General features: G+C 43.6%; 2 protein-coding genes across 2 annotated transcripts; both read right to left on the bottom strand.

Moving 5' to 3' along the window:
* Positions 1 to 13,630: 13,630 nt before the first annotated feature.
* On the bottom strand, positions 13,631 to 31,258 carry LOC123996514 (histone H2A deubiquitinase MYSM1-like). Its single transcript, XM_046299909.1, has 16 exons — positions 31,121 to 31,258; positions 24,133 to 24,208; positions 23,991 to 24,043; positions 23,801 to 23,881; positions 23,593 to 23,677; positions 23,423 to 23,521; positions 22,610 to 23,304; positions 22,403 to 22,533; positions 22,170 to 22,270; positions 18,623 to 18,780; positions 18,405 to 18,510; positions 18,197 to 18,271; positions 15,411 to 15,599; positions 15,163 to 15,292; positions 14,892 to 15,055; positions 13,631 to 14,728 (listed from the first exon to the last, which is right to left on the bottom strand). Exons 1-16 carry the CDS (start codon positions 31,174 to 31,176, stop codon positions 14,393 to 14,395), a joined length of 2,535 nt encoding a protein of 844 aa, XP_046155865.1. The 5' UTR covers positions 31,177 to 31,258; the 3' UTR covers positions 13,631 to 14,392.
* Positions 31,259 to 33,765: 2,507 nt separating this feature from the next.
* On the bottom strand, positions 33,766 to 49,042 carry LOC123998363 (transmembrane emp24 domain-containing protein 5-like). The gene is made up of 4 exons (XM_046303493.1): positions 48,680 to 49,042; positions 42,857 to 42,954; positions 42,580 to 42,763; positions 33,766 to 34,449 (listed from the first exon to the last, which is right to left on the bottom strand). The coding sequence occupies exons 1-4, from the start codon at positions 48,854 to 48,856 to the stop codon at positions 34,231 to 34,233; spliced, it is 678 nt and encodes a 225-aa protein (XP_046159449.1). The 5' UTR covers positions 48,857 to 49,042; the 3' UTR covers positions 33,766 to 34,230.
* Between the last annotated feature and the right edge of the window lie 23,047 nt (positions 49,043 to 72,089).

The following is a 72,089-nucleotide window of genomic DNA, read 5'->3' on the forward strand; positions in this document are numbered from 1 at the left end:
TGGTCAATTGCTGCGAAGATACCACTAATAAAGGACACCAATAAGATCTCAGAGCAAGTGATGTCACCGACTGAAACGCTATTAGCGCGCACCACCGCTAACTAGCTAGCCATTTCACATCCATTACATCAGCTCGGGAATTTGATCCAGCAACCTTTTGGTTACTAGCCCAATGCTCTAACCACTAGGCTGCCTGCCAACCCAAGAAGAGACTTGCTTGGGTCTAGAAACAAGAGCAATGGACTTTAGACCGGTGGAAATCTGTCCTTTGGTCTGACGAGTCCAAATTTTTTATTTTTGGTTCCAACCACCGTGTCTTTGTGAGATGGAGCAGAGGTGATCTCTGCATGTGCGGTTCCCACCGTGAAGCATGGAGGAGGAGGTGGTGTGGGGATGCTTTCCTGGTGACACTGTCTGTGATTTATTTAGAATTCAAGGCACACTTAACCAGCATGGCTACCACAGAATTCTGCAGCGATACGTCGTCCCATCTGGTTTGCGCTTAGTGGGACTATCATTTGTTTTCCAACAGGACAATGACCCAAAACACACCTCCAGGCTGTGCAAGGGCTATTTGACCAAGAAGGAGAGTGAAGGAGGGCTGCCTCAGATGACCTGGCCTCCACAATCACCTGACCTCAACCCAATTGAGATGGTTTTGGATGAGTTGGGCTGCAGAGTGAAAGAAATGCAGCCAACAAGTGCTCAGTATATGTGGGAACTTGTTCAAAACTGTTGGAAAATGATTCCAGGTGAAGCTGGTTGCGAGAATGCCAAGAGTGTGCAAAGCTGTCATCAAGGCAAAGGATGGCTACTTTGAAGAATGTAAAATATATTTAGATTTGTTTAACACTTTTTTGGTTACATGATTACATTGGCTACATGATTCCATATGTGTTATTACATAGTTTTGATGTCTTCACTATTATTCTACCATGTAGACAATAATAAAAATAAAGAAAAACCCTTGAATGAGTGTGTGTCCAAACTGTTGAATGGTACTCTATACACAAAAGTATGTGGACACCGCTTCAAATTTGTGGATTCAGCTATCTCAACCACAACCATTATTCTACAATGCAGACAATAGTACAAAAAAATAGGTTAAAAGGTTAAAACACTGAGTAGGTGAGAAGGTGTCCCCAAACCGTTGAGGAAGGTATAAAGTGACTAGTTAACAGGAAAGATAAAACACTGAGTAGGTGAGAAGGTGTCCCCAAACCGCTGAGGAAGGTATAAAGTGACTAGTTAACAGGAAAGATAAAACACTGAGTAGGTGAGAAGGTGTCCCCAAACCGCTGAGGAAGGTATAAAGTGACTAGTTAACAGGAAAGATAAAACAGTAGCATCAGTGTATGTGACAAATCAAGAGTTGGTGCAAAAAGGGAAGTTAAACTGTTACTCAATAGCTACGCGGAATAACTAACATCAGTCAGGAAGTTAAAGCTTGGTCGCAAATGGGTCTTCCAAATGGACAATGACCCCAAGCATACTCCCAAAGTTGTGGCAAAATGGCTTAAGGACAACAAAGTCAAGGTATTGGAGTGGCCATCACAAAGCCCTGACATCAATCTTATAAAAGATTTGTGGGCAGAACTAAAAAAAAGCGTGTGTTTAAGCAAGGAGGTCTACAAACTTGAATGTTACACCAGCTCTGTCAGGAGGAATGGGCCAAAATTCACCCAACTTATTGTGGGAAGCTTGAGGAAGGCTACAAGACACGTTTGACCCAAGTTAAACAATTTATAGACAACGCTACCAAAAATAAGTAGTGTATGTAAACTTCTGACCCACTGGGAATATGATGAAATAAATAAAAGCTGAAATAAATAATTATCTCTACTATTATTCTGACATTTCACATTCTTAAAATAAAGTGATGATCCTAACTGACCTAAGACAGGGAATTTTTCCTGGGATTAAATGTCAGGAATTGAGTTTAAATGTATTTGGCTAAGGTATATGTAAACTTCCGACTTCAACTGTAGGTGTTCACCTTGTCCAGGTGGGAGAGGGCAGTGTGGAGATTGTGTCATCTGTTGGGGCGGTATGCAAATTGTAGTGGGTCCAGGGTTTCTGGGATGATGGTGTTGATGTGAGTCATGACCAGCCATGATCTCAGGTGTGTGTTTTACCAGTTACCTGTGGGATCAGCCTGTCCATCTGCTGCCAGAACACTGGCCCTGCACGCACATGGTTGTCATTACTATTGTGTTCTGAACAGGCAGAAGGTTACAGGAGAGAAACTGTATTGACAACATCGCCATCTAGTGCACTGTAGGCAGATGACCGGTTAGTCACCATATACAGCAGGGTCAAAATTAGAGTGAGGCTGAGTTACAGTCGTATCCTGGAGATTGATGGGAGAGAGAGGGAAGAAAAGGGATAGAGAGGGAAGGGGAGGGAGGGAGGGAGGGAGGGAGGGAGGGAGGGAGGGAGGGAGGGAGGGAGGGAGGGAGGGAGGGAGGGGGAGGGGGAGGGAGGGAGGGAGGGAGGGAGGGGGAGGGAGAGAGGTAGAGAGGGAAGGAAAGGGAAGGAGAGAGAGGGGGAAGGGAAGGGAGCGAGAGAGGGAAGGGAGCGAGAGAGGGAAGGGAGCGAGAGAGGGAAGGGATCAAGAGAGGGAAGGGATCAAGAGAGGGAAGGGATCAAGAGAGGGAAGGGATCAAGAGAGGGAAGGGAGCAAGAGAGGGAAGGGAGCAAGAGAGGAAGGAGAGAGAGGAAGGAGAGGGGGCGAGAGAGGGAAGGGATCGAGAGAGGGAAGGGATGGAGAGAGGGAAGGGAGCAAGAGGGAGGAGAGAGGAAGGAAGGGGAGAGAGACGGAGAGAAGAGAGAGAGAGCGGGCGAGAGAGCGAGAGGGAGGAAGGGAGGGAAGGAGAGAGAGGGAGTGATGGAAGGAGTGAGGGAAGGGATGGGACAAGGGAAGGAAGTGAGAGGGAGAGAGGGAGGAAGGGAAGTGCGAGAGGTAGCAAGGAAGGGAAGAGGGAGGGAAGGGATGGAAAAAGGGAAGGAAGAGAGAGAGGAAGGAAGGGAAGAGAAAGAGAGCGAGAGAGAGGAAGGGAAGAGCGAGAGGGAGGAAGGGAAGAGCGAGAGGGAGGAAGGGAAGAGCAAGGGGGAGAGGGAGGAAGGAAGGGAAGAGCGAGAGGGAGGGAGGGAAGGGACAAGGGAAGGAAGATAGAGAAAATGGAAGGGGGAGAGGGAGGGAGGGAGGGAGGGAAGAGAGAGGGGGAGGGGAGGGAAGAGAGAGAGGGGGAGGGGAGGGAAGAGAGAGAGAGGGAGGGGACGGAATGGAGAGAGAGGAGTGGGGAAGGAAGCGAGAGAGGTAGAGGGAGGGAAGGAGGAACTGAAGAGAGCAAGAGAGAGGGAGAAAGGAGAGAGAGGAAGAGGGAGGAAGGAGAGAGAGGAAGTGAAAGGGAAGAGAGAGGGTGGAAGGGAAGAGAGAGGGTGGAAGGGAAGAGAGAGGGTGTAAGGGAAGAGAGAGGGAGGAATGGAAGAGAGAGGGTGGAAGGGAAGAGAGAGGGGTGGAAGGGAAGAGAAAGGGTGGAAGGGAAGAGAGAGGTGGGGGAAGGGAGGGAGGGAGGGAGTGAGGGAAGGGACAAGGAAGGGAAGAGAGAGAGAGAGAGAGGGAGAGAGGGGGAGAGAGAGGGAGGGAAGGGAAGAGAGAAGGGAGGGAATGGACAAGGGAGGGAAGGAGAGTGAGAGAGGAAGGGAAGAGAGTGAGGGAAGTGGAAGAGAGAGTGAGGGAAGTGGAAGAGAGAGTGAGGGAAGTGGAAGAGAGAGTGGGGGAATGGAAGAGTGAGGGAATGGAAGAGAGGGAGGGCATGGAAGAGAGGGAGGGAGGAAGGGAAGAGAGAAGTAGGAAGGAAGGGAAGAGAGGGAGGGAGGGAGGGATGGGACAAGGGAAGGAAGAGAGGGAGGGATCGGAAGAGCGAGAGGGAGGAAGGGAAGAGAGAGGGAGGAAGGGAAGAGAGCAAGAGAGGGGGAGGAAGGAGAGAGAGGAAGGGAAGAGAGAGGAAGGAAGGGAAGAGAGAGGGAGGAATGGAAGAGAGAGGTGGGGGAAGGGAAGGGAGAGCAGGGGAGGGATGTAGGGAGTGAGGGAAGGGGGAGAGGGAGGGAAGGGAAGAGAGAAGGGAGGGAGGGAAGGGGGAGAGGGAGGGAAGGGAAGAGAGAAGGGAGGGAGGGAAGAGACAAGGGAGGGAAGGAGAGAGGGAGGGAGGAAGGGAAGAGAGTGAGGGAAGGGAAGAGAGAGGGAGGGAGGAAGGGAAGAGAGAGAGGGAGGAAGGGAAGAGAGGGAGAGAGGGAGAGGGAAGGGAAGAGAAAGAGGGGGGGAGGGAAGGGACAAGGGAGGGAAGGAGAGAGTGAGAGAGAGGAAGGGAAGAGAGTGAGGGAATGGAAGAGAGAGGGAGGAGGAATGGAAGAGAGAGGGAGGGAGGAAGGGAAGAAGAAGGAGGAAGGAAGGGAAGAGAGAGAAGGAGTGAGGGACGGGATAAGGGAAGGAAGAGAGGAAGAGAGGGAAAGAGAGAGGGAAGAGAGAGAGAGAGGGGGAAGAGAGAGAGGGGGAAGAGAGAGGGGGAAGAGGGGGAAGAGAGAGAGGGGGAAGAGAGAGAGGGGGAAGAAAGGAAGAGAAGAGAGAGGGGAAGAGAGAGAGGGAAGAGAGAGAGAGAGGGAAGAGAAAGAGGGAAGGAAGATAGTGAGGGGGGAGAGAGAGGGAAGAGGTAGAGAGGAAGAGAAAGAGAGAGGGATGGAAGAGAGGGATGGAAGGGAGAGAGGGAAGGAAGATAGTGAGGGGGGAGAGAGAGAGAGGGGGAAGAGAGAGAGAGGGGGAAGAGAGAGAGAGGGGGAAGAGAGAGAGGGGGAAGAGAGAGAGAGGGGGAAGAGAGAGAGAGGGGGAAGAGAGAGAGGGGGAAGAGAAAGAGGGGGAAGAGAGAGAGAGGGAAGAGAGAGAGAGGGAAGAGAGAGAGAGGGAAGAGAGAGAGAGAGGGAAGAGAAAGAGGGAAGGAAGATAGTGAGGGGGGAGAGAGAGAGGGAAGAGGTAGAGAGGGAAGAGAAAGAGAGAGGGATGGAAGAGAGGGATGGAAGGGAGAGAGGGAAGGAAGATAGTGAGGGGGGAGAGAGAGAGGGAAGAGGAAGCGAGGGAAGTGAAGGGATAGAGAGAGGGAGTGGACGGAATGGAGCGAGCGAGAGAAAGAGCGAGAGAAAGAGAGTGAGGAAAGGCAATAAATAAATTATTCTCTGTAAATGTATTGATTGTTCCCACCTATTTCATCTGAACTTTTTAATTCGGACCTAATGTGGAGATTACATTTGAACAGTGAATCTAAATGAAGACACCCAGGGCGAGGTTGGACCTGATTAATCCATATACATTTTCTTCATCTAATTAAACTCTCCTCTGTGTTGGAGGGTATGAAGTTCTCAGAAAAAAATCATATCAGAAACTATCTCCAAACATTTCTCTCAGATCAAGAAGAATATTTGATTAGAACACTCAGTCATTCTGATTTAATTGAACAGGGCTGAGGCTAGAGTCTCTCTGCTACTTAAACAGCTGTACCATCGGTCCAGAAACAACATTAGTGTCTCAGACTTCTAAGGTACTGTCTGTCTGCTTCTCATAAATATGGCTGATGACGCAACCGCACTGCTAATAATGACATCCTCTCTGTAGACCTGCAGCAGATCTGAGCTTTAGGTCAGGTGATGTGGATGAAAGTGAGGAGCGCAGTACTAGCGTAGCATTACTACGACTGACTAGTCACCCTGCAGAGAACAGGACATTACTCTGTGTAGCACACACACACACACACACACACACACACACACACACACACACACACACACACACACACACACACACACACACACACACACACACACACACACACACACACACACACACACACACACACACAGTGGCAAAATAACTGAAAAATAAGAGATAACAGCAGTGTGTTGCCAGGACAACAACCTCTCCCTCAACGTGAGCAAGACAAAGGAGTTGATCGTGGACTACAGGAAAAGGCGGGTCGAACAGGCCCCATTAACATCAACGGGGCTGTAGTGGAGCGGGTCTAGAGTTTCTAGTTCCTTGGTGTCCACATCACTAACCGTTCTCATCGACGGGACTGTAGTGGAGCGGGTCAAGAGTTTCAAGTTCCTTGGTGTCCACATCACTAACCGTTCTCATCGACGGGACTGTAGTGGAGCGGGTCAAGGAGTTCCTTGGTGGTCTCAGACGGGTTTCGGGTCTAGAGTTTCTAGTTCCTTGGTGTCCATCATCACTAACCGTTCTAGAGTTTCATCGTCCACATCACTAACCGGGACTGTAGTGGAGCGGGTCAAGAGTTTCAAGTTCCTTGGTGTCCACATCACTAACCGTTCTCATCGACGGGACTGTAGTGGAGCGGGTCTAGAGTTTCTAGTTCCTTGGTGTCCACATCACTAACCGTTCTCATCGACGGGACTGTAGTGGAGTGGGTCTAGAGTTTCTAGTTCCTTGGTGTCCACATCACTAACCGTTCTCATCGACTGGGCTGTAGTGGAGCGGGTCTAGAGTTTCAAGTTCCTTGGTGTCCACATCACTAACCGTTCTCATCGACGGGACTGTAGTGGAGCGGGTCTAGAGTTTCAAGTTCCTTGGTGTCCACAGCACTAACCGTTCTCATCGACGGGACTGTAGTGGAGCGGGTCTAGAGTTTCTAGTTCCTTGGTGTCCACATCACTAACCGTTCTCATCGACGGGGCTGTAGTGGAGCGGGTCTAGAGTTTCAAGTTGAGGTAGGTGAAAATGGGTGTGCTATTTACATAATCTATTGGTAAATAGCCCACCCATTTTCACCTACCTCATCCCCACAGTTTTTATTTATTTACTTTTCTGCTCTTTTGCACACCAATATCTCTACCTGTACATGATCATCTGATAATTTATCACTCCAGTGTTAATTTGCAATATTGTAATTATTTGCCTACCTCCTCATGCTTTTTGCACACATTATATATAGACTCCCCTTTTTTTCTCTGTGTTATTGACTGTTATTGACTTGTTAATTGTTTACTCCATGTGTAACTCTTGTCTGTTCACACTGCTATGCTTTATCTTGGCCAGGTCGCAGTTGCAAATGAGAACCTGTTCTCAACTAGCCTACCTGGTTAAATAAAGGTGAAATAAAATAAAATAGTTCCTTGGTGTCCACATCACTAACCGTTCTCATCGACGGGGCTGTAGTGGAGCGGGTCTAGAGTTTCAAGTTCCTTGGTGTCCACATCACTAACAAACTATCATGGTCCAAACACACCAAGACAGTCGTGAAGAGGGCACAACAACACATCAGGAGACTGAAAAGATTTGGCATGGGTCCCCAGATCCTCAAAAAGTTCTACAGCTGCACCATCGAGAGCATCCTGACCGGTTGCATCAACGCCTGGTACGGCAACTGCTCGGCATCCGACCCTAAGGCATTACAGTGGGTAATGCGTACGGCCCAGTACATTACTGGGGCCAAGCTTCCTGCCATCCAGGACCTCTATACTGTACCAGGTGGTGTGAGGGAGGCCCAAAAATGGTCAGTCGAGATCCAAAACGCTCCTTAACAGCTTCATCCCCAAGCCATAAGACCACTGAACAATTCATCAAATGGTCACCAGGACTATTTGCACTGCTGCTACTTGCGGTTTATTATCTATGCATAGTCACTTTACCCCTACCTACCTCGATTAACCTGTACCCCCTCACATTGACTCAGTACCCCCTGTATATGGCCTTGTTATTTTATTTGGTTACTTAAAATGTTTTACTTTAGTTTATTTACTAAATATTTTCTTAACTCTATTTTCTGAACTGCATTGTTGGTTTAGGGTTTGTAAGTAAGCATACACAGTGTCGAGACACAGAGCCAGCCAGCCAGCCAGACAGACAGACAGACAGACAGACAGACAGACAGACAGACAGACAGACAGACAGACAGACAGACAGACAGACAGACAGACAGACAGACAGACAGACAGACAGACAGACAGAGACAGAGACAGACAGACAGACAGAGGCCTGGGTGTATACACAGTGTCCCATCACTAGAGACAGACAGACAAAGGCCTGGGTGTATACACAGTGTCCCATCACTAGAGACAGACAGACAAAGGCCTGGGTGTATACACAGTGTCCCATCACTAGAGACAGACAGACAAAGGCCTGGGTGTATACACAGTGTCCCATCACTAGAGACAGACAGACAGAGGCCTGGGTGTATACACAGTGTCCCATCACTAGAGACAGACAGACAAAGGCCTGGGTGTATACACAGTGTCCCATCACTAGAGACAGACAGACAAAGGCCTGGGTGTATACACAGTGTCCCATCACTAGAGACAGACAGACAAAGGCCTGGGTGTATACACAGTGTCCCATCACTAGAGACAGACAGACAAAGGCCTGGGTGTATACACAGTGTCCCATCACTAGAGACAGACAGACAAAGGCCTGGGTGTATACACAGTGTCCCATCACTAGAGACAGACAGACAAAGGCCTGGGTGTATACACAGTGTCCCATCACTAGAGACAGACAGACAAAGGCCTGGGTGTATACACAGTGTCCCATCACTAGAGACAGACAGACAAAGTATACACAGTGTCCCATCAAGGCCTGGGTGTTTACACAGTGTCCCATCACTAGAGACAGACAGACAAAGGCCTGGGTGTATACACAGTGTCCCATCACTAGAGACAGACAGACAAAGGCCTGGGTGTATACACAGTGTCCCATCACTAGAGACAGACAGACAAAGGCCTGGGTGTATACACAGTGTCCCATCACTAGAGACAGACAGACAAAGGCCTGGGTGTATACAGTGTCCCATCACTAGAGACAGACAGACAAAGGCCTGGGTGTATACACAGTGTCCCATCACTAGAGACAGACAGACAAAGGCCTGGGTGTATACACAGTGTCCCATCACTAGAGACAGACAGACAAAGGCCTGGGTGTATACACAGTGTCCCATCACTAGAGACAGACAGACAAAGGCCTGGGTGTATACACAGTGTCCCATCACTGAGTGGGCCATCTAATGTCCAAGGATAAAGGGTGAGCTGATGAACGTCTACTACAACCTCTAACATCCCAGTGAACATAAACACTGTACCATTTTGAAGGAGAGAGGCAGGTATCATACAAACAACTTAACTTTTGCTGTAGCTGAAGTGATCCACCTTTATCCTACTGTTTTGAATTGATCTGGACTGGGAATAAAACAAACACGTGTCACACACACACACACACACACACACACACACACACACACACACACACACACACACACACACACACACACACACACACACACACACACACACACACACACACACACACACACACACACACACACACGCAGTACAAAGGTGTTGACGGTAGGGGTCGTCACATGGACACTCCATGGAAGAGATGAGACCTTTGGGATGCCTTTGTTAGTCAAAGCCTATGGGGAAATGAATGTTTTTTGTTGATAAATGCCAAAAGTAATGTCTGTGGTAAACACAGGAGATATTATACATTTTATTCTATGAGATAATCTTCATCAGCTAACATCACTTTTGTGAATTTTGAGACAGGGACACTAAAAACACCACGTAGTACTACTGGAGACAGGGACACCAGAAACCCCATGTAGTACTACTGGAGACAGGGACACTAAAAACACCACGTAGTACTACTGGAGACAGGGACACCAGAAACCCCATGTAGTACTACTAGAGACGGGGACACCAGAAACCCCATGTAGTACTACTGGAGACGGGGACACTAAAAACACCACGTAGTACTACTGGAGACAGGGACACCAGAAACCCCATGTAGTACTACTGGAGACGGGGACACTAAAAACACCACGTAGTACTACTGGAGACAGGGACACCAGAAACCCCATGTAGTACTACTGGAGACAGGGACACTAAAAACCCCACGTAGTACTACTGGAGACAGGGACACCAGAAACCCCATGTAGTACTACTGGAGACGGGGACACTAAAAACACCATTTAGTACTACTGGAGACGGGGACAACAAAAACACCATGCAGTACTACTGGAGACAGGGACACCAAAATCACCATGCAGTACTACTGGAGACAGGGACACCAAAATCACCATGCAGTACTACTGGAGACGGGGACACAAAAAACATCATGTAGTACTACTGGACACGGGGACACTAAAAACACCATGCAGTACTACTGGAGACAGGGACACCAAAAACACCATGTAGTACTACTGGAGACGGGGACACTAAAAACACCATGCAGTACTACTGGAGACGGGGACACTAAAAACATCATGTAGTACTACTGGAGACAGTGACACCAAAATCACATTACATTTACATTTAAGTCATTTAGCAGACGCTCTTATCCAGAGCGACTTACAAATTGGTGCAGTCGGGGACACTAAAAACACCATGCAGTACTACTAGAGACGGGGACACTAAAAACACCATGCAGTACTACTAGAGACGGGGACACCAGAAACACCATGCAGTACTACTAGAGACTGGGACACCAGAAACACCATGCAGTACTACTAGAGACGGGGACACCAGAAACACCATGTAGTACTACTGGAGACGGGGACACCAGAAACACCATGCAGTACTACTAGAGACGGGGACACCAGAAACACCATGTAGTACTACTGGAGACGGGGACACCAGAAACACCATGTAGTACTACTAGAGACGGGGACACCAGAAACACCATGTAATACTACTAGAGACGGGGACACCAGAAACACCATGTAATACTACTAGAGACGGGGACACCAGAAACATCATGCAGTACTACTGGAGACGGGGACACCAGAAACACCATGTAATACTACTAGAGACGGGGACACCAGAAACATGTAGTACTACTGGAGACGGGGACACCAGAAACACCATGCAGTACTACTAGAGACGGGGACACCAGAAACACCATGTAGTACTACTGGAGACGGGGACACCAGAAACACCATGTAGTACTACTAGAGACGGGGACACCAGAAACACCATGCAGTACTACTAGAGACGGGGACACCAGAAACACCATGTAGTACTACTGGAGACGGGGACACCAGAAACACCATGTAGTACTACTAGAGACGGGGACACCAGAAACACCATGTAATACTACTAGAGACGGGGACACCAGAAACACCATGCAGTACTACTAGAGACGGGGACACCAGAAACACCATGTAGTACTACTGGAGACGGGGACACCAGAAACACCATGCAGTACTACTAGAGACGGGGACACCAGAAACACCATGTAGTACTACTGGAGACGGGGACACTACAAACACCATGCAGTACTACTAGAGACGGGGACACCAGAAACACCATGCAGTACTACTAGAGACGGGGACACCAGAAACATCGTGCAGTACTACTAGAGACGGGGACACCAGAAACACCATGCAGTACTACTAGAGACGGGGACGCCAGAAACACCATGTAGTACTACTGGAGACGGGGACACCAGAAACACCATGCAGTACTACTAGAGACGGGGACACTAAAAACACCATGCAGTACTACTAGAGACGGGGACACTAAAAAAACCATGCAGTACTACTAGAGACGGGGACACCAGAAACACCATGTAGTACTACTGGAGACGGGGACACTAAAAAAACCATGCAGTACTACTAGAGACGGGGACACCAGAAACACTACTGGAGACGGGGACACTAAAAACACCATGCAGTACTACTGGAGACGGGGACACTAAAAACACCATGCAGTACTACTGGAGACGGGGACACCAGAAACACCATGTAATACTACTAGAGACGGGGACACCAGAAACACCATGTAGTACTACTGGAGACGGGGACACTAAAAAAACCATGCAGTACTACTAGAGACGGGGACACCAGAAACACCATGTAGTACTACTGGAGACGGGGACACTAAAAAAACCATGCAGTACTACTAGAGACGGGGACACCAGAAACACCATGTAGTACTACTGGAGACGGGGACACTAAAAACACCATGCAGTACTACTGGAGACGGGGACACTAAAAACACCATGCAGTACTACTGGAGACGGGGACACTAAAAACAGCAGGCCTGACGCGGATGGCGGTTACTCTTGTGCAGGTCATAAAGTCTTATTTTGAACTGTTCATTCAAGACACCATCAGAAAATCATTCTGGACGGCACTAATTTGGAGGGAAGGCGTGAGATGGAAGGAGATGTACCAAACTCATTTACATGCATACTTTGGGGTTCTTATCATTGCTGGTGTTTTTAGATCCAATGGGGAATTCACAGAATCCCTGTGGGATGCAGAAACTGGCTGAGAACTTTTCCGTGCAACAATGTCTCTGGGAAAATTCCACATTCTTTCCAGGATTATCCGCTTCGATAACCGAGACACCAGACCAGCTCGGCAGCAGAGAGAAGCGAGCTGCAATCAGGTCCGTGTGGAACAAGTGGGTGGACCGCCTTCCCCTGTACTACAACCATGGGCCCAATGTTACTGTCGACGAGCAGCTTAAGCCATTTAGGGGCCGCTGCCCCTTCAGGCAGTACATACCAACTAGACCCGCAAAATATGGAATAAAGGTTGGGCTGCCTGTGATGCTGCTTCATCATGTGTGGAACTTGCAGGTGTATACGGGGAAGCCAGATGGAGGAGTCCCTGAGAACTAAGGGATGGAGGTTGTCCTGGGCGTGATAGAGACTCCGTGGCCACAACATCACATGTAATTACTTTTTTTTACATAGCACAAGCTGGGATAGGAGCTCCTCAAGAGGAAGCTGACAATGGTAGGAAGTATGGGGAAAAAACAAGCCACCTCAGCAGTTGAATACACGGAACAGGCCAATCAATTCCTCTAAATTTGTGTTGACAGCCGACACATCCCTAGTGTCCTATGTGCCAAAGAAAGGCAAAAATGTGGTACTCATGAGTACGCTGCATAGGGATGGGAGAATCTGGGGCCAGGAACATCAAAAAGCAGAAATTATATTGGATTACAATGACACAAAAGGAGGGGTGGACAATTTAGACAAGCTGGTGACTGGCTACAGCTGCAGAAGAATAACATTACACTGGTCACTTGTGATATTCTTCAACATCTTGGACATCTCAGCGTACAACGCGTTTGTCATCTGGATGGCGTTGAACCCAGATTGGAACAGAGATACTCCAGAGGAGACAGCTCTTTCTCGAGGAGCTGGGCAAGGTATTGATAAGACCTCAAATTTAGAGGTGGAAACATATTCCAAGAACCCCAGCTTCTACAGCCATCGTGAGGTGGATGCTGGTGCACCATCCGCCCGACCCACAGAACCAACCACTCCAATACCAGAAGTGTGAGTGATGTTGCATGTGTGTGTGGGTCTGACTCTCCTACCTTGGCCTGCTGTAACTATATATGTGAGTGAGTGAGATGTTAGTCATTTTCTAGACTGCAGACGATAGCAACAAGGAGGACTGGAAGACACATTACACATGTAAAAACTGTCCCTCGTGTGGTGTGTAGACCGGACTTCATTTGTGTTCAATTGGGCTCTTAACGTTTCTGTAAAATGTGTCCTTCCAATTTGTTCAGTTCAAAGCCATAAACATCAATAGTGATGAAAACCACCCGGTTTCATTTATATTTGCTCAAGATAAACATGATTTATTTCACCCATGTCGTGATCATTTATTTTGGTTAAAAAAACAACAAAAACATTTTTATTGATAAATGTGATCTAGCAGAGGTAAATGGCAAATATTAACCATGTATGCTGTCTATATTAACCATGTATGTCTATATTAACCATGTATGCTGTCTATATTAACCATGTATGCTGTCTATATTAACCATGTATGCTGTCTATATTAACCATGTATGCTGTCTATATTGCTTGTTACTAATTTAAGTCAACATCTAAGTAGTAAGTATTTTTACATAAATTGTTATGGCTGAATTGTTTTAAAAACCCAGTAATGTTGTGGGTCCATCAGACCGGTGAACATTGGGTGAATAATCAAAACATGAACACCACACAAGGGGTTAAAAGGGCAATCTGGAGGTTCATTCATTTTTGGAACGATAAATGATTTATATGTTCCCGATTGATTCTTGAACTGTTGTATCCCATCAGAACCCAAAATATACACTTGTTTTACTACAATGTTTTTAAACAAACACTATATAGCTCCAAAACATGGTTGAAACAATCATTTTTATATCATGGATGGTCAGTCCTTGCATCTATAGCTGTCTGTGAGGGGTTACATATCTCCAGCCCCATCCTCCAGCTTTTTACCCAAACAGGGGAAAACGCTTTGTTATTGTTTCAACTGCATTACAAACTGGATATATAGAGAAATCTATTAGATTCAGAATAGATAATCATGACCAGTTAACAACACAGAATCAAACTGCATTGGATGTAAGTTCTAGCTTGGTTAGTGGTTTCTATATTAGGCGTTTCTATACTATCAATGGGTGAGACCGATTCATTCTCCCAGTTTTCCTTTGTTCCTGTGTCATCTGTTCCTCTGATGTTGATTGGCTGAGTGAAGGGGAAGGCATGGGTGTTGTTTGGATCTGAGGAGTCAGCGGTTTCGCCCTCATCCTCGCCCCTTGGTTTCTCAGCAACAAAGTGTGACAGGAACAGAGTGTGGATCTGGGAGAGGAAGTGGTCTCCCTCCTCCTCTAGCAGGGGCTCCAGATACCTCCCCAATGACGACATCATCTAGATAGAGAGAGGGTGTGACAGGGAGGAGAAAGAGAGCAAGATGTTGAGAGATGGAAGTGAGGCAGGGATGATAAAGAAAATAAAAAACTCAGACAGCAGAGAGGGGTGACACAGCAATATGAAACAGGGTAAGAGAGTGAAGAGACACAAGGTGACCTACCTTCTCCAGACAGGTGAGATGAGAGTCCCTGCGGAACGGCCTGTCCATCTGGACACTGCCGTGGGCGTGTTTATACTTGTGGATAATCCACTCTGCCCTCCTCATCAGCTGGCTCCAGTCAGGCTGCTGCTGTGAACACTGGTAGTCAAACCTGTAGGGCAGCTCTGAGACAGAAGGAGAGAGGTAGAGGATAAATATGCACACTCAAACTATTTTTCTACCAAGTTGATTAGAGGTTGTGAAAGGGGTCATGTTAAGAGGTGTGTCATACTCTGTGGTCCTGGTCCTTGGTCCTCTCTGACCATCAGGCAGGTGGTTTGGGAGCGGGGGGAGGGGTTAGCAGGGTCAAACGGACTCACAATCATCCCAATAAACGGGGCTCCGCCTCGAGAGAAATAACTCTGAGAGAAAGAGAGAGTCAGAACACAGTTTTTCTCTCACACACACACACACACACACACACACACACACACACACACACACACACGCACGCACGCACGCACACACGCACACACGCACCTGGAACTGGTCCTGTGTGTGTATATCCCGTATAGAGGGGTTTGGGTGGAAGGTGGGGTGAGAGTGGTACCATCCCACTACAGCCAAGCCCAGGCTAGACAACAGCTCACAGGCCTGAGTCTGAGACAAAGGGTCCATCTCACACTGCAGACCTGTACTCACACTGTTACACGGCTCCGCTGCAACAATCTAGCACATAGACGACACACACACAGTGCATTTGGAAATTATTCAGACACCTTGAATTTTTCCACATTTTGTTACGTTACAGCCTTATTCTAAAATGTATTAAATTGTTTTTGTCCTTACCAATTTACACTCAATACACCATAATGACAAAGCAAAAACAGGTTTTAAGATATGTTCGCAAATAAGACAAATGAAATAACTTTTAAACATAAATATTCAGACCCTTTACTCAGTACTTTGTTGAAGCACCTTTGGCAGCAATTACAGCCTCGGGTATTCTTGGGTATGACGCTACAAACTTGGCACACCTGTATTTAGGCAGTTCCTCCCATTCTTCTCTGCAGATCCTCTCAAGCTCTGTAAGGTTGGATTGGGAGCGTTGCTGCACAGCCATTTTCAGTTAATTCCGGAGATGATCGATCGGGTTCAAGTCTGGGCGCTGGCTAGACCACTCAAGGACATTCAGAGACTTGTCCCAAAGCCACTCCTGCGTTGTCTTGGCTGTGTGCTTAGGGTCGTTTTCCTGTTGGAAGGTGAACCTTCACCCCAGTCTGAGGTGCTGAGCACTCTGGGGCAGGTTTTCAAAAAGGATCTCTCCGTACTTTGCTCCGTTCATCTTTCCCTTGATCCTGAGTAGTCTCCCAGTCCCTGGCGCTGAAAAACATCCCCACAGCATGATGCCGCCACCACCATGCTTTACCGTAGGGATGGTATTGGCCAGGTGATAAGCGGTGCCAGGTTTCCTCCAGACGTGACGCTTGGCATTCAGGCCAAAGAGTTCAATCTTGGTTTCATCAGACAAGAGAATCTTGTTTCTCATGGTCAGAGTCCTTTAAGTGCATTTTGGCAAACTCCAAGTTGGCTGTCAAGTGCCTTTTACTGAGGAGTGGCTTCCATCTGGCCACTACCATAAAGGCCTGATTGGTGGAGTGCTGCAGAGATGATTGTCCTTCTGGAAGGTTCTCCCATCTGCACAGAGAAACTCCGGATCTCTGTCAGAGTGACAGAGTTATTAGTCACCTCCCTGACCAAAGCCTGTCTCCCCTGATTGCTCAGTTTGACCGAGCGGCCAGCTCTAGGAAGAGTCTTGGTGGTTCCAAACTTCCTCCATTTAAGAATGATGAAGGCCACTGTGTTCTGCGGGACCTTCAATTCTGCAGACATTCTTTGGTACCCTTCCCCAGACCTGTGCCTTGACACAATCCTGTCTCGGAGCTCTATGGACAATTCCTTCAACCTCATGGCTTGGTTTTTCCTCTAACATGCACTGTCAACTGTTGAACCTTCAGGTGTGTGCCTTTCCAAATCGTGTCCAATCAATTGAATTTACCACAGGTGGACTCCAATCAAATTGTAGAAACATCTCAAGTATGATCAATGGAAACAGGATGCACCTGTGCTCAATTTCAAATCTCATAGCAAAGGGTCTGAATACTTATGTAAATAAGATATATAAACACACACATACATACCACACACAGTTGAAATCGGAAGTTTACATACACTTAGGTTGGAGTCATTAAAACTCATTTTTCAATCACTCCACGTGGGGACAAAGATCATAGTTTTTGGAGAAACGTCCTCTGGTCTGATGAAACAAAAATAAAACTGTTTGGCATAATGACCATCGTTATGTTTGGAGGAAAAGGGGGGATGCTTGCAAGCCGAAGAACACCATCCCAACTGGCAAGCACGGGGGTGGAAGCATCATGTTGTGGGGGTGCGTTGCTGCAGGAGGGACTGGTGCACTTCACAAAATAGATGGCATCATGAGGAGGAATATTATGTGGATATATTGAAGCAACATCTCAAGACATCAGTCAGGAAGTTAAAGCTTGGTCGCAAATGGGTCTTCCAAATGGACACTGACCCCAAGCATACTTCCAAAGTTGTGGCAAAATGGCTTAAGGACAACAAAGTCAAGGTATTGGAGTGGCCATCTCAAAGCCCTGACCTCAAACCTATAGAAAATTTGTTGGCAGAACTGAAAAGCGCGTGCGAGCAGTAAGGCCTACAAACCTGACTCAGTTACACCAGCTGTCAGGAGGAATGGGCCAAAATTCACCCAACTTATTGTGGGAAGCTTGTGGAAGGCTACCCGAAACATTTGACCCAAGTTAAACAATTTAAAGGCAATGCTACCAAATACTAATTAAGTGTATGTAAACTTCTGACCCACTGGGAATGTAATGAAATAAATAAAAGCTGAAATAATTCTCTCTACTATTATTCTGACATTTCACATTCTAAAAATAAAAGTGGTGATCCTACCTGACCTAATACAGGGAATTCTTTACTAGGATTAAATGTCAGGAATTGTGAAAAACCTTATGAAACTTCAGACTTCAACTGTATATACACATTTGCAAACATTTCTAAAAACCTGTTTTCACTTTGTCATTATGCAGTATTTTGTGTAGATTGAGGATTATTATTATTTGTTAATCCATTTTAGAATAAGGCTGTAACATAACAAAATGTGGAAAAAGTCAAGGGGTCCGAATACTGTCCGAATGCACTGTAGATACACACAGGATAGACTAGTGTAATTAGCATTTTCTTTATCAACCATCATCATCATGAGGTGGTCGTCTCACCTTCAGGACATTGTCTTCCTCGCTGTAGGATCCTCCCAGTAGCCCGATGACTTCACCCATCGACACATGGGCATGCTGGGTAAAAATACAAAACACAAAGACACTGAGCCTGAAGACCTTGGTAAACAACCCACATTGATAGCTCTGTCTGTGTGTTCATGTGTGAACATTGTTGCTTTATTAAATATGTGTAGATGTGTGTACCTACCATGTCCATGATGAGGAGAGCCTCGGCACACACTATCACCTGAAAGGGCTCCTGCCTTTCCTTTCCAAACACACGACACGGAATCAGCTGGAACGGATCCAGCAACCTGATAATGGAGAAAGATACTTTTAGTGCATGTAATGTACAGTACACATTTCTAAGGATTCAGTGTTGACAACACACACAGACATTATTGGTAGTATACACCACCCACTCACCCTCTGTGCCTGGAGACCTTACAGGGTTTATGCGGTCTCCTCATCTCTCTCCTCAGGGCTAGCTCCTCTGCACTCAGGTGCTCGTATGTCTGTCCCTCCAGGTCTTTAGCGTCACGCCAGTTCCCCCACACGTCCCTCACACGACGCTTCCTGGTTCGCTACGACACACAACAAATCAACATGTTATAGAGCTATAACAGGTCACAGACACCTCATTTTATGCACGCTTCGTCAATAACACCGAACCGTGCGTAAGGGCCCCCATCGACCCAGAGGACTGGGCAATCTCGCTCTCCGAGGCCGACATGAGTTAGGTCTTTAAATCAGGTCAACACTCAAGGCTTCACACCACAATTACTACCACCCTGTAGCACTTACATCTGTAATAATGAAGTGCTTTGAAAGGCTGGTTATGGCACACATCAACTCCATCATCCCAGACACCCTAAACCCACTCCAATGTGCATAGCGCTCAAAAGATCCATAGATGGCGCAATCACAATTGCACTCCATACGTCCCTAACCCACCTAGATAAGAGGAATACCTAAGTGAGAATACTGTTCATTGACGACAGAGCAAGGTTGAACACCACTGTCCCCTCCAAGATCGTCACCAAGCTTTGGATCCTGGGACTGAAGACCTCCCTCTGCAACTGGATCCTGGATTTCCTGACAGGCCGACACCAGGTGGTTTGGGTAGGCAACATCACCTCCATCAACACGAGGACCCCACAGGGGTGTGTGCTCAGTCCCCCCCTGCACTCCAGACTGTGTGGCCACGCACGACTCAAACACCATCATCAAGTTTGCTGACATCACAACGGTTTTAGGCCTGAGCCCCGGCGACGATGAGACCGTCTACAGGGAGGAGGTCAGTGACCTGGAAGTTTGGTGCCAGGACAACAACCTCTCCCTCAATGTCAGTAAGACCAAGGAGATGATCGTGGACTACAGGAAATGGGGGGGGGGAAGCACGCCCTCATCCACATCAACAGGGCTACAGTAGAGCGGGTCGAGAACTTCAAGATCCTGGGTGTCCAAATCACTAAGGACTGATGCACTCACACGCGCAGAGTAGTGAAGAGGGAGTGACAGCGCCTCTTCCCTCAGGGCATTGAAAAGGTGTGGCATAGGCCCTCAAAATGTAGTACAACTGCACCACTGAAAACATCTTAACCAGCTACATCACTGCTTGGTATGGCAACAGCACCGCCCTCGATCACATGGAGCTACAGAAGGTGGTGCGGACAGCCCAGTACATCATTGGGGTGCACTCCCTGCCATCCATGACCTCTTTATCAGGCAGTGTGAAAGGAAGGCCCTAAAAATGGTCAAAAACTCCCCCCATCAAGCCATAGGCTGTTCTCTCTGGTTCCTCAAGGCAAGCGGTACCGGTGCATCAAGTCTGACACCAGCAGGCTCCCGAACAGCTTCTATCCCATGAGACTGCTAAATAGCTAACAGAATGGCTACATGGACTATCTGTGTTGACCATTGTATGTTATACTGTCTCTATGCACACTCACAGGGCTCTACACATTCCAACACACATAACATGCACACACATTTATACTGACTATACAAATGCACACAAACACTCAAATAAAATATTAATTCATGCTGCTGCTCTGTTTATCAAATATCCTGATACCTAGTTACCATACCCCTTTCCATACACTACATGACCAAAAGTATGTAGACACCTGCTACTCGAACATCTCATTCCAAAATCATGGGCATTAATATGGAGTTGGTCCCCTCTTTGCTGCTATAACAGCCTCACTCTTCTGGGGGAGGCTTTCCACTAGATGGTGGAACATTGCTTGCTTCCATTCAGCCACAAGAGAATTAGTGAGATCAGGCACTAATGTTGGGCGATTAGGTCAGACTCAAAATCGGCGTTCCAATTCATCCCAAAGGTGTTCAATGGGGTTGAGGTCAGGGCTCTGTGCAGGCCAGTCAAGTTCTTCCATACCGATCTCGACAAACCATTTCTGTATGGACCTCGCTTTGTGCAAGGGGGCGTTGTCATGCTGAAACAGGAAAGGGCCTTCCCCAGACCTTTGCCACAATGTTGGAAGCATAGAATTTTCTAGACAGTCATTCTATGCTGTAGCGTTAATATTTACATGGACTGGAACTAAGGGGCCTAGCCCGAACCATGAAAAACAAACTTTAAAGTTGGCACTATGCATTGGGACAGGTAGCGTTCTACGGGCATCAGCCAAACCCAGATTCGTCCGTCAGACTGCCAGATGGTGAAGCGTGATTCATCACTCCAGAGAACGCGTTTCGCCACTGCTCCATAATCCAATGAAGGGGAACTTTACACAACTCCAGCCGACGCTTGGCATTGTGCATGGTGATCTTAGGCTTGTGTGCAGCTGCTCGGCCATGGAAACCCACTCTAGACGAACAGTTCTTGTCCTAATGTTGCTTCCAGAGGAAGTTTGAAACTCTGTAGGGAGTGATGCAACCGATTATTATGCGCTGCACGCTTCAGCACTCGCCGGCCCTGTAATGTGAGCTTGTGTGGCCTACCACGTCACGGCTGAGCAGTTGATGATCCTATACTTTTCCACTTCACAATAACAGCACTTACAGTTGACAGGCGCAGGTCTAGGAGGGCATAAATCTGACGAACAGACTTGGAAAGGTGGCATCCTAGGACGGTGCCACGTTGAAAGTCACTGAGCTCTTCAGTAAGGTCATTCTACTGCCAATGTATTCTATGGAGATAGGTGTATTAAATCGAGCACACAGCAGTCAGCAATAGGTCTGGCTGAAATAGCCGAATACACTCATTTGAAGGGGTGTCTACATAATTCTGTATATATGGTGTATCCACCTCTATCACTCCAGTATCCCTGTACACTGTAAATATATTATTGGAATTGTATATAGCTTCTTACTTTCGAGTTCTTCTGATTTACATTTTTTGTGTTTTTATTCTACCTTGTGTTACTTTTTGTGCTATACTGATTACTGCATTGCTGGGTGTGGAGCTCACATAGGACCACGTGCTGACACAGATCGATCACGGACCGGCAGCATAGAGTCGACTCTCAGGCAGGATGAAAACGCCTAAAATCGATCATAATCCTTTGCTAGTTACGGCCACTTTCACCATGATCCTTAGCGACTTGTTGGTGCCATTCAGCCCCCTTCAGCAATACGGCATGCTTCAAATTCAAATACTTCCGGCTGCATGCGCCATTGGAAGTTTTCTATTTGGATACGTGGATGACGTCAGCGCTATTACTATCTACTGGTTTTAATGTCTATGGATAGAACAGCACAATATGTACTGAAAATATTTTTCCCACACTGCCGGACGCTCCTCTCCTCCATTTCATCAACAAAACAGTAACAAATGTGCTGAGGCAAACTGCCGCTGTTTCCCTAAATGTAGATTCAATCTTTAATAAACCAAATATAAAATGACAAACCTAGGCGTTCTCTCAAAATGCTCTATTGTCTGGACCTGCTAGAGGGGTCTGGGATACAGTAGGGGGTCAGAGGTTACAGAGGTCAGGGGTTGACTCACCATGCTCTGTAGTCTTTGGGCCAGCTGGTATTCCAGAGTGTCTCGGCTCTCTCTGGGTTTAGAACGATCCACCACCCTGGGACGGTTATATACTGCCTGATCTGGAGGGGAAGAGTGGAAAGAATAGACCGGTAGATAAGACAAATCAGAACGATTTGCATAAAGAAAGATAGACTGAGAAAAAGAATGAGAGAAAGAATGAGAGAATCACACTAGTAGTGAGTCCTAGTTACCACAGTTGAAGTTGATGCCTCCTATCAGCTCCAGGTAGGTGTGTATTCTGCCGATACAGTTGACATCTCCACAGTTCTTCAGACCAGGACGCACTGACGTCTTGTTCAAGTACTTGGGCTTACTCTTCAACCTGTGACAAACAAACACAAAAAGCATGTTGAAAGTGAAACCTTAAGGTCTCTGATTGGTTGTGATTGTGTGTGTACCATTGGTCCAGCATGTAGTTCCTGATCTTCAGGTATCTCTCTGGGGTTTTGGATGGCCGTCCCTCAAAGAATTCTGGGATAGCTTGTTTCTCCTCCTCAGTGATAGTCGCCAGGTCCAGCTCCGCTTCCTGCTCAGGGGCTGTAAGCTCCTCCTCTTCAAACTCCTCACCTGCCTCTTGCCACCCAGACCCCCCTGTCTCCTCTCCAGACTCCACTGGGTCCCTCAGGGGCTCAGCAGTTCCCCCCTCACACTGTCCGCTGGGGGCCTGCTCTGCTGGGCATGCTGTGAGGGGAGATGGAGGGCTACAGTTAGGCTGCTCCTGATCTGTCTCTTCCAGCCTGGGGTGTGTCTGGTTGGGTTGCACCTGGTGGATCTCTCCATGGTTGTCCAGCTCCTCTGGCCCTCCAGGCTCATGTGTCTCAGTCCTAACTCCAGCCTGGAGGTCCTCAACATTTCCCTCAATATTTCTTTCTCCTCCACTACTTCCCTCATCGCTGAAGTCATCAGTTATGTCCACCTCCTCTTCCTCTTCATCTCCCAGTTTCTCTATCCGGACAGTGTTGGTCAGAGCTGACAGGTGGGTGGGGACAGACAGGCCAGAGGTGAACACTGTTGACCCTGCTTCTGGGACCTGGCCTAAAACCAGGGGGGCTGTAGGGGTTGCCACTGCAGTAGTATTGCACTCTGATTTAGCCTGCAGGCAGAGAGGACAGGGAGAGTGACATGGTGAAAGAAGACAGAGACTGTAGGATATCTCTAATATATCCTGGTTGGCTAAGCTGGGAGAGATGTCGACTAGAGGACAGTGTTACCTTGTGTTTGAAGTACTGTCTGGCGTAGCTCTTCACCTGTAGAATGGTCCGACTGCCTACCAGCTTGGAGATCTTAGTCCACCTACGGCCAAACTGAGCCTGGGGGTATAAAAAGTAGGGTGTCATCTGAAATCAGTGAGGAGAGGAGAGAGGAGAAGAGAGGGTCGTACCAGTCCTGTCTCAAACAGCTCCTTCTCTTGCTGAGACCAGCGAGTGGCTGTGGAGGAGCCTGAACTTGAAGGCTTGGCAGGAGACCTGGGTGAAAACACAGCAGTAACAGTATCATGTCAGAGGCAACAACACATCACAGGGGTGGGAAGTGAACGTTTTCACAAGAGGTTTAGAGCAAAACAAGGACAAATGGGACAACTGACTCACTTCTTCACTTTGGGTTTAGGCTTGCAGTTAGCCGAGTTGGCCCACACACTCTTGGACATCTCTTTACCTGTCAAATAATACCTAGAAAGGTGCTTAATAAGGACTAAAACACATATTATATGAAGAAAGGCAGACACACAAACACATCCAAATCAATCCCAGGGGTGTGTGTGGTCTATAAGAAGGATACTGTTCCTCCAGCAGCATGTTCTCTGCACTGATGGCGCTGTCTAGTCCCCATGGCTACAGGGGAGAGAGAGAGTCAACACATACAAAGACCACCACACAGTACTTCCATCATGGCATATTGATTTGGCAGCAACACCTCTTACCAAGAGTCCAGTATTGTTCTTCCATGCTGACTGCGGGTGCTGGTTCTGGAGTAGCGCTGCTCCCTCACCAAAGCCACTGACATAGAAGTGATATAGCTATTATCTCTCACTCTAGCAGGAATGTGATAATGATGTACACACCTTTTCTATTCATATACAGTCCATACACACCTTTACATATACAGTTGAAGTCAGAAGTTCACATACACTTAGGTTGGAGTATATAAAACAAATTTTTCAACCACTCCACAAAATTCATGTTAAACTATAGTTTTGGTAAGTTGGGTTAGGACATCTACTTTGTGCATGACAAGTCATTTTTCCAACAATTGTTTACAGATTATTTCACTGCATCACAATTCCAGTGGATCAGAAGTTTACAAACACTAAGATCGCCTTTAAACAGCTTTAAAAATGCCAGAAAACGATGTCATGGCTTTAGAAGCTTCTGATAGGCTAATTGACATCATTTGAGTCAATTGGAGGTGTACCTGTGGATGTATTTCAAGGCCTACATTCAACCTCAGTGCCTCTTTGCTTGACACATCATGGGAAAATCAAAAGACCTCAGAAAAAAATTGTAGAGCTCCACAGTTTGGTTCATCCCTGGGAGCAATTACCAAACGTCTGAAGGTACCACGTTCATCTGTACAAACAACAGTACACAAGTATAAACACCATGGGACCAAGCAGCCGTCATACCGCTCAGGAAGGAGATGTGTTCTGTTTCCTAGAGATGAAAAGCGAAAAGTGCAAATCGATCCCAGAACAACAGCAAAGGACCTTCTGAAGATGCTGGAGGAAACAGGTACAAAAATATCTATATCCACAGTAAAAACGAGTCCCGGGACCACCCATACGTAGAATGTATGCACACATGACTAAGTCGCTTTGGATAAAAGCGTCTGCTAAATGGCATATATTATAATCTGAAAGAAGGAAGAAGCAACTGCTCCAAAACCGCCATAAAAAAAGACCGACTACAGTTTGCAACTGCACATGGGGACAAAGATCGCACTTTTTGGAAAAATGTCCTCTGGTCTGATGAAACAAAAATAGATCTCTTTGGCCATAATGACCATTATTATGTTTGGAGGAAAAGGGGGAATGCTTGCAAGCCGAATAACACCATCCCAAATCGTGAAGCACGGTGGCAGCAGCATGTAGTGGGGGTGATTTTCTGAAGGAGGGACAGGTGCACTTGACAAAATAGATGGTGTCATGAGGCAGGAAAATTATCTGGATCTATTGAAGAAGCTTGGTCGCAAATGGGTCTTCCAAATGGACAATGACCCTAAGCATACTTCCAAAGTTGTGGCAAAATGGCTTAAGGACAACAAAGTCAAGGTATTGGAGTGACAATCACAAAGACCTGACCTCAATCCTATAGAAAATGTGTGGGCAGAACTGAAAAAGCGTGTGTGAGCAAGGAGGCCTAAAACCTGACTCAGTTACACCAGCTCTGTAAGGAGGAATGGGACAAAATTCACCCAACTTATTGTGGGAAGCTTGTGGAAGGCAATCCAAAACGTTTGACCCAAGTTAACCTCACTAGGGTAGGGAGCACTATTTTCACCTCCAGATGAAAAGCTTGCCCAAAGTAAACTGCCTGCTACTCAGGCCCAGAAGCTAGGATATGCATATAATTAGTAGATTTGGATAGAAAACACGCCAACGTTTCTAAAAAACTGTCTGAGTATAACAGAACTGAATGACAGGCGAAAACCTGAGAAAAACCCATCCAGGAAGTGGGATTTTTTATGTTTGTAGTTTCTATTGACTGCATTTACAGATTCCATTGACTTCGGACTCAAATTGCACTTCCTACGGCTTCCACTAGATGTCAGTCTTTAGAAACTGTTTCAGGCTTGTATTCTGAAAAATTAGGAAGTAAGACCACTCTGAATGAGTGGATACTGCAGTGTCCCAGGGGTTTTTCATGCGCACGACCGAGAGCTCTTTTGTCCGGTTTAAATATAATTGATTATTATGACTAAAAACAACCTGAGGATTGATTATAAACATCATTTGACATGTTTCTACGAACTAAACTGATACTTTTATGATTTTTGGTCTGCCTGTTGTGACTGCCTTTTAGCCTGTGGATTACTGAACAAAACTGAGGTTTTTGGATATAAAGAGGGACTTCATCAAACAAAACAAACATTTGAGTAAATGGGAGTCTTGTGAGTACAACCATATGAAGATCATCAAAGGTAAGTGATTCATTTTAGCACTATTTCTGACTTGTGTAACTCCTCTACTTGGCTGTTAACTGTTTGTAATGATTTGTCTGCTGGGAGCTGTTCTCAGATAATCAATCGCATGGTATGCTTTAGCCGTAAAGCCTTTTTGAAATCTGACACCGTGGTTGGATTAACAAGAAGTTCATTTTTAAACTGATGTATAACACTTGTATGTTTTATGACAGGCAATGGCAGGCTGTACAATTTCTCCTCTGGCCTTCACTATGGCCATGGAAGTCATCATCAGGGCATCGAGATGGGTGGTCGGTGGTGAGAGAACTAAGGAAGGGCTCCGTCTCCCACCTATCCGAGCATACATGGATGACATGACTACACTGACCACCACTGCAGCATGCACCAGGCGGCTACTTGCAAAACTGCAGGATAACATCAAGTGGGCACGGATGAAAATCAAGCCAAGCAAATCTCGAAGCATCTCCATAGTCAAGGGACAGCTTAAAGATGTGAGGTTCTGCATTGGAGATGACCCGATACCAACGGTGTCTGAGCAACCCATCAAGAGCCTGGGTAGATGGTACAACGAAAGCCTCCGGGATAAAGATCAAGTGCAGCAAGTAAGGCAGGACATCGCCGACGGTCTTGAGAACATCAACAAGACCCTACTGCCTGGGAGGCTAAAGCTCTGGTGCCTACAGTTTGGACTTCTCCCCCGGGTAATGTGGCCACTCACCGTCTATGAGGTCCCAATAACAACAGTGGAGAAGATGGAGCGAACCATTACCTCATACGTGAAGAAATGGCTGGGTGTCCCACGATGCCTGAGTAACATCGGCCTCTATGGCAAAGGGGTCCTTGAACTACCTCTTACAAGTCTAACGGAGGAGTACAAGTGCTCTAAAGTAAGACTTCAGATGACATTGAAGGACTCCAAAGACCAGACCATTAGCAAGGCTGCACCTCCCCTACAAACTGGACGGAAATGGACATCATCCAATGCTGTGCAGCAAGCAACATCAGCCCTGAGACACCAAGACATTGTGGGGAATATCCAGCATGGAAGAGGAGGCTTTGGCCTGGCAGCAAGCAAATCAACGTTCCATAAGGCAACAACATCTGAACGCAGGAAGCTGGTGGTCGAGGAGGTGCGAAGACAGGAGGAGACTGCAAGAAGTGCAAAGGCTGTCTCTCTTGCTAAACAAGGGCAATGGACGCGGTGGGAAGGCCTGGAGAGGAGAAAGATCAACTGGAGTGAGCTTTGGCAAATGGAGGCAAGCAACATCAGCTTCATCATAAGAGCTGTTTATGATGTGCTTCCATCACCAAAAAATCTACATCAATGGTATGGCGAGGACTCGACCTGCCCCCTCTGCCCAGCTCCAGCGACTCTCAGGCATATAATGACAGGTTGCAAGACCAGCCTCTCACAAGGCCGCTACACCTGGAGGCACAATCAGGTCCTCAAGAGCCTGGCTGCAGCACTTGAGACCAAGAGGAGTGCAACCAATTCATTACCTCCAAAAACAAGCAATCCCGTCAAAACAACAACATTCATCCGGGAGGGACAGAAAAGGCCCAAGTATCCTCCTACAAAGCCAGAAACTGGACACCTAGCTATGGCCCGGGACTGGAAGATGCTTGTCGATATTGGCCAGCAACTCATTTTTCCACCTGAGATTGCTTCTACCAACCTTAGGCCAGACATGGTACTCTGGTCCCCTTCACGAAAGGCTGTGTACATCATAGAGCTCACAGTCCCGTGGGAAAACTCTGTTGAAGAGGCCTACGAACGTAAGAAACTGCGTTACACAGAGTTGGCAGCAGACGCAACTCAGCGTGGCTGGAATGCAAAAGTCTGGCCAGTTGAAGTGGGATGCAGAGGATTCGTGGCTTCTTCCATCATCAGGTTGCTGAAAGAACTTGGAATCCATGGACAGGCTCTGCGGCAGACCGTCAGAGCAGTTTCTCAAGCAGCTGAAAGAGGTAGCCAGTGGATCTGGATCAAACGGAAGGACCCTTGCTGGGCTATAACTTCATGACCCCTCACCCCCACCTGAGAACTCAATTCAGATCCCTCCAACTTGAGGAGGGCATATGAGGTATGCGGTCAGCTGTATGGCTGGCTCAGAGAAGAGGACGCCCCTGCCTTGCACAGTCCTGTGGGACATCTTAATTGGGCATGGGACACAAGCTAAGGCTTGATCACCCTTTAGCTGGCCACCTTTGATGAGGGTGTTTAGTGATTAAAGGCCGAAACACCCACTGATTCGAAGGCACACTACTGAGGATGTGTCCCAAAAATTGACATCTTACCCCAGTCTAAGAAATAAACCTCCCATGCCACTCTGTCAACATCACGGCAAATCTCATGCGAGTGCATTCCATCTATTGGCACAATGGACAGTTTTTAACATCTCGTCCAGTGTTTTATGATTCTGAATTTTTATAATGAGTATTTCTGTTTTTGAATTTGGCGCTCCGCAATTTCACTGGATGTTGGCCAGGTGGGACGCTACCTTCCCACACCTCCTAGAGAGGTTAAACAATTTAAAGGCAATGCTACCAAATACTAATTGAGTGTATGTAAACTTCTGACCCACTGCGAATGTGATTAAATAAATAAAAGCTGAAATAAATCACTACTATTATTCTGACATTTCACATTATTAAAATAAAGTGCTGATCCTAACTGACCTAAGACAGGGAATTTTTACTAGGATTAAATGTCAGGAATTGTGAAACTGAGTTTAAATGTATTTGGCTAAGGTGTATGTAAACTTCCGACTTCAACTGTATACACAGAGTACCAGTCAAAAGTTTGGACACTTACTCATTTAAGGGTTTTTCTTTAAAAAAAAAACTACTTTCTAGATTGTAGAATAATAGTAACGACATCACAACTATGAAATAACACATATGGAATCATTTACTAACCAAAAACTGTTTAAAAAAACATTTTAGATTCTTCAAAGTAGCCACCCTTTGCCTTTGACAGCTTTGCACACTCTTGGCATTCTCTCGACCAGCTTCATGAGGTAGTCACCTGGAATGCATTTTAATTAACAAGTGTGCCTTGTCAAAAGTTAATTTGTGGAATTTCATTCCTTCTTAATGCGAATGAGCCGATCAGGTGTGTTGTGACAAGGTAGGGTTGGTGTACAGAAGATAGCCCTATTTGGTAAAAGACCAAGTCCATATTATGGCAAAAGACCAAGTCCATATTATGGCAAGAACAGCTCAAATAAGCAAAGAGAAACGACAGTCCATCATTCATTTAAGACTTGAAGGTCAGTCAATCAAGAACATTTCAAGAACTTTGAAAGTGCAGTCGCAAAAACAATCAAGCGCTATGATGAAACTGGCTCTCATGAGGACCGCCAAAGGAAAGGAAGACCCAAAGTTACCTCTGCTGCAGAGGATAAGTTCATTCGGGTTACCAGAAATTGCAGCCCAAATAAATGCTTCACAGAGTTCAAGTAACATATCTCAACCGATTATGATTTTTCAACGCCGATACCGATAATTGGAGGACCAAAAAAAGTAGATACCGATTAATCGGACGATTTGATTCATTTATATGTAATAATGACAATTACAACAATACTGAATGAACACTTATTTTAACTTAATATAATACATCAATAAAATCAATATAGCCTCCAATAAATAATGAAACGTGTTCAATTTGGTTTAAATAATGCAAAAACAAAGTGTTGGAGAAGAAAGTAAAAGTGCAATATGTGCCATGTAAGAAAGCTAACGTTTAAGATCCTTGCTCAGAACATGAGAACATATGAAAACTGGTGGTTCCTTTTAACATGGGTCTTCAATATTCCCAGGTAAGAAGTTTTAGGTTATCGTTAATATAGTATTTATAGGACTATTTCTTTTTCTACCATTTGTATTTCATATACCTTTGACTATTGGATGTTCTTATAGGCACTTTAGTATTGCCAGTGTAACAGTATAGCTTCCATCCCTCTCCTCGCCCCTACCTGGGCTCGAACCAGGAACACTTCGACAACAGCCACCCTCGAAGCAGCGTTACCCTTGCAGATCAAGGGGAATAACTACTCCAAGTCTCAAGAGTGGGTGACGTTTGAAACGATATTAGCGCACACCTCGCTAACTAGCTAGCCATTTCACATCGGTTACACCAGCCATTAGGCTCATAGACTTGAAGTCACAAACACTGTGCTTGCAAAGAGCTGCTTGCAAAACGCACGTGTAATAACTACACCCAGTTGTCAAGTCGAGAAATGTCAGACTTTCCTAGTTCCTGACTAGCACATGAACACAGCATAGATGTACTGTATTCTGTCATATTTTATGTGGACACCAGGAAAAGTAGATGCTGCTTCAGTAACAGGTTATTTTTAACCTTCAGAAAAGAAACAGCATCCCTGTTCTATCAAAAAAGAACTGCTGCAGACAGTGGAGTGGGCGTGTCATGGGTGTCAGGTTTCACGTGGCTGAGGCAGATAGATGACTGGGGCCACATCAATCTCTTTGAAATTTGTCTCTACGACGTGTTTTGGTAGTCAAAGGGAGCGACCATTACATGTTAAATTAAGTAGCTAGCTAGAATAATCTACTGATCAAGCGACTTGTTGTCATCAGCTGACGTTAGCAGCTAGTTACCGTGCTAGCCATGTCTTTTGCGTGTCCAACGGGTTCTTTTTTTATTTAACTGGCTTTGGTTCTCTGAATTGCCCAAATATCGTTTGAACGTTATATTAATTACTTTTAGCCCATCAATAAAACATTTTAAAAAACGCTCTTACCCCAATTTAGCATCATATTCGTCTCCTTCGATATCAACGTCCAGGTCGTCCGCCATGTTGGCTACAGACACATTTCAAACAACGGGCAAAGTGTACTCATTCACAACAATGACAGGATTCCTCGACATCGACACCAAGTGGTGGGAGTGTGATACAGTCACTTTTCCACATTGGGCAATGCAAGCGGTGGAGAATATATTTGCAAGGAGTGTTGAGACTCAATACTTTAAAAATATTTTGCTTTCCTAACCACTTCTCCTTCATTACCGCTGATAAATGAAACAGTGCTGTCTGCAGTCTGAAGTGGCTTCTCATTTCCTACCACTCATTTGAAGTCATAGGACACAACAGGACACCACATTCAGAAAAGTATAATTTTTTAATTTGACACATTTACATATACAGAACATTAGTCTGTATATCTCAGATTATAAACTGGGTGGTCCAAGCCCTGAATGCTTGTTGGCTGACAGCCATGGTACATCAGACCATATACCACAGGTATGACAAAACCTTAATTTTTACTGGTCTAATTACTACTTTGGTAACCAATTTATAAGAAGGCACCTCAGGGATTTGTGGTAAATGGCCAATATACCACGGCTAAAGGCTGTATCCAGGCACTCCGTGTTGCGTCGTGCTTATGAACATCCCTTAGCCGTGGTATAATGGCCATATACAACAACCCCTCAGGCCTTATTGCTAAAATATACTCTCCCCGTTCCATCATAAGGTTAGTAAAATAGACACCTTCTCCTAAACATCTTGTCTGTAGGTTCAAAGCATTGAGTTTTTTTGTTCATTAGAGGCCATCATTGTCTTGTGCAGCTAGGAACTAAAAAGGTTGGAGAAGAGCATCAATGACATTCTATAAATTAATAATATACATTTTATTGATTAATCTCCCATGGTGATGCTTGCCTGAGCATCAGCTAAAATACTTTGACACAAAATGGTGGGCAGAGACAGACAGTGGCAATTACAACCCATTGTTGGGCTCATAATGGCACAATGCAAGACCCTTTGAACATCACTTTGTTATTGTATAGTAAGTTACTCTCCCATTGTAAAACTGGAGAAAGAGTGGATACTGCCGCACTGTATTATTGCTTATTTAATATCTCAAAGCAGGGATAGGTTGAAAGCCAGAAGGGTTTACTACAAAGCAGGTTCAATTAATTATCTAGCTGACATTTAGATATGCCCATTTCAAGCATATATACGTTTAGCATTCTTAAATTAACCAGAAAACCAATAACTATCTGATTATTTATCAAAGTTACCTGGCTATTTCATTGAGCATGCTTTGTAGTATACCCTTCAGTCCGAGAGGTGAAAAAAATTCACTTTGTTTTGCATGAGCAGTTTGGTGTCCAGCCACAAGATGGCGGTGGGGTGTTACTCATCAACACAGCAGCGCATTGCGTATTTATAGAAAAACTATTTTGTGACATGGTAGTTAGAGAGAGATATCAGACAAAAATTTGTCAGCAGCTCCAAAATGTTGGCACATATCTCAGTGCATCAATCACATCTGTATGTTTGTCCAAGTGCATATATAACAGAGCTACAAAACAATAAAATAAAGCCAAATAACAGTCAATTAGTTGATTTCCCAACCACTCCCAACTCCTTCAGTCACCCGCAACCCTTTTCCCACAACCTTCCCTGCCTCTTTTACCCCCCAGGTGCAGTGTGTGATTGCTGTGATGACACAGCTGTGTGTTAGATAGCATTCTATTTCTGTCACAAGAGAAAAAGAAAGTGAAAGGGGCAGGGCAGGTTCCATTTCGCTTCTGCCTGTATGACTGAAACCCGACTCTCCTGTCAGCACTAAGTTTGACAGACCATCAGGACAGAGTTATAGGAGGATGAAAAGGAGGGAGTAGAAGAGAACAGCCGTGATTTAGAGAGTTACATATGGAACCATTCCCTTTCCCCTACTCCACTTCTCCATTCGCTGGAACTGGCAGACAGCAGCGGTTTCAATGAAGAAGTGTGTGAGTAAGAGATTGTGTGTGTGTGAGAATGAGTGTGTTTTTGAAAGAGAGTGAGAGGGTGAAAGGCCGTATCAATAACCTACTCTACAATAAAGTGTTTCGCAACATGACTCACAGGTCACATACTGGAAGACCTCGAAAGACGTGACACAGAGACAGGACAGTCACACACCTCAGTGTCTGGAAGAAAAGGTTTAGAGGTCACATTAACATATTGTCAGGATTTGGCCAGGGTTGTTCCGGTTTTTGGTCACTAGATGCCCCCATTGTGCTTTTTGACCTTTTGTTTTCCCTTGATCCCCATTATTATTTGCACCTGTGCCTCGTTTCCCCTGATTGTATTTAAACCCTTAGGTTTCCTCAGTTATTTGCTCTGTGTTTGTATGTTAGCACCCAGCCCTAGTATTCTGTGTACTCTTGTTGATCCCGGTAGACTCTCTTGTGGAATTCTGTTTTTTGTTCTTGTTTTTCTTGTTTGTTTTTTTTTTTGTATCTTTTGAGGCTTTTTATGCTATACCTACCACCTTGTGGATTTACCTTTTTGTCTTGGAGGATTACCTTTGTTCTTGTGGAATTCCTTTTGAGGTTGTGGAGTTACATGTTTTCCTGAAGGACTTCACTTTTTTACTTCATTAAATACACTGTCTCAAGTACTGCCGTGTCTGCCTCATCTTCTGGGTTCTGCCGACTATTCGTGGCTCAGTTGGTTAAGTGACTGTTTCTCACTCCGGAGACCCGGGTTCGTAACCGGGTCCTGACACATTAAATTAGAAATACTTGTTCATTTACGCTCGCTTTTAAACACCAATAACTGAAGGTCTGGCTGGTGTTTCACCCGCCACGGATGATTAGATAGATAGAGCAGATACCAACACAGACCCTCTGACCAACAGCAGCTAGACAGAGGAGAACAGAGCAGAGGAAGAGACTGGACAGATATGGCATTTGTGTCTGTAAGGATGTGTGATGTAAAGTATGAGTGTGTGAGTGTTGTACATAAAAATCTGATGAGTTACAATCTCATCTTCACCAACAGTCCTGCTCGCTATTGGCTGGCAGGTGTAGACAGAGCTGTCCGTCTCTCCCTGGCCCTTCCCAGTGGGCGGGGTGTTACGTGCGCACATGTCTCTTGTCCTCAAACAGGGCACGGATGAGGTAGACCTGCACTCCCGTCACCAGCATCATCACCAGCATGTTGGTCATGGACCACATGTTGACCCGGTCGTAGTTGGATTCCTGGAGGTTGCGATCGCGAGCCTCGAACGCTTTGAGCACAGTCTGTATTTGAAGGCTCTTCCCCAGCCGGGCTTTAACACTGTTAATGGTGTCCTGGAGAGCAGAGAGAGATAGTAGTTTGGGTTATTGTAATAGTCATAGAACCATCCTGGAACTAGTATTAAGCAATATACTGAGAAGAGAAAGTAGACTGGACTTCAGGACCAAGCAGATTATAGATGTTACCTAGAGAGGTCCTAAGGGACCAAGGCAACAGGACAGGGTGGAGAAGTGGTGGGGGCATGTAAACAAGGCTGACAAGTCAGTGAGTCCTCTCAAGGGGCCACAGCTGTACTTTACACTTCCTGCCTCTGACTGTGTGTGTGTACTGATACTGGGGGGGGTCTGGAAGAAAGATCAAACCATTCTGCTCTCAGGTACGTGTGCGTTGTTGTGACATTGATGGCTGTGTTGCTCAATCTTTCTTACCTTCTGCTGTTGTGTTGGCAGCGTGTGTGAGCTGGGTCAAAGTGACACAACCTTTGTGGTTGCGTACTCTAAGATGACGTGTAGTAATTCCAGGCATCTCTACCTCAGAGTAGTGTTGTCACGATACCAGAACTTTGACACCAATACCAGGTTTAGTATCACGATACTCGATACCATCACAATTCTCGAATACCAAAATGACATCAAAACAATACCAAGGGAAAAGAAGAAGGCCTATTAGCCAATGTCACAGAATGGCACTTGGATCTTCTGAGTTCAATATCATTACATTTGAAAATGTCCATTTACAAAATCTATACATTAATGAATCAATTAGACAATCAATCAACTACATAACATCATAATGGTAATAATTTATTTGTATGGTCTATTAATAAACTGGGTTAATCAAGATGTAGCCTAGTTCTCCCACTTAAAAAGATGAGAGGCCTGTAAGTTTCATCATAGATACACTTCAACTATGACAGACAAAATGAGAAGAAAAATCCAGAAAATCACATTGTAGGATTTTTAATGAATTTATTTGCAAATTATGGTGGAAAAGTGGTGGATAAGAGCGTCTGCTAAATGACTTAAATGTAAAATGTTAAATGAGATGAAGTGAATGAATAAAGTTTTTGGTGACAATCGGCAAAACAATATTTTGCATTAGGGTCACATATTATCACAAAAAAAGGAACTAGGGTAGTGAATTGATGTTAGCTTGAGCTGTAAGCTAGCAAGGAAAGTTAGCCTACAAAACTGGAAGCTACCGGGATCTTGCATTGTAAAATGTTCTAGCCTGTAATGAACATTGTTTTGATAACAGTTATTAACAGTTTCAACATCTCTACATGCCGTTTTGCATTAAAACTTCTGTGCAGCATAAGTGGTGATGTAGCTCATTCTCCCAGTGAGTACAGTGGTTCCTCAGCTAGCAATGGGTAAGTGGAGCAGGCACGGTTAGGGCTGTGGCGGTCATGACATTTTGTCATCCGGTTAGTGCCATGCAAAATACTGCTGGTCTCATGATGATTTAACAATAATTAACATAAACAAGTTTAGCATCTCCAGGCCTCCACTAATACAAGCTGCTGATGAGAGCCTTCAGAACATCATATACACCATCACATCAAATCCATTATTTATTTAAGTCAGGTCTAAAGAAATATGATGAAATATGATGACAATGTATTTCAGAAGAAAATGTTATCTGGCTATGCTCCATGCCATAGGCTTGTTCATTATCTGGCTATGCTCCATGCCATAGGCTTGTTCATTATCTGGCTATGCTCCATGCCATAGGCTTGTTCATTATCTGGCTATGCTCCATGCCATAGGCTTGTTCATTATCTGGCTATGCTCCATGCCATAGGCTTGTTCATTATCTGGCTATGTTCCATGCCATAGGCTTGTTCATTATCTGGCTAGGCTTGTTCATTATCTGGCTATCCATGCCATAGGCTTGTTCATTATCTGGCTATGCTCCATGCCATAGGCTTGTTCATTATCTGGCTATGCTCCATGCCATAGGCTTGTTCATTATCTGGCTATGCTCCATGCCATAGGCTTGTTCATTATCTGGCTATGCTCCATGCCATAGGCTTGTTCATTATCTGGCTATGCTCCATGCCATAGGCTTGTTCATTATCTGGCTATGCTCCATGCCATAGGCTTGTTCATTATCTGGCTATGCATCCAGGCTTGTTCATTATCCATAGGCTTGTTCATTATCTGGCTATGCTCCATGCCATAGGCTTGTTCATTATCTGGCTATGCTCCATGCCATAGGCTTGTTCATTATCTGGCTATGCTCCATGCCATAGGCTTGTTCATTATCTGGCTATGCTCCATGCCATAGGCTTGTTCATTATCTCTGCTCCATGCCATAGGCTTGCTCCATGCCATAGGCTTGTTCATTATCTGGCTATGCTCCATGCCATAGGCTTGTTCATTATCTGGCTATGCTCCATGCCATAGGCTTGTTCATTATCTGGCTATGCTCCATGCCATAGGCTTGTTCATTATGCCTGGCTTGTTCATTATCCTATGCTCCATGCCATAGGCTTGTTCATTATCTGGCTATGCTCCATGCCATAGGCTTGTTCATTAGGCTTGTTGCCATAGGCTTGTTCATTATCTGGCTATGCTCCATGCCATAGGCTTGTTCATTATCTGGCTATGCTCCATGCCATAGGCTTGTTCATTATTATCTGCTTGTTCATTATCTGGCTATGCTCCATGCCATAGGCTTGTTCATTATCTGGCTATGCTCCATGCCATAGGCTTGTTCATTATCTGGCTATGCTCCATGCCATAGGCTTGTTCATTATCTGGCTATGCTCCATGCCATAGGCTTGTTCATTATCTGGCTATGCTCCATGCCATAGGCTTGTTCATTATCATTATCTTGTTCATTATCTGGCTATGCTCCATGCCATAGGCTTGTTCATTATCTGGCTATGCTCCATGCCATAGGCTTGTTCATTATCTGGCTATGCTCCATGCCATAGGCTTGTTCATTATCTGGCTATGCTCCATGCCATAGGCTTGTTCATTATCTGGCTATGCTCCATGCCATAGGCTTGTTCATTATCTGGCTATGCTCCATGCCATAGGCTTGTTCATTATCTGGCTTGTTCATTATCTCCATGCCATAGGCTTGTTCATTATCTGGCTATGCTCCATGCCATAGGCTTGTTCATTATCTCTATTCCATGCCTAGGCTTGTTCATTATCTGGCTATGCTCCATGCCATAGGCTTGTTCATTATCTGGCTATGCTCCATGCCATAGGCTTGTTCATTATCTGGCTATGCTCCATGCCATAGGCTTGTTCATTATCTGGCTATGCTCCATGCCATAGGCTTGTTCATTATCTGGCTATGCTCCATGCCAGGCTTGTTCATTATCTGGCTATGCTCCATGCCATAGGCTTGTTCATTATCTGGCTATGCTCCATGCCATGCTTGTTCATTATCTGGCTATGCTTGTTCATTATCTGGCTATGCTCCATGCCATAGGCTTGTTCATTATCTGTTCATTATCTGGCTATGCTCCATGCCATAGGCTTGTTCATTATCATGCTCCATGCCATAGGCTTGTTCATTATCTGGCTATGCTCCATGCCATAGGCTTGTTCATTATCTGGCTATGCTCCATGCCATAGGCTTGTTCATTATCTGGCTATGCATGCCATGCCATAGGCTTGTTCATTATCTGGCTATGCTCCATGCCATAGGCTTGTTCATTATCTGGCTATGCTCCATGCCATAGGCTTGTTCATTATCTGGCTATGCTCCATGCCATAGGCTTGTTCATTATCTAGGCTTAGGCTTGTTCATTATCTGGCTATGCTCCATGCCATAGGCTTGTTCATTATCTCTATTCCATGCCATAGGCTTGTTCATTATCTGCTCCATGCCATAGGCTTGTTCATTATCTGCTATGCTCCATGCCATAGGCTTGTTCATGCCATAGGCTTGTTCATTATCTGGCTATGCTCCATGCCATAGGCTTGTTCATTATCTGGCTATGCTCCATGCCATAGGCTTGTTCATTATCTGGCTATGCTCCATGCCATAGGCTTGTTCATTATCTGGCTATGCTCCATGCCATAGGCTTGTTCATTATCTGGCTATGCTCCATGCCATAGGCTTGTTCATTATCTGGCTATGCTCCATAGGCTTGTTCATTATCTGGCTATGCTCCATGCCATAGGCTTGTTCATTATCTGGCTATGCTCCATGCCATAGGCTTGTTCATTATCTGGCTATGCTCCATGCCATAGGCTTGTTCATTATCTGGCTATGCTCCATGCCATAGGCTTGTTCATTATCTGGCTATGCTCCATGCCATAGGCCATTATCTGGCTATGCTCCATTAGGCTTGTTCATTATCTGGCTATGCTCCATGCCATAGGCTTGTTCATTATCTGGCTATGCTCCATGCCATAGGCTTGTTCATTATCTGGCTATGCTCCATGCCATAGGCTTGTTCATTATCTGGCTATGCTCCATGCCATAGGCTTGTTCATTATCTGGCTATGCTCCATGCCATAGGCTTGTTCATTATCTGGCTATGCTCCATGCCATAGGCTTGTTCATTATCTGGCTATGCTCCATGCCATAGGCTTGTTCATTATCTGGCTATGCTCCATGCATAGGCTTGTTCATTAGGCATAGGCTTGTTCATTATCTGGCTATGCTCCATGCCATAGGCTTGTTCATTATCTGGCTATGCTCCATGCCATAGGCTTGTTCATTATCTGGCTATGCATCCATGCCATAGGCTTGTTCATTATCTGGCTATGCTCCATGCCATAGGCTTGTTCATTATCTGGCTATGCTCCATGCCATAGGCTTGTTCATTATCTGGCTATGCTCCATGCCATAGGCTTGTTCATTATCTGGCTATGCTCCATGCCATAGGCTTGTTCATTATCTGGCTATGCTCCATGCCATAGGCTTGTTCATTATCTGCTGCTCCATGCCATAGGCTTGTTCATTATCTGGCTATGCTCCATGCCATAGGCTTGTTCATTATCTGGCTATGCTCCATGCCATAGGCTTGTTCATTATCTGGCTATGCTCCATGCCATAGGCTTGTTCATTATCTGGCTATGCTCCATGCCATAGGCTTGTTCATTTAGCCGACATGATATGCATACGTCAAGTGCCATTATGTTATATTATATGATTTTATAGTAATAAGAATATAACTGAACTTAGCTGAATAAAATATCAATTATATTTTTCCCATTCCGGAGCGATTGCGCATATGAAGTGACTATGTTGAGCGTATAAGTGCTCATTTAAAACAGGTCCTGTACGCTATATTTAGTTATTTGGTAACTTTAGTTGGTTAATGATACAAATCTCAGAATGTCTTAAAAATCAAAACATATATGGGCTGCATGATGCGACTATAGACTATTGATGATTTGGGAAAGTCGCAGAAAAAGCTTGCGCTGTGTTCCTTGCCTGAGGCGACACAGCTGTTCTCTCATCAAGTGACCATATTTTCACCCATCAAACTATTCTCAATTTAATCTCGTCTTTATTAATACGTAAAGTTATTTTCGATTTAGAATGCCCCATTATCAAAAAGGCAGGAACAGGCGCAGGGGGGAAATAAGTCATATGTATGCACTCGAATAGCTGCCGCGCGCTTTCCAGCCGGTTCGTTTTTCAATGATGCTGGGTAGGCTACTCCGGTTTTATAGCGGAGCATGTGCTTAATATGAGCAGCTGAGAAATAAATAAACAACACGTTTTTCACTCCACCCGGTAAGCACTGTTTGAGGAGTATGATCGCTGCGCTACATGTGATATTCCGCCCAAACTCTGTATGCCGTGGGCTCTCCAACCCTGTTCCTTGCAGATACCCAGTGCTTCATTTGGGAAAAATGTGACACATTTTGGAGTATAGGTTTGGCCAATCACTAAAGACATATTACTACATCTTTTGTATTATTTTTTAATGTTTTTCTGCCATGCATAATATTGTATAACAGCACAATCATAATTCTTCAGGCTTGGCTTCATATATAGGCCTAATCCTATGCATATACATAAACTCTAATATGCTGATGGGTGTTTTGAAAGAATCATCTCCTTAGAAAGCACTGCCCATTTCATTGTGTTTGGCTTTGAAACAACATCCACGAAGCCCATTTTTTACACTCAGTGGTTAAACGGACATTACAGCCCTGAGTACCAGGCCATTAGCGACCGAATGGTCGTTAGCAAGTTGTGTACCACCAACACATGTCCAGCGTGCATAAGAAGAGATTACCGTGGCTCAACGGTCATGACTCATGACTGCTGGTGTGGCAGCAATACGGTCACCGCAACGGCCATAGGCACGGTGCTCTCGCGCTGAAAGGGGACATTGGTTGCGACATGATCCTCTCTCAATCAGTAGACGAAATGAGAAACATTTGGCAGAAGTACCCAAAGTAACAAACATTGTAGTACTGAACCGTTGTTTGGGTTCTAGCACTGAGAAATTACAATATTTCAGTATACTGTGCAACACTGGCCCAGAAAGACAGGACAGACACCGATGTCAACAGGCTTCAGACAAGAAAGACCCAGATTCTTCTGCCCTGCTGGTCACACAAACCACTCTACCATTACTAATGGTAATTTCCATGTAAAAGGACCAGTGGCGACCAGTCATTCAGGCAGAGCCCCACCTGTTTTGAGCCACACATTTTTTAGCTATTTTGGCATTAATGTGTCACATATCAGTTTGCAAACAATGTAAAAAAACAACAACAAAAAACATAATTGATTTAATAAAGCCGCATACAAACATGGTCTCTTTTTTGCTGTCTTGAGTAAGGCAGCTCCAAAATACAGGTGTTTTAGCCTAGTCTAGTGCTCCCTGTGGTGGTGGGGCAGCCAGTGGAATATACAAAGTGTATGTCCTCTAGTTGCACCATGATTAGCTCAGTGTCCTGTCACTCGTCGGGACAGTACGTCACCTCCAAGCAGTGGCGATTTTAGCTTGTAAATCTTGACGGGGCAACAACAAGTGGGATGCATGCCAGCAAACCCACTACACAACACTAAACAATACATTCATTGCACTATACCGGTGACAAACGGTGCCCACAATCTGTTAGGGTCTACATAAAGATGTCCCAACAGCAGTCCCAACACTTTACCACTGCTACACCTGGCTTTCAGCGGAGCCTTGTCTGACAGCGAAAAAGTTAATTGAGCAATGACGTCGTGTCCCCATGAGTGACAGAACACTGAGCCAATCACGACGCAATGCTCCCATTTTCTGCTGGCTCGCCCCACCACCACAGAAAGCACTGAGCTAGGCTGAAACACCTGCATTTTGGAGCTGCATCAAGGAAACAAAAAAAGAGACCATGTTTGTATGCAGCTTTATTAAATCAATTATGTTTTTTGTTGTTGTTTGCAAACGTATATGTGACATGTATTAATGTCAAAATAACATGTAAAATAGGCATGCCCCCCCAAAAAAAGTATTTATATATATCCATAATTATGCATTTTTGTGTAGTACAGATCAGGGACCGATGGTGAAATTCCGTTACCGGGTGTAAATCCACTTCACTTACTGTAGTTCATATTTTTTCAAAGTCAATGTGTCATGTCATAGTTGACACTCCATTATTTTTGCAGAGATCGTTCAATCTTAATTGGGAGCAGATATTTAAGAGGTTTTGGAAAACGTGGACACAAAAAACTGAGGTAGATTATACACGAATTATGTAACCAAACTTTGCATCTGCACAGCTCTTCCAGTTAATGTGTTTTTGTAAAATGTTCAGTGTAAATTCCTAAAAGTAGTCATTGTGCATAGAGTTGTATGGTTTGTTAAACTCTGTTAAACTTTGAAATCAATGGTTTTTGTTTGACATATATTTTAAGTAAAAAATGTGAGTCTGTCTAATTCTGTTACCGTGGAATTGCCCTAATCTGACTAACACATGGATTTTTTTCCAATGGATACCCACAGGGTTTCCTCTTTGACTATCAAGTATCACTTTCTAAGATCTTAAAAGAACATGTGTGAATTCTGTGAAATGTTATGTGCGAAGTCGCACCCCCTCGCATGATGTAATACAGATGCTGCATGAATAAAACGCACCCTCCATGATGCCATACATCTATAGTGTGTGTAAAATCCATGTGAAACAGTTGAAGTACACACTTCAGGAGAAGGGTGAAGAATCAGCATGTAGCCTAGATGTAATATAAGCACACCCCCTCACTATGATGTCCTCCAGCTTCATGTCCAACATGTCGGTCCCATGGACGTACTCCTTCCAGTCCTCTGGCTCCTCCCCTTCCTGTTCCATGTTGTCCATGAGAAGCTCGAAGAAGATGATCTTTTCCGACACAGCAGAAAACGAGTTGTCAAAACAAAACATGTAGTCTCCATCCTCCGTCTCTACACTAATGGAAACACACCGGGAGAGAGCGTGAGAGAGAGCGAGCCCAACTCCATGTGAGTGTGTATTTCACACTTGCGTGGTGTGTGTGTCTTACGTGTATACTCCGTCTGATTTGCGGTGTTCGCTGTACAGAACGTGTCCAGTAGGAGACGACAGGGAGAAGTCGACATCCAGACCTGCTCCGTCCAACACCTGAGGACACACACAGACAAGTGGGATGGGTGAGAGACAGAATGATAAAAGGAGAGCGAGAGAGAGACACACAGAGTCAAAACAAAACTACATCACCTATTGGCTTGCCTCATCAAATAAAAAGTTAATTAAAAAAATACATTGGGAAACAAGCACAGAGCGAAATGCAGTGCTGTGTGGCCCTACCATGGCAAACAAATTCTTGATGATTTATAATTGATGTTGTTACTGATATTGTTAATGAATCATTCCATTTCCAAAGTATGCTTTTGTCGGCTTCCCTGAATGAGACATTAGCTGCCCTAAATGCAAGAAAAGTCCAACTTTCATGGGGCTCTCTAAATTATGCTAATTTAACCACGCAGTGGTAATTATGAAAATAAAAGCTCCCAAATGAAACGAACACACCAATGTAATCCGTAGGGGAGTTGCAACGATGGGACAAGACTGTAACTACTAATTGGATATCACCAAAAGGGGGTAAAAGTGAAAAAAAATGAAAAAAAAGAAGACTTTTACCCACTTTTGGTGATATCCAATTAGTAGTTACAGTCTTGTCCCATCGTTGCAACTCCCCTACAGACCCAAAAGAGGCGAAGGTCGAGAGCCATGCATCCTCCGAAATATGACCCTGCCAAGCTGCACTGCTTCTTGACACACTGCTCACTTAACCCAGAAGCCAGCCGCACACGGTCCAGTTGGCGACCATTGTCAGCTTGCAGGCACCCAGCCCACCACAAGGAGTTGCTAGATCACGATGGAACAAGGAAGCCCGGCCGGCCAAACCCTCCCCTCGCCTGGACGACGCTGGTCCAATTGTGTGCCGCCTTATGGGTCTCCCAGTCATGGTCGGGCTATGACACAGCCTGGGATCGAATCCGGGTCTGTAGTGACGCCTCAAGCACTGCAATGCCTTAGACCACTGCGCCACTCATGAGGCCTCAAACCATTTATTTCTATATGATTACACAAACTGTCTTCCTGTCAACAAATGGTACTGTAGAATTCTATAGCTCGTTAGACAGTGGCGCTGTCCACTCAGTAGTGCTGAATTTCAGCCTAAGCTGAGCTCTTTTAAAAGCATTGATTTTCCTTTGTACATCCTAATTTTCACCATTTGTTTGCCATGTGTCCTTTATAGAAATAGCCTTTATTCCAATGCATTAGATTCATCCGTTGATTTATTACCGTTTGCTTTTGTCAGTAAGCTGTGCTCACTGTTTTGTTTTTCCAGGTGCGTGCGGGTATTGGTCTTCTCTGTGCGTCTGTGGCCAGAAGAAGTAGACCATTTATTTTGCTTGATTGTTTTCTATCAATATTTGTTTTCAGCTGATGGTAGACAATATCACTACAACTAGCCTACACAGACACCAATATGCTTCCAATCCATCCAACAAGTATACACGGTGTACAAAACATTGGGGACAGCTCCTAATATTGAGTTGCACCCACTTTTGCCCTCAGAAGACCCTCAATTCGTTAGAGAATGGACTCTAAAAGTTGTCGAAAAGCATTCCACAGGGATGCTGGCCCATATGGACTCCAATGCTTCCCACATTTGTGTCAAGTTGGCTGGATGTCCTTTGGGTGGTGGACCATTCTTGAGACACATGGGAAACTTGAGCGTGAAAAACCCAGCAGGGTTGCAGTTTGTGACACACTTAAACCGTTGCGCCTGGCACCTACTACCATACCCTGTTCAAAATCACTTACATTTTGTCTTGCCAATTCACCATCTAAAAGACACACATACATAATCCATGTCTCAATTGTCTCAAGGCTAAAATAATCTTTCTTTAACCCGTCTCCTCCCCTTCATCTACACTGATTGAAGTGGATTGAACAGGTGACATCAATAAGCTTTCACCTGGTCAGTCTGTCATGGAAATCGTACACTGAGTATATGTTAATGACAGCAGGCCTATAGTTGGCTTTTTCGGTCACAACCATTAGATTTTGTATTTGCATAGGCCTACTTTATTTAGGATTTGTGTGCCCATGAGAACTGTTTTCACCGCGAAAGATAATTAAATGTTATGTAGGCATAGTTACACTTAGTGCACTTTCTGAGATCTCCAAGATCCAGGATTCATACAGGTTAAAGTTCTAACTAAATGGTTAAATGCTTAATAATGTCAAATAACACTGTCACAAATGTCCTTCATGTAAGGAAAGAATGGTAGTGTTTTATGACACATGATCTGTGAACACTCCAAGCATTCAACTAATGAATTATGGACAACTCATGAACTAGGGTGTAAACATGTTTTGATTCATCTCATGTAGGCCTATTATATTGAATGTAGGCTACCTGTTCTGGGTGTATTCATGTGTGTAAAATTGCCTCGACTGAGAGGGTAGGTTACCAGTGGTGTTGGCCTGGTGGAGGGTAAACGCAGTACCCACCTTTTTCAGAAAAATGCATTGAAAGTATAGGGCGCGTTACTTTTTTCACCACAACCGGCAATTAGAGTTTACCCACCTATCTTTTTTTACCACTACGTCACTGGCTACCGGTAGACCTATTTGAAGTTCATGGTAAAACACATTGTAGACTAGTCTAGTAAATTGACTGTGTGTGTTAGGGTGACCATCCTGTTATTTCACGGGACAGTTTCAGCCCCAATTCAGGTGTCCCGACTTTTCAGGCAACAAATGATGTTAATTTGTCAGCAAGACACATCAATCAATGCAGGCCCAATCAATGGAGGCCCAATCAATGGAGGCCCAATCAATGGAGGCCCAATCAATGGAGGCCTAATCAATCACTGAATGTCATTAGGCACACTTATTGGTGTTTTGTAACAGATGTCCATTTCCATTCATCAAAAGGCACAAGTGTACATGCAGTGTACTGTTGTGATGCTAGAATTATTTTGTGGACGAACATGCACAGGTAGCCTACTTTAAGTGATTTGTTTGACAATCAAATCAAATTTTATTTGTCACATACACATGGTTAGCAGATGTTAATGCGAGTGTAGCAAAATGCTTGTGCTTCTAGTTCCGACAATGCAGTAATAACCAACAAGTAATCTAGCTAACAATTCCAAAACTACTACCTTATAGACACAAGTGTAAGGGGATAAGAATATGTACATAAAGATATGAATGAGTGATGGTGCAGAGCGGCATAGGCAAGATGCAGTAGATGGTATTAAGTGCAGTATATACATATGAGATGAGTATGTAAACAAAGTGGCATAGTTTAAAGTGGCTAGTGATACATGTATTACATAAAGATGCAGTAGATGATATAGAGTACAGTATATACATATACATATGAGATTAATAATGTAGGGTATGTAAACATTATATTAGGTAGCATTGTTTAAAGTGGTTAGTGATATATTTTACATCATTTCCCATCAATTCCCATTATTAAAGTGGCTGGAGTTGAGTCAGTGTGTTGGCAGCAGCCACTCAATGTTAGTGGTGGCTGTTTAACAGTCTGATGGCCTTGAGATAGAAGCTGTTTTTACAGTCTCTCGTCCCAGCTTTGATGCACCTGTACTGACCTCGCCTTCTGGATGATAGCGGGGTGAACAGGCATTGGCTCGGGTGGTTGTTGTCCTTGATGATCTTTATGGCCTTCCTGTGACATCGGGTGGTGTAGGTGTCCTGGAGGGCAGGTAGTTTGCCCCCGGTGATGCGTTGTGCAGACCTCACTACCCTCTGGAGAGCCTTACGGTTGTGGGCGGAGCAGTTGCCGTACCAGGCGGTGATACAGCCCGACAGGATGCTCTTGATTGTGCATCTGTAGAAGTTTGTGAGTGCTTTTGGTGACAAGCCAAATTTCTTCAGCCTCCTGAGGTTGAAGAGGCGCTGCTGCGCCTTCTTCACGATGCTGTCTGTGTGGGTGGACCAATTCAGTTTGTCTGTGATGTGTACGCCGAGGAACTTAACTTACTACCCTCTCCACTACTGTTCCATCGATGTGGATAGGGGGGTGTTCCCTCTGCTGTTTCCTGAAGTCCACAATCATCTCCTTAGTTTTGTTGATCAGATGAAAACCATGACTGGCTGTGTGCATACCACATTAAAAGGTAATCAATTTTTACCATTAGATGACATCTTTATTATCATTATTATCCCCTTTAAAAAAATTCACCCAAGAGACCACCCCGAATGTCACAGTGTAATTCGCACTCAGAAAGAGAGAGAGGTTGAGGAGAGCTGGTGCTGAAAAACAAGCAGAGGTGCTTCACAATGTCCAGTCCAAGAACACGGACTATTTTCAGTAGTGAAATATGGTTGGATTGAGTCCATTCAAGACAATAAGTGAACAGGCCAGTCCCTGGTGCCTGTTTCTCTACAGTTGCATTACTGGTTTACTATTTCCACAGATCTCTGCCTCCTCTGTTCCTCAGGAGCAAAGAATGACAGGGTTTCCTAACTTTAATGTCTCGTTATTTGAGGATTTCCAAACACAGACATTGAGCAGATACCATGAAGTACTTAGAAATTAGTGTCTCCATAAACTAAGGACATTGTCAGTTTTGTTCACACTCCGATGGCAGAGTGGTGGGCTACAGCATGCCACAGAAATAGCTTGTCTATGGTGGTAGCATGCTACAGCTAGACTATCCTACTGTGATGGTATGACAATCCGTTATGTCAGAAATGTTAAAATATTTCATAGAAAATAGAGGTTTTACCAGACTTCTGTGTTGAGATTTGTGATTCAGGGCCACAACTAAATTGGAAACATTTTAAACACATCAGCAGAGCACAATCTAGTGCTAGGCCAATGAAATAGGAGTAAGAGGAACCACAGCCTAGGATGGAATGTCATTATTAGAAAGGAACTTATAGCCAGTTCTGGGAAAAACGAGTTTCTAAACTAGTATGATGGCATCATTTCAAAATCATATAGGCCTATAGTAAGTGTTTAATACATTTACAATACATTTAATTTACTCAACCTATTCCACAAGTAGTTCCTAGGTTCTGGATTCAGATGTGACCAGTGGTGTAAAGTACTTAAGTAAAAATACTTTGGGGTATCTGTACTTCACTATTTGTATTTTACTTTAACATTACTACATTCCTGAAGACAATGATGTACTTTTTACTCCATACATTTTCACTGACATCCAAAAGTACTTGTTACATTTTGAATGCTTAACAGGGCAGGAAAATGGTCTAATTTACAAACTTATCAAGGGAAGTGGTCATCCCTACAGCCTCTGATCTGGCGGACTAACTAAATACGTGCTTCGTTTGTAAATGATGTCAGTGTTGGAGCTTGCCCTTGGCTATCCGCAAATTAAAAAATATATATATAATAATTATTAAAATGGTGCCGTCTGGTCTGCTTAATATAACGAATGTTTTATTATTTATACTTTTAATACGTAAGTATATTTTAGCAATTACATTTACTTTTGATACTTTAGTATATTTAAAACAAAATAGTTCTAGACTTTTATTCAAGTAGGATTTGTGGGTGAATTTCACTTGAGTCATTTTCTATTAAGGTATCTTTACTTTTACTCGTTTGATAATTGGGTACTTTTTCCACCACTGGATACGACAGCGCTAACCACAATCAATGATGGGATATGCACATAACATGGGACTTCTTGTGAAGTCATGCGAGTAGTTCTAGCAGAGTAGACACAGTCTCCAAAGCTACCCACATGAGTTATATCAAGTGTACTCATTTACAATTATGTGTTCACCCTTTCCCCATGTAAAAACAAATCATATAAACCCCTGGCACCTGATATTCTATCTCCAGCGACGCGTCCTTCTTCATGGTCTGGAAGAAACACTCCTTCCGCCCTGCGGGGAGTGTGAATGTGAAGTCGCTGACCAGGCTCTGGGAGAACGCAGCCACCAGGAACTTCTCAGACACCAGCACCAAGAACAGGCACAGTAACATCCGGGCCACGTCCATGGTCTCCCGCTGCCTTCAACTCTTGATTTTGACTCCGTAAAGAGACACGCTCTCGATAAGTGCTAGTTCAGTTCGTCAAAACGTAATTTATGATGACCAGCTCACAGTTCGATGGCAATCACAATATGAGGACCCTGCCTTTTCAGAATGGAAATCGTTTTCGCTCAACGAGTTTTGATGTTTGAGATTTCAACCCAGCATTTAGAATGTGAGGATCTGAGCCTCAGTGCCTCACATTCTAAATGCTGGGTTAATCTCAAACCTTTTCTTATTCAATTTAATGTATTTATTGGTGCATAAAATATATTTGGGACACATTCTGCGTGTATTATGTTACATTTAACAAAAACGTTTACACAGGCAGATCTCAGAAGACGCACGTATCCGTTGTATGATGGGCAATGTAGTGTTTAAGAACAAAAGACGGCATCCAACGCTGCTCCAAGAGCGCACTCGCCTTGACAACATCAGGACCGTTATAATACCTATTACACCTAGCGGTCAAACATGGAAATGGTTCACTAAAAATAAGTGCTGTGTTTTGTGTAAATTTACAGTGGCGTGATGTTTTGATAGCCATGTAAATCTCGCTAGGACAAGGTGATTTATCAATATATTTTCCTCTATTAGCTGCTAATGTGGCTATCATAGAGAACTACAAATGCCATGATGATCTGGACAAGAGTGCCAAATCAAGGCAAAGGTAAGAATCTATGGGTTAACTATCTAATGTCAGCTAAATGTAGTAATTCACAAATTAGCTACATTTCTTAAAATGGCCAATTCTGTGAACTGTCTTGTGCAAGTTACAAATGTACACAATACCAGTGAGCGAAGGTGTCAGCTAGGGATGATGTGCAACACCTTGCAGGGATTGATAGTTTTGCATGTCTACTTTGATGCTAATTACCATTTCAAATCAGAGAGTAAATAGGTCTGAATATATTGATAAAAGTAACTTTCCCCGAGAGAGATTTACATGATCAGAACGTCACGCAGGGGTAAGCCTATACAAAACAGTCCTTATTTTAAGTCTTTCTAAAATTCCCTATGGGGAAAAATGAATGGTGGAATAACGATTGGAACCATTTACCTGTTGACCGCTAGGTTTTATGGGTATTATGACATCCCACTGTGGGGCTCTATAAGCCTACACGACGAGATAATAATAATTATTATTGGCAATTTAAAAGCAGATAATGTTTTGTCAAATGGCAGCCAAGTATAAATTATGTCATCAGAATAAGATCCTCGATATTTATTGGTATGGTGCATCAAGTTCATCACCTTGCACTTTTACCACCCTGTAAAATTCATCATAATTTATTTAATCTGTAGCCTAAACTGCATGCTTTCCCAACGAGTCGTAGTGGTAGGACCACACAACATGTCATCGCGTGACTCAAAATTCACTTGAATATGATGGTTAATTATATCAATATGTGTGCATAAAAGCTTTTCCAATGACATGTCTCGCATTATTAATTTAGTGACACAAACAATATCACACCGTATTTTGTTTTGTCGACATGTGGACAGGAAAATGTAGGCCTGTCACAATTTAAAAAATCTGATATGTAATGTATGACGCGTTCACATACTAGTCGGAACTAGAAAACTCCGTAATGTCCGACATGGTATCTGGTTGTAGTTATGCATGTACTGTGTTCAAGAATGAGCTATTTCCAAGTTTCCTAGTCCGACTACCATTTGAACACGGCATTACTCGCGCTAAAAAAAAGTTGTATGGAAACGTTGGTGTCATCCAAAAATTGGTTATTAGTGGGTTGATTGTAGTCTAATCGGGTGGACTATTTCTGGTTTGGATATTTTGCTTATCGTAATGGACACGCGTTCCATGTCAGAACTTCCAACTCAGCTCAAGCAGAGGAAATGGCCCTTAGACGTCACTACTTCTTGGTCGCTACCTGATCCTATTGGTTTACCGCAGTACTGCCCTAATGCTATTGGCCGAGAGGAGAACCTCAGGAAAGCTTAGCAAAATCGAGCAGGGTAACATCGCAACAGAATACAGCAAGGAGCGGCGAGGGGATGACTGAATGAAAATTCGCCTAGCTACATCGACTGTAGTTTTAGGAAAGTGCCACCCTCCCTTAACTATTTCCTATTGTATAATCAACAAACGTTATATTTAAAACATATATTGCTAGTAAAATCCTAAAATAGCGAGGATGTTGGTCCCCGCGGGAAGATAATGAAGCGGTTGCGCGTTTTGTTCGTGTGCCTCATTGTAGCTGTCCTTTGCTGGTAAGCCCTTCTTAAATGCTTTTCATTGTGGTAGTAAAGCTAGCTTTAGACTGTCACGTTACGTCGAACAAATGACAGAACTCGAAAGCAGCATTGGAAGCTGTTATACTGATATTATGACCTTGTCCTTTCTTGGTGAGGGATGCTTTTTTTTGTCCCTCGAGACATTTTAAGGTAACGCATATGTTGGCTAGCTCACATCGTCAAGGGGGTGTGACTGGCTAGCTAACGGTAACACAAACAGGTGACGTTGGATAACGCTGTATTGTTGAAAATCATTGTTGCTTAAAAAGAACACTGACAGATGTTTCTAACTCGATATATATTATTCAATCCTCTCACATGTTAAGCGAAGATAGCTGATGGTCTACCCTACTGGCTAACTAGCAAATCTGTTTTCTCAACTGTCGTCCATGGCTTGTCGGGCACACCGATAATACACGTTTCTTCTAGTTGGTTTGACTAACAGTTACTGAACATTATGCTTTCCTTCTAATTAGATATATCAACTAGTTATTTTAGAAGGTGGACATTACTAGTATTTACTATTTTTCATATGTGGTCCTGGTGCAGTACTTGACTAACATCTATAAATCAGCTATCTAGCTGTAAAACTTTCTAGCCAGTTGCTTGTCTTGAGTTCTTACCAATGCACAGAGGTAACACTGACAGGTGGTGGATTATCACTGGTCGTGGTCCAGCAACTTATAAGAGCCACTGACGCAGCAGCTAACAATACACAGGACTGGTTACAGGTGATTAGATGGTCAGTAGCATGCCAAGTTTCTCAAGATTGGTAGCTACAGATTGGATGCCAAATAATGTGATATAACCACAGATTTTGTGTAAGTTTCTCAAGATTGGTAGCTACAGATTGGATGCCAAATAATGTGATATAACCACAGATTTTGTGTAAGTTTCTCAAGATTGGTAGCTACAGATTGGATGCCAAATAATGTGATATAACCACAGATTTTGTGTTCGTTACTGGGCATTACAGAAAACCCTTGTACAAACAGCCGCCATAGATTTTAACTAACCTGTTCTTGGCGACGCTTTCTTCATTCTCGTTTCGGGGGAAAATTGTATCTCAAATCTCAGTTTACAGTTGCAGGTGGTTCTATGAAAACCAGTGAAAAGAAAGCTATAAAATTCTTGTTTTGCCACAAATCTAGCATTTCGCAATGTCTTTTTAATTTTTTAATTTTACCTTTATTTAACCAGGCAAGTCAGTTAAGAACATATTCTTATTTTCAATGACGGCCTGGGAACAGTGGGTTAACTGCCTGTTCAGGGGCAGAACGACAGATTTGTACCTTGTCAGCTCGGGGGAACCATTCGTTTGTATGTGGCCATGTGTAGAACGTCACAGTGCGACCAAAACAAAGACCTACACACATGGGTGGCATGTTTCACTGGATACAAAACATTACATTTATCTTTCTGAATGATCAATAGTTGTTATAAACCTACATGCATCTGGAAACTGACATTTCAGATACAATTTTCACTGAATCGAGAACGAAGAAACTATTGACAAGAACAGGTTAGTTTAAAAATCTATGGCAGTGGTTTGTATGGGGCTTTCCTGTAATTCCCAGTAATGGACACCAACATTTTAGTTCTATCACATTATCTGATGTGCAATCTGTAGCTACCAGATAGGCTGAGTGACTAGCATTAGACAACTAGCTAGGGTTGTCACAATACCAGTATCGCAATACCTGATTTCCCATGGCAAAAAGGAAAATGCAAAGCACACTAAACTCTTTGGTCCTTTAAAAAACATACTGTATGTACAAAATTGTGTGCTAGACCTCGGAAAATAAACATCTGATTCTGGGTGACAACATAAGGCTGCATGTTTCCAACATTAGGACTGTTTTCCCTCAGGAAATTAAGTCTGTTTATTTTTTTGTTTCATTTCCACGATACCACTGAGTATCGTCATACGGGTGTCGTGATAACCCTAACTATACAGCTTGAAAGAGACCACAGCGGCCTCCCGGGTGGCGCACTGGAACTGCATCACAGTGCTAGCTGTGCCACCAGAGATTCTGGGTCCGAGCCTCACTGTGAATCTATACTGTGCACATTTTAGCAGTCCAGCAGTACATTTCTTTACACTATAGAAAGGTCCATTATGGTTTTCTATAATGTAAATATGTGACTGCAGTATGCCTCCTATCAGTAAAGTGTTGATTTGAGTATTAGTGCTGTGAGATTGATTGCATGTAGTTAAATAAATGGCTTTACTGTTCTCAAACATGCCTTTGAATTGTAAACAGACAGACGATGTATGTAGGGCTGTGGCGGTCCCAAAATTCCTCGGCTAGTGATTGTCAAGCAAATAACTGTCGGTCTCATGGTAATTGACCCTTAATTAGGAAACACATTTAGCATCTCCTGGCCTACAAGCCAGTTTTAAAAAGTCTAATGAATCCATGTAATATACAGTTGAAGATGGAAGTTTACATACACTTTAGCCAAATACATTTTAACTACATTTTTCAGAATTCCTGACATTTAATCCTAGTTAGAATTTCCTGTCTTAGGTCAGTTAGGATCACCACTTTATTTTAAGAATGTGACATGTCAGAATAATTGTAACGTGATTTATTTCAGCTTTTATTTATTTCATCACATTCCCAGTGGGTCAGAAGTTTACATACACTCAATTATTATTTGGTAGCACTGCCTTTAAATTGTTTAACTTGGGTCAAATTGTTCAGGTATCCTTCCACAAGCTTCTCACAATAAGTTGGATGAATTTTGTCCCTTTCCTCCTGACAGAGCTGGTGTAACATTCAGGTTCGTAGGCCTCCTTACTCGCACATGCTTTTTCAGTTCTGCCCACACATGTTCTATGGGATTGAGGTCAGGGCTTTGATGGCCACTCCAATACCTTGACTTTGTGGAGAAATGGCTTAAGGACAACAACTTTGGAAGTATGCTTGAGGTCATTGTCCATTTGGAAGACCCATTTGCGACCAAGCTTTAACTTCCTGACGGATTGACTTTGTTGCTTCAATATAGCCACATAATTTTTATTCCTCATGAAGCCATCTATTTTGTGAAGTGCACCAGGCCCTCCTGCAGTAAAGCACCCCCACTACATGATGCTGCCACCCCCATGCTTCACGGTTGGAATGGTGTTTTTCAGCTTGCAAGCCTCCCCATTTTTCCTCCAAACATAACGATCGTCATTATGGCAAAACAGTTCTATTTTTGTTTCATCAGACCAGAGGACATATCTCCAAAAAGTATGATCTTTGTCCCCGTGTGCAGTTGCAAACCGTAGTCATAGCCGTAGGTTTATGGCAGGTTTGGAGCTGAGCAGTCTTTCAGATTATGTGGATACAGGACTCGTTTTACTGTGGATATAGATACTGGAGGAAACATTTACAAAAGTATCTTCACAGGGTCCTTTGCTGCTGTTCTGGGATTGATTTGCACTTTTCGCACCAAAGTATGTTCATCTCCAGGAGACGGAACATGTCTCCTTCCTGAGCGGTACAACGGCTGCGTGGTCCCATGGTGTTTTATACGATTGTTTGTACAGATGAATGTGGTACCTTCAGGCATTTGAAAATTGCTCCCATGGATTAACCAGACTTGTAGAGGTCCACATTTTGTTTCTTCTGAGGTCTTGGCTGATTTCTTTTGATTTTACCATGATGTCAAGCAAAGAGGCACTGAGTTTAAGGTAGGCCTTGAAATACATCCACAGGTTCACTTCCAATTGACTCAAATGATGTCAATTAGCCTATCAGAAGCTTCTAAAGCCATGACACAAATTTCTGGACTTTTCCAAGCTGTTTGAAGGCACAGTCAACTTAGTGCATGTAAACTTCTTACCCACTGGATAATACAGTGAATTATAAGTGAAATAATCGGTCTGTAATCAATTGTTGGAAAAATCGTGTCATGCACAAAGTAATGTCCTAACTGACTTGCTAAAACTATAGTTTGTTAACCTCTCTGGGATCGTTCGGGACGCTAGCGTCCCACCTCGCCAACAGCCAGTGAAACTTCTCATTAATCCAACCACAGTGTCCGATTTCAAAAAGGCTTTTCGGCGAAAGCAGAACATATCATTATGTTAGGTCAGCAACTAGTCACAGAAAGCATTCAGCCATTTTCCAACCAAAGAGGTGTCACAAAAAGCAGAAATTTAGATAAAATTAATCACTAACCTTTGACTATCTTCATCAGATGACACCCAGGACGCAATGTTACGCAATGTTACGCAATAGATGTATGTTTTGTTCGATCAAGCTCATATTTATATCCAAAAACCTCAGTTTACATTGGCGCCATGTTCAGAAATGCCTCCAAAACATCCAGAAAAATTGCAGAGAGCCACATCAAATAACATAAATACTCATCATAAACTTTGAAAGATAAACTTGTTCTTAATGCAACCGCTGTGTCAGATTTCAAAAAAGCTTTACGACAAAATCACAATATTCAATAATCTGAGAACAGCGTTCAGCCACAAAAGCAAGCCCGCCAAATTGTGGAGTCAACAAAAGTCATAAATAGCATTATAAATCCTCACTTACCTTTGCTCATCTTTGTCAGAATACACTCCCAGAACTCCCACAAGAAATGTTTGTTTTGTTCGATTACGTCCATATTTATGTCCAAATACCTACGTTTTGTTTGCGTTTAGTTCACTATTCCAAAGGCACAATGCGCGATTGCAAAATCCAGACGAAGTGTCTAGAGTTCCATTACAGTTTGTAGAAACATGTCAAACGATGTTTACATTCAATCCTTAGGGTCCTTTTATAATAAATCTTCAATTAAATTCCAACCCGACATTAGCATATTCATTACAGAGGAAAAAGAAGGAACGGCGCGCCCGCGTGACCTTGCAGTAAACAACTGATTGGCCACAGCCAAGTCCACTTGTTGAAACAGCTCTTATTCGACACCCTTCCAAAATAGAAGCTTCAAACAACTTTCTAAAGACTGACATCTGCTGGAAGCCTTGAAGTGCAATCTGGCCCCATAGACACAGCATATTGGATAGGCAATCATTAAAATGAAACTACAAACCTCAGATTTCCCACTTCCTGGTTGGATTTGTCTCAGGTTTTCGCCTGCCATATGAGTTCTGTTATACTCAGACATCATTCAAACAGTTTTGGAAACTTCAGAGTGTTTTCTATCCAATACTGCTAATAATGTGCATATATTAGCTTCTGGGACGGAGTAGCAGGCAGTTTACTCTGGGCACCTTATTCATACAAGCTACTCAATACTGCTCCCTTGTCACCAAGATGTTAACAAGAAATTTGTGGAGTGGTTGAAAAACGAGTTAATGACTCCAACCTAAGTGAATGTAATCTTCCGACTTCAACTGTAGCCTACACCTTCACAATAAATCCATTATTTATTTTAGACCGGTCTAAACCAGCATGATATGAAGAAAATGTGGTCTATTTCAGAAGAAAGAATAGCATACTTTGAGTTGTTCTTATTTGTCTATGCAAAATGGCTGTGGGCTACACTAGTTCATTTAGCAGAGAATATTTGCTTATAATTCCATGGCATTATTTTATAGTATGAAGAAAACAATTGAACAAAGCTGAATGAAATATAAATATTTTCTCCGAACGATTTGTGTCAGTCGGTGTGCACATGCGGCTGTTCTGTGTTGAGCAGTTAACAAAGAAATAGGTACTCTGATAAACTTTAGATTAAGCAAAACTTTAGTTGATCTACAAACGTAGGGCTATATGTTTATATGTTTACTAAATATTCCAAACATAGTCTGGGACAGTTGTGGGATGTGATAGATCCCAAATTAATATAACCACAAGCATCAAAAACCTGATTTAAGCAATGAGCCTGATGCAACAGGTGAGAACATTTAGCTTAAAATACTGAAACTATTAGGCTATTTCTTCAGATTGTAAGCGCAGCAATGTGCACATGTTTGTCGGTTATGTTCCATTAGCGGAAAATACCACTATCAAAATTGATTGCAAATGCAAATATGTATGTAATGCTTTTATTACTAAGGTGCATTTTTATTGTGAAAATTATCTTCCCCAAACTTAACTCACTCTACACCCGTTGTAAAGCAGATTAATGTGCTTGATTTAAAGAAGTTATTTGGCCAATTTAGTTGTCATACAAACCTTGAGGTGTGCGGCTATGAATCTTATGCTGGGCATCATACACAAGTGATAATATATAATATTGTTACCCATCAGACTATTCTTGATTTTGTCTTGTCTTTACATATATTATTTAGTCTGTGACATTTGATTTAGATTGGACCATTTTCATGTACCTGTATTGAAACGGGGCAGCGGGGAAAAGTAGATGTCATCTATTCACTTAAATAGCGATTGGAGGACCTTTTTTTTCTTTCTTATGCCTGTGGTTTATTTTCATACCAGCTAGGTAGGCTATACTCCTGTTGTAAATATAATTCATGTGCTTAATATTATGAAAGTTGAGAAATAAATATAGTAGGCCTAGCGTATAGAAAGCGGATGGGATCCTATTATTTTTTTTATTAGCGGCCGTCACTGTTTTCTAGTCTATAAAAATGTTGCGCAGCATGATCTGATGGCCTCTCATTAAGTGTTTGATTAGATTTCCAAATATATTTGCATTGATGTCAGACTGATTAGAGGGACAATAGAGTGCAGAGTACCAGACAGTCAGCATATTTGGTATTCTATTAATGACCATCAGCTGCATCAGAGCTTGGAAAAGCCTAATTAAAGTGACTGAATTGGTCATGGGGAATTTGACTGCCATCATATGACTCGTGACCGCCGGTGTGGCGATAATACGGTCACTGCAACAGCCTTAGTTGTATGTATGAGTTAAAAGGCTTTCATAGTTCTGCGCTTGCGTCAAAGGGAGTGATGTTTGTAACTTGTGGCTCCAATCCCCCCTAAGGTGAGGTTAGACTATAAGAAACAGACGTGAAAGGATATGGCTGTGGGTTGTGCTCCCCGCGTCCTCTCTCCTTGCGACTTTCTCAAAACCCATTGGATGAGAGAGCCAGAGGTCCATCCTCCAATGAGTTGTGAGAAGGTGGAGAGGGTATGCGAGAAGTAGGCTATGCAATCTGAGATTTTCTCCTTGTGTATATACTAGAGGTCGATCGATTTCTGATTTTTCAACACCGATACCGATTATCGGAGGACCAAAAAAAAAAGCAGATACCGATTAATCGACCAATTCTTATTCATTTATTTATATATTTATTTATATATATATATATATATATATATTATATATATATATATATATATATATATATATATATATATATATATATATATATATATATATATATATATATATATATATATATATATATATATATATACATATATATATTATATACATATATATATATATATACATATATATATATATATATATATATATATATATATATATATATATATATATATATACATATTTATTTATTTATTTGTAATAATTACAATTTCAACAATACTGGATATACACTTTTTTTTATTTCAACCTAATATAATAAATAAATAATGAAACATGCTCAATTTGGTTTAAATAATGCAAAAACAGTGTTGGAGAAGGTAAAAGTGCAATGTGCCATGTAAAAACGCTAATGTTTAAGTTACTTGCTCAGAACATGGGAACAATATTCCCAGCTAAATATTCCCAGTAAAGAAATATTAGGTTGCAGTTATGATAGGAATTATGACGTGTCGACTTTCTCTCTATACCATTTGTATTTCATATACCTTTGACTATTGGATGTTCTTATAGGCACTTTAGTATTGCCAGCCTAATCTCAGGAGTTGACAGGCTTGATGTGTGGTCCTTCTGTAGCTCAGTTGGTAGAGCATGGCGCTTGTAACGCCAGGGTAGTGGGTTCGATCCCCGGGACCACCCATACGTAGAATGTATGCACACATGACTGTAAGTCGCTTTGGATAAAAGCGTCTGCTAAATGGCATATAATATTATTATTATTATTATTATGTCATAAACAGCACTGTGAATCAAGCATTGGCAAACGCAGTAAAGTTTGAATGAATGCTTATGAGCCTGCTGCTGCCTACCACCGCTTAGTAGACTGCTCTATCATATCAAGTCATAGCCTTAATTATAATATAATTATCACAGAAATCCGATCATTTGGTCATTAAAATGGTCAAATCCGGAAACTATCATTTAGAAAACAAAATGTTTATTCTTTCAGTGAAATGCAGAACCGTTCTGTATTTTATCTAACGGATGGCATCCATAAGTCTAAATATTGCTGATACATTGCACAACCTTCAATGTTATGTTATTAATTATGTAAAATTCTGGCAAATTAATTTGCAATGAGCCAGGTGGCCCGAACTGTTGCATATACCCTGACTCTGCGTGCATTGTAAGAGAAGTGACACAATTTCCCTAGTTAATATTGAAATTAATATTGCCTGCTAACATTAATTTATTTTAACTAAATATCTAGGTTTAAAAAATATATACTTTTGTGTATTGATTTAAGAAAGGCTAAAGATGTTTATGGTTAGGGACATTCGTGCAACGATTGTGCTTGTCTTGCAAATGCGCTTTTGTTAAATCATCACCCGTTTGGCGAAGTAGGCTGTGATTCGATGATTAAATTAACAGGCACCGCATTGATTATATGCAACTCAGAACAAGCTAGATAAACTAGTAATATCATCAACCATTTGTAGCTAACTAGTGATTGTGAAGATTGATTGTTTTTTATAAGAGAAGTTTAATGCTAGTTAGCAACTTACCTTGGCTCCTTGCTGCACTCGAGTAACAGGTGGTCAGCCTGCCACGCAGTTTCCTCGTGGAATGCAATGTAATCGGCCATAATCAGTTTACCCGATTACCGATTGTTATGAAAACTTGAAATCGGCCCTAATTAATCGGCCAAGCCAATTTAATCGGTCGACCTCTAGTATATACTCCTGTTCTTGTAGAGTTGAACTTCTACTGTTTTTTATTTTGGAAATTACAGCCCACACTATTGCTAGAGAGCTGCCTTTACACTGTACTGTCTCAGAAGATTGACTTAGCCTTTCCATCTCTACCTGTCTCCATACCAGCTCAAGCACCTATTGGTAAGAAGAATTGAATCATTTGTATGAAATCATGTGCCATTCCTTTGTCCCATGTATTGTCGTGAGCCTTTCAAGCTTCAGCTGATTAGTTTTAGGCCGTTGAGTTTTAACTGCTGATGTTTTATTCATCATGACATAGCTGACACAGTTTGTTCATTAATAAATAAAACACAGAAATCTGCTGCTGAGTTTTCAGCCAAGCATGATGACTTCTGAGAAGCCTTGCCAATGGCAAACTGAGATTATATAGCTTTAAATGTAATTTATTAAGTTCTGTACCATTTTTTTAGGTTCCTAGATTGGATTTAGTAATAAACTAATTGGTTAGTTAAGCTAGTTTCTTATTCTGTTATCCTGATTCCCACCTAACTCCTGTTTTGAGCCTGTGGTCTATTTTGGTACACAGCTCTGGTCTCTCACATTACAGTGCATTTTAAGACCCCTGAGTATCATAATCATGTTATGGAAAAATAATTATTACATAAGGGGGTATATTAGAATTTTATGGATTTAAATCATCTTTCCAGGTGAGTTTGATGCATATATTCACGACCATCTCCCTCCCATACAGTAGGTCATATCCATTAGGCATACACAACCTGACTCATTTACTTACATTCGTCTGAATTTCTTCATTTGTTAGTGATTATGGTGTGTTCTGGTAAAGCCTGGGGAGTTTTGAGTTTGTGTGAAATAGGATGTGAGAGTGATAGAGGATATGTTTTTATTGTTATATTTGGCTTCACCCTTTCTGTTCTACCATGTCCTACCCAATCCTCTCTGTACTGAATGTCTGTGGCGAGGAGGAGCAGGCATGTCGTTGCCAATGTCAGTCAGCCCAGAGGGAAGTGAAGGGGTTAACTGTTTCCAGCCCTCTGCACTGGCCTCCCTGCCTGCCTGAACACAGAGACAAGAAGGGAGAGAGCAACATAAAGGCAGCAGTAGGCCTAATGCAGTGTGCACCAAACCTTTCTGAGTCAAGATCACGTTCTAAGTAAAATGCAAGCCGAGATCTACCTCTACGATGTTTTTTGTTGCATGACTTAAACATACGTCTATGCAACATTTAACATGTTGAAAACAGTTCTGTACCAATGAGGTTTGTGCAGTATCCTATATGTCCAATACGTTATCACTGCATATTGCAGGGCTAGACATTAATGCTTGCCCTGGACAAGTGGGGGAAAAAATATAATTGTTAGACAAGAATATAGATATGTTATCCAAATGGACTACATTTTTAAAATAATCATGAAAAAATCACAATCAAACAATTAGGCTAATCAGATCAGAATTGGATCAATGTCCTGCAGATTAAATGTGTTTCACATTTTCCTCCCAATCTCTGCAGAGCGCATCAGAGTATAGTATTGTAGGCCTGCATTGACCGGCACGAGAGAGGTCTTTCAATTATGCAGCGAGCCTACAGTAACTGCGTGTGCACATTTGTTGATATTCATTGCTAGTCAGTGAGTTATTTGCCCATTTTTAATTTTTGGTCACCAATGAAAGTCCTGGAAAAGTAATGTTGTGCGGATCACATACCACATTGTAGAAAATTAGCTGCTCTATAGGACCTTGTTAAGCTGACTGGTTTGTTTGAGCAGGGTTGGACACCCAGTATCTCTCCAGATGGAGGGTTGAAGGACCATGTGTTTTATACAGTAGCCCATCAGTGCAGTATTTTACTTTGGGGTGGGGTGAACTGCCTGGCTCAAGACTACAACGGCAGGAGATACTGTATAATACATGGGGTCAGAGACCAGCAGCCTTCCATTGCCAAAACCAGTAATGATAATGAATGTTCTTTTGTTAAGTGGTTTCTTGCATCATACAACACCATTTTCAGTCACGTTTTTGGCCCAAGTTGTTACTTAATTTATTTTTTTTTGCGGAGGGGGGGGCTTTCAGACAGGTGAAACATCAGTCCTACTCATCCAAAAGTGGCTTAGAAAGTATACTCAAGCCCTGTATTGCCTTCGCTTGAATTGCCCTACAAATGCATTGTTATTCAGACCATTTCATATACTGTGGGGCAAAAAAGTATTTAGTCAGCCACCAATTGTGCAAGTTCTCCCACTTAAAAAGATGAGAGGCCTGTAATTTTCATCATAGGTACACTTCAACTATGACAGACAAAATGAGAGAGAAAAAATCCAGAAAATCACATTGTAGGATTTTTAATGAATTTATTTTCAAATTATGGTGGAAAATAAGTATTTGGTCACCTACAAACAAGCAAGATTTCTGGCTCTCATAGACCTGTAACTTCTTTAAGAGGCAGACTGGGTGCTGCTCTGGTCGTACATCCTGTTTTCTGCACATCGGCCCTCTGCTCAAGATAGGACTATAAGAAGGGAGATCATTATTTGCAGTATATTGTGATCCCCGCATGCACACTACATGCGTTTTGTTTGAATTTCTCTTATTCTTTATTTTTTTTATTTCACCTTTATTTAACCAGGTAGGCTAGTTGAGAACAAGTTCTCATTTGCAACTGCGACCTGGCCAAAATAAAGCATAGCAGTGTGAACAGACAACACAGAGTTACACATGGAGTAAATAATTAACAAGTCAATAACACAGTAGGGAAAAAATGGGCAGTCTATATACAATGTGTGCAAAAGGCATGAGGAGGTAGGTGAATAATACAATTTTGCAGATTAACACTGGAGTGATAAATGATCAGATGGTCATGTACAGGTAGAGATATTGGTGTGCAAAAGAGCAGAAAAGTAAATAAATAAAAAACAGTATAAAAACAGTATGGGGATGAGGTAGGTGAAAATGGATGGGCTATTTACCAATAGACTATGTACAGCTGCAGCGATCGGTTAGCTGCTCGGATAGCTGATGTTTGAAGTTGGTGATGGAGATAAAAGTCTCCAACTTCAGCGATTTTTGCAGTTCGTTCCAGTCACAGGCAGCAGAGTACTGGAACGAAAGGCGGCCAAATGAGGTGTTGGCTTTAGGGATGATCAGTGAGATACACCTGCTGGAGCGCGTGCTGCAGATGGGTGTTGCCATCGTGACCAGTGAACTGAGATAAGGCGGAGCTTTACCTAGCATGGACTTGTAGATGACCTGGAGCCAGTGGGTCTGGCGACGAATATGTAGTGAGGGCCAGCCGACTAGAGCATACAAGTCGCAGTGGTGGGTGGTATAAGGTGCTTTAGTGACAAAACGGATGGCACTGTGATAGACTGCATCCAGTTTGCTGAGTAGAGTGTTGGAAGCCATTTTGTAGATGACATCGCCGAAGTCGAGGATCGGTAGGATAGTCAGTTTTACTAGGGTAAGCTTGGCGGCATGGGTGAAGGAGGCTTTGTTGCGGAATAGAAAGCGGACTCTTGATTTGATTTTCGATTGGAGATGTTTGATGTGAGTCTGGAAGGAGAGTTTGCAGTCTAGCCAGACACCTAGGTACTTATAGGTGGCCACATATTCAAGGTCGGAACCATCCAGGGTGGTGATGCTAGTCGGGCATGCGGGTGCAGGCAGCGATCGGTTGAAAAGCATGCATTTGGTTTTACTCGCGTTTAAGAGCAGTTGGAGGCCACGGAAGGAGTGCTGTATGGCATTGAAGCTCGTTTGGAGGTTAGATAGCACAGTGTCCAATGACGGGCCGAAAGTATATAGAATGGTGTCGTCTGCGTAGAGGTGGATCAGGGAATCGCCCGCAGCAAGAGCAACATCATTGATATATACAGAGAAAAGAGTCGGCCCGAGAATTGAACCCTGTGGCACCCCCACAGAGACTGCCAGAGGACCGGACAGCATGCCCTCCGATTTGACACACTGAACTCTGTCTGCAAAGTAATTGGTGAACCAGGCAAGGCAGTCATCCGAAAAACCGAGGCTGTTGAGTCTGCCGATAAGAATATGGTGATTGACAGTGTCGAAAGCCTTGGCGAGGTCGATGAAGACGGCTGCACAGTACTGTCTTTTATCGATGGCGGTTATGATATCGTTTAGTACCTTGAGTGTAGCTGAGGTGCACCCGTGACCGGCTCGGAAACCAGATTGCACAGCGGAGAAGGTACGGTGGGATTCGAGATGGTCAGTGACCTGTTTGTTGACTTGGCTTTCGAAGACCTTCGATAGACAGAGCAGGATGGATATAGGTCTATAACAGTTTGGGTCCAGGGTGTCTCCCCCTTTGAAGAGGAGGATGACTGCGGCAGCTTTCCAATCCTTGGGGATCTCAGACGATATGAAAGAGAGGTTGAACAGGCTGGTAATAGGGGTTGCGACAATGGCGGCAGATAGTTTCAGAAATAGAGGGTCCAGATTGTCAAGCCCAGCTGATTTGTACGGGTCCAGGTTTTGCAGCTCTTTCAGAACATCTGCTATCTGGATTTGGGTAAAGGAGAACCTGGAGAGGCTTGGGCGAGGAGCTGCGGGGGGGGGCAGAGCTGTTGGCCGAGGTTGGAGTAGCCAGGCGGAAGGCATGGCCAGCCGTTGAGAAGTGCTTATTGAAGTTTTCGATAATCATGGATTTATCGGTGGAGACCGTGTTACCTAGCCTCAGTGCAGTGGGCAGCTGGGAGGGGGTGCTCTTGTTCTCCATGGACTTCAGTGTCCCAGAACTTTATTGAGACATACACTAGTAATACCAGGAGAAGAATACTCTTCCAAGGCAGATTGAGTTCCCAGTTTGGTGGGTGCCTGCTTTCACTATCCCACAGCAAACCTAATTACACACATTCTTGCTGGCATGATTACTAATGCAAACCCTTTAGCGTGCGACTATTGGCTTCTCACCCCTCTGCCAATTCTCACACCTCAGGCATGGAAAGAACAGGCAGCACAGCAGATGGGGGAAGAATCCAATGGCCAGAAAGTTTTTACCATAGCAGGGAGTTTGTGTTGGAGCTAGGGGGCCTGGTAATGGTGAAGTGTGTTTCTATATGTGAAAGCCTGTCTCCCATGAAGATTCTCTTCACATTTCATCTAACAAACCAGTAAGGCCCCATCAAGTCGCCCTGGAAATGCTTCCTGGAGCTATGAGTCAGCTCATTCACCCTCCATCTTATTGACTTTGCATTGTTACTCACACACTGTGCTGTTTTACATTTCTACTAATGCTTCTATGGCTATGTTTTCATGAATGGTAAATCAAGACCTGAAATGGCTGCGTGGATTTGTTATTGATATTCTTTAACTTTTTATTTTTTTAAACTTAAGTTTATTTAGTAAATCTTTTCTTAACTCTATTTCTTGAACTGCATTGTTGGTTAAGTGCTTGTGAGGAAGCATTTCACGGGAAGGTCTACACCTGTTGTATTCAACCCATGTGAAAATGTGATTGGATTTGAATACCGTAGCACCCTCTTGATTTGCCCCATTTTCTCTACATTGTATGGCAGTGAGTGAACACCCTGCAGTCTATTCTTGGCTTATTCTTTTTTTCTTCTTTCTATTCTGTTCTTTCACTTTAGATTCCTACACATTGTGATACATCTCATTTGGGCAGACGCAGTGAACCGTGTGTGAGGGAGAGAATCTCGTTCTCATCAATCTTTCAGATGATCATGTAGACTATCATCACTAATAAGATAATGACCAGTTCAACCTTTGTGGTTCCAGGTGGGAACCTGGGGTCTTAATACAAAAGAACCTCCAGCTCAATTGATTGGAACATGTGGGAAGCTTATGAAAGTTGCAACCTTGGTTGTGGATGTGATTTCTGCACTGGCCACACAAACACAACTGAACCTCACACATTTGCTGGATAAAACCTAAAATGACCCTTCAGGCAAAGTTGTGATGTTGACAGTAACGGTATGACAACACTGGTATATCCCAGGCCGGTTCAGCCAACCAGTTTAATTTCTTCTCTATGGGCTGAGCTCTTCTGTGCTGTACGGCTGTTTCCATCCTCGTGGCCGCCTCCTATATCAGGTTTACCCTCTATGCCCCTTGGTGTTGGATCACCTGCCTTAACGTATCTATATGGTGGAGTTTTCAGTCAATACTTCAATTAATAGTTACTAAACCAACTGATCATATCCACAGGTTTAGCAAATATATAGTTCAGATACCCTGACCTGTTCACTGTGATTACTATTATTTGACCATGCTGGTCATTTATGAACATCTTGTCCATGTTCTGTTATAATTTCCACCCGGCACAGCCAGAAGAGAACTGGCCACCCCTCATAGCCTGGTTCCTCTAGGTTTCTTCCCAGGTTTTGGCCTTTCTAGGGAGTTTTTCCTAGCCACTGTGCTTCTACACCTGCATTGCTTGGGGTTTGGGGTTTAAGGCTGTGTTTCTGTATAGAACTTTGATATATCAGCTGATGTAAGAAGGGCTATATAAATACATTTGATTAGATAGGCCTAACCTTTAGAAGGAATATGCCTTTGCCCCCAGGCTATAGCCTTGGGCCTAGAACTTATCAGTGACACATTGCTGAGGGGATTCCATGCTTTCTGAAGAGCAGCAGAGCTGACCCAAGCTAAGAACAACTCTTTACGGGCCTATAGGGCGCCTCCCTTCCTTATACACGCGCACACGCGCAACGCAACAGTAAGTTTAGACCAGCAGTGTGTGAGTAGAGGGCCTTCGTAAAAGATGTGTATGTGCAGTGCTTTACAGAGCTACCATTTTACTCGCATATGCACCAAAATGTGCATCTAGAAAAATGTAAGGATTCTGTGTTTTTCATAGTGCTCCTAAATGTATTTGTGTGCCTACATTTTTCAACTTAGGTGCACATATGCTCCTTGTAAAAAATGAATAATAATTGGGGAGCCAGTTTGGCAGGTAGTCCTGTTCCATAAGCTGCTCCTCATATAATGACCCCTAGCAGTGGTCTGGTGTTTCAGACCAGTACACAGGCAGCTGTTGGGGAGACATGGAGCCGGAATGGCCTTAGTTGACCATGCAGCTCTTCTAGCCATGGGGATGGAAAGGGAAGGCCACAGATCCCATGGCCCTAGCTAGCTGTGTGTTAGAAGGATCCTTGCTTTAGAAATCCATTAGCTCACCACCAGCTCCCTCTCAATAAACTTGCTTGTCTTTATTATCCTGTCTAGTCCCAATAAGTATGGTGATTTATGATCCATGTGTCAGTACACCTGAGCCTCTCAATTCAGTTCAAGGGCTTTATTGGCTTGGGGAAACGTATGTTAACATTGCCAAAGCAAGTGAAGTACATAATAAAACGGCAAACATTACACTCACAGAAGTTCCAAAATAATAGATTTCAAATGTCATATGTCTATATACAGCATTGTAACAATGTGCGAATAGTTAAAGTACAAAAGGGAAAATCAATAAACATAAAAATGGGTTGTATTTACAATGGTGTTTGTTGACTGGTTGCCCTTTTCTTGTGGCAACAGGTCACAAATCTTGCTGCTGTGATGGCATACTGGTATTTCACCCAGTAGATATGGGTTTTTATCAAAATCGAGTTTGTTTTCAAATTCTTTGTGGATCTGTGTAATCCGAGGTCCCCGCTGGCTGGTTTGGAATCTCTGTGTCTGTCTGTCTCTCTCTCTCTCTGTCTCTGTCTGTTTGTCTTGTGGCCCTTCTATAAGCTTACAGAGGAGACTTGCTGTGCCTCCCTGGCCGTGTGATGACTGGTGTCAGAGGTGGAGTGAAATAAGAGAGCATGAGGGATAATGCTGGTATTTTACCCCTGTGGTGTCTTTGCTATGTCACATTGCTGTGTCACATGGTTTTATCACTTGCTATTAGGGATGCACAATATATCGGTGAGCGTTTCGGAATCGGACGATATTAGTTACAAATGCCAGCATCGGCCCGATGTGCAAAACCGATGTCAAAGCTGACATGCATGCCTATATAACGTAGGTAGATGACGTAATGACGCCACGAAAAATACAGCGCTTCACAAAACAAAAGCAAAAACATACTAAGCACACACAACTAAACAAGATCTAGTCAAGCATTTGAAAGGGTAAGAACATTTCAGCGAGACAACTCAAAGACCAAATCCATTAACGCCAAGATAATGGATTTCATTGCCCTTGACAATAAACCGTTCTTTCGTTGGTCGAGCACCCGTACACACTACCAAGTAGGCGCTATTTTTCAGATGTTGCCCCCACGGAGTTGCACAGTATTGTTGAAACACACAACCATGAGCTACTTGCTATGGGCGTCACTGCTACTAGCTTCACAACTGACATTTGGGCCAGCGATATCAGCCCTATGAGCATGCTGAGTCTGACAGCACAGTGGGTTGACGAGGATTTCGTACTGGGGAAAGTCGTATGGACATGATGGAAACGGACACCGTGACAGTGCGCACCAAGGAAGAGAGGCCACGGAATTTCACTGCTTGACTTGTATGATGAAATTCTGGTTGAGAATGAAATGACTGAACAACGAAACGGCAAGTAAGTGAAAGAAATAGGTTTTGATTGTTTTACTAGTAATGGGGACATGCTTAAATGCCAACAAAATAATGTTTTGTGTGTGTAACCTTTATTTAACTAGGCAAGTCAGTTGAGAACACATTCTTATTTACAATGCCGACCAAATCTGGATGACGCTGGGCCAAATGTGTGCCGCCCTATGGGACTCTCAATCACAGCCGGATGTGATACAGCCTGGATTCGAAACCAAGGACCATAGTGATGCCTCTTGCACTCAGATGCAGTGCCTTAAACCGATACGTCCGTGTGTGTACCTATTTATCTGTACTAGAATGCTTAAAATGGCGCTAAAATGTTAGGTACCAGTTTTCTGGGCAAGGAAAATATTGGACATCGGTAGTGGCCAAAAATGTGATATTGGTGCATCACTAATTGCTAGGGAATCTGTGAAAATAAAGACCATTCCACCCCAAAATCTATGGCTTGGAAGCTTAACACATTTTGAAGTGTTGAAGTGATATTTCAGCCGTTATCTGAAGATGAAGTATTGGAGCCCAAAGAACATGTTGGCCATGATGATAACATAACTAATGAACTGCAGATGTCTGAATGAGGCTATGTCATCATGGCACAGTCTTAATTGTCTGACATACTACTGCAGAAAGAGTGTTGACTCACATTAGTGCAGGGAACACGCACACACACACCAGTGTACAGGTAATGTCCAAAAGCATGGCTCAGAATTTACGTTATCAAATGCATATGCGGTGAGCCAGCTGTGCCCAACCCTCTCCATCTCGTAGCAGTTTTGACAGTGCTGTGTAGAGAAGCATAATATCCTGTATGATATCCTAATCACTTTGTTATTGTCATTAGGTAATGCCAGTGTGTGAAGTCATATTTTTGCTGTAAAATGCGATTTCCTTGTTTGGAGAATAGAGAATTGAGACTCAGAAGGGAGAGTTTGGTCTGGTTTAAAGGGAATTCCTGTTGGAAAGTTGTTTTAAAGGTTGCTGCTACTGAAATGCCATTAGTCATGCAGACATGCTTCTCTTCCTTTTCCACTGTTCTCTGTGGCATCCGCTCTCTCTCCCCACCCATCTTCTGATGGAAGGTACAGCAGAAGGCTTGGTCTGTTTCCATGTAGTTAGTTATGAATGGCTACAATCAGAACTCATTGTTGTGTTTGTTCTCAGGCCCCTTGTACTCATCCCTGCTTGATTGTTTACGTAATGTGGGGTTTGACCAAATCCGATTTTGGTACAGTTAATCGAAACGGACGAACAGCTCCACTCAGTGGCCATCTAGTGCCTCCAGAACAGCCTTAAGTCTTCGAGTGGAAATGTTGCTCAACTGATATTAAGGGACCCAACGTGTGCCAGGGAAACATTCCCCACACCATTACACCACTGCCACCAGCCTGTGCTGTTGACACCAGTTAGGATGGGGCCATGAACTCTTGCTGCTTATGCAAAATCCTGACTTTGCCATCAGCGTGACACAACAGGAACCCGGATTTATCATACCAGGCAATGTTTTTCCACTCCTCAATTGTCCAGTGTTGGTGATCGTCTACCCCCTGGAGTCACCTCTTCTTGTTTTTAGCTGATAGGAACCCAGTGTGGTTGTCTGCTGCAATAGCCCAACCGTGACGAGGACCGACGAGTTGTGCATTCCGGGATGCTGTTCTTCACACTACTATTGTACTGCGCAGTGGTCTGCCTGTTGGCTTGCACGATTCTTGCCATTGTCCTTCGACCTCTCAGCAACGAGCTGAATTTAATGTTGTTTTTTACTGTAGTGTGTGGAAATCCCAGTAGACCGGCCTTTTCTGGAATACTGGAACCGGCGCACCTGGCATCGACTATCATACCACGCTCAGTTGTTTTACCCATTCTGTTTAAAGTAACAGAAACTAAATGCCTCTGCCCGTTTGCCGGCTTTATTTAGCAAGCCACGGCCACGTGACTCAGTCTGTAGGAGCGAACCATTTTTGGTGTACCTAATAAACTGGCCACGGAGGATAATATTGATAAGGATAATATTAATCATGAATGTGAATGCTGGTTTCAACAAGCGTCTGGGAAAAGCTTTAACTCATTCAAACGAGTCGTGATAAACTCCTCTACGACTCTGAATTCAACTCTGATCACGTTTTTCTTCTATCCATTGCCTGTTATTATTAGTGGTGTGGGAAAAATCGATAGTTGCCTCTGTGAGGGTGAGACGGGGCCAGGATGCCCATTCTGGCCAAAGCCCCCTGCTATATAATGACATATTAGTCTACCCGTCATTCAGTCCCAGAGTCCATTCTATCTGAGTAGGTGGGGGCGACAAGGACTGGTCCGGGAGCTGAGTTTCTTGGACCATGTTGCTTTTCGTTCTCTCCCTCCCCCTCGTTGTTTTTGTACGTTATAAGCATTCAGCAACACTATGCCAGGAGTACCAAGTCGTCTGGAGCTGGGGGTCCACAGGCAGTACTAGTGACAGTACAGCAACTTCACTTGTTTTTGTGAACCATGCGGCTGTCTGAAGTCTGTTTTCTTAGTATAGTTTTCAAAATACTAAATTAACTCTTTCGTGTGGACCATTCAAATTCAGTACCGTAAGCAAACAGGATCTTGCTTTCTTGAGTTTGCAGTCCGTCATGCACACTAATGCTATCCTTTTGCCTCTGGCAGTTAGTAGTTCTGTGGTTTGATAGCAGTAATTCTCGGTGTGGATTGTTAGTTTTATAAGGTGGGACTGTAAGCACTGTACTGGCTTTTATAGGGCACTTTTTCTTTTTTTCCCTACTGTGCTTGGCGGCTGTGTACGGTTTATAGGGAAAGGTAGGGTTTGGGTTGAGTTTGTAATATCTTTGGTAAAGAAGATGGTGACGAACAGTAGTTTTTCTAGTGAGTCGAGGGATGAAGGTGTGTGGGTGAATGAATATCTCATGGACGTTTTGAGGGACTGATTTGATCCTGTCATCCCTCATTTCTCCCAGCAAACTCTGTTTCTTCTCCTCTTTCCCTCTGTAAAAACTCTGCAGTTTCATGTTGCCCCTCCCCCACTCTTTTCAGCACCAACTGTTTACCACAGCCAGCTCTAAACCATCCACTCAACTCCATGTCTCTCCCTGTATCTGTACATCTTTGTGTGTGTGTAGGAGGGAGCTCTCCACCAGCTGCAGTATCCATGTTCTTTCTGTACATTGTGTACTTTCAGCTAATTATAATTTATTAATATTATATGTATTTTTAAATGTAACCTTTTATTTAACTAAGCAAGTCAGTTAAGACATTCTTATTTACAATGACGGCCTACCCCGTCCAACCCCGGACGACGCTGGGCTAATTGTGAGCCACCCTATGGGACTCCAAATCACGGTTGGATGTGATACAGCCTGGAATCGAACTAGGGACTGTAGTGACGCCTCTTACACTGAGATGCAGTGCCTTAGACCGCTGCACCACTCGAGGGCCCAATAAATTAAGGCATTGCTTAGAGGAAATGCATAC

Source organism: Oncorhynchus gorbuscha, linkage group LG15 (assembly GCF_021184085.1).
Source record: "Oncorhynchus gorbuscha isolate QuinsamMale2020 ecotype Even-year linkage group LG15, OgorEven_v1.0, whole genome shotgun sequence".
Lineage (NCBI taxonomy): Eukaryota > Metazoa > Chordata > Actinopteri > Salmoniformes > Salmonidae > Oncorhynchus > Oncorhynchus gorbuscha.

Excerpts from the sequence above, each read along its gene's own strand:
- LOC123998363 (XM_046303493.1), bottom strand. The coding sequence starts at position 48,856 with ATGGACGTGGCCCGGATGTTACTGTGCCTGTTCTTGGTGCTGGTGTCT. Across the intron at positions 42,955-48,679 it reads CGCTGGAGATAGAATATCAG|GTGTTGGACGGAGCAGGTCT; the intron begins GTGCCAGGGGTT and ends GTGTGTCCTCAG. Across the intron at positions 42,764-42,856 it reads AAATCAGACGGAGTATACAC|TGTAGAGACGGAGGATGGAG; the intron begins GTAAGACACACA and ends TGTTTCCATTAG.
- LOC123996514 (XM_046299909.1), bottom strand. The coding sequence starts at position 31,176 with ATGGCGGACGACCTGGACGTTGATATCGAAGGAGACGAATATGATGCT. Across the intron at positions 23,305-23,422 it reads GACAGTACTTCAAACACAAG|GCTAAATCAGAGTGCAATAC; the intron begins GTAACACTGTCC and ends CTCTGCCTGCAG. Across the intron at positions 18,781-22,169 it reads CCCAAAGACTACAGAGCATG|CGAACCAGGAAGCGTCGTGT; the intron begins GTGAGTCAACCC and ends TGTGTGTCGTAG.